Consider the following 72,089-nt stretch of genomic DNA (forward strand, 5'->3'; position numbering starts at 1 on the left):
TATTTTTATATTATATTATATTTTTTAGGATTTATGTGTATTGTTACTGATTGATGTTTAATTTTTATTTATATAGTGATTAAATTGCAATTGTATAAGATACCCTCTTTTGGTTTGGTTTGTTACTAAGATACTAATTACTTTATAATTAGTATTTATTAAATTATGTGTTAAATCAACACAGCGCAGTTCTACCCTTTTCCTTTTATTTTTATGGATATTGGAAAAGCCTTATAAATTCCTTTCATTTGCCTCTCTCGAGGCTTTACATGTATGAATATATTTTCTGTGTCTTGTTTCTACAAGTGATGCCTTTTTCATGGGACCCTGGATCAACTGTTCATTTCATAACCTGTACATGCTTTTGTAAAACCCAATAAAAATGTTTACATAAAAAAACAATTCCTTTCATTTATATGGATCCTGTCATCACTGTACGTAGGCTGGGTGGTAATCCCCTTGTTAGGGGGTACATTTTTAAATACAACAACACCAGTATATTTGTCCATTGAGAGCCCTTGTCCCATGGTTCCACTTATTCTAGGTCATCCGAGGTGACTTCCTGGTTCCCTATTTGGCTTCCACTGACTACGCTTTTGGATCACATTCTGGCTCTGCTTTCACCTCCTGGCATTTGACTACTGGCTATACTGACCATTCTACTGGATTGCGCTTTGGTACCTCGTATCCTGACCAGCTTGAGCTCGGACTGTCTGACTATTCTTACTCACCTACTTCGCTGTCTTGGAGAACCGCGACCTGCGCGTACCTTGCGGAAAAATCCATACCTCCTTGCGGGGTTCCCTGGCAAAGACCAGGGGCACATTACACTCTGTGCCTCCAAGTTTAGTAGTATCAATCCCAGCAAGTAGGCATCCCCCAATAACTAATGAGTACAGATGGTACAGGTGAACCCTCAGCCAGAGATCTTTAGCCCGGCGGTTTGAACAACGGGAGTTCGATCAGGCTTAGCTTCTGCAGTGCGTACAATGAGTTGTATCCCACCTGGATTCTCTGCAGAATTCTCTGGCAGCCGCCCTGCCTACTCCGGTTAAATTTTCCATGTCTACGGTCTCTTCCTCGGTTTATAAACCTGCTCTGTCTAAAAGTTTACGTATTCCTCCTCCCAAAAAGTACTTTGGGGATCTTAAAAAGTGTAGAGGCTTCCTTCACCTATGTGGAATCCGATTAAGTGGAATCCGGGAACTTTCTCCTCCGAGAGGGCCAAGGTGGCTTTTATCATTTCTCTTCTCACTGGTCAAGCTCTAGCTGGGGCCTCTCACTGCTATGGGAGTGCAATGACCCAATTCTGCAGAATTCTACCACCTTCATTGAAACTTTTCAGAAAATTTTTCGATGAACCAGGTCGTGTTTCCTCTGCAGCTTCAGCCTGCTGAACCTTCGAAAGGGATCACGCCCCATGGGGCAATATACGGTTCAGTTCCATCTGAATTGAAATGGACCAATGAGACGCTGGTTGCTTCCTTCTGGCAAGGACCTATAGATCGCATCGAGGATGCGTACTCAGGAAAGGACCATGTCCCAGCGCTTCACGTTCCATCTGGCTGGCTCCCCTGTTCAACAATCCTGATCATGATGAGCCTACGCAGATCGGGCATTCTTGCTTTACTCCAGAGAAGCGTGAGAGACATTCTAAGAACAATCTTTGCCTGTACTTTAGAGACTCAGGGCACTTTTTGATCACTTTCCCCAAGAGACTGGGAAACGCCCTCTCCTAGACGGTGTCAGGAATGCAGACCTAGGAGCTTGGGGTTCTTTTCCCTGTTCCCAACCAACCCAGATTTTTTTATGTCTGTCACTCTTGACTCTCCTAGTGGACCTACTGTGATCTCTGCCTTTATGTCAGCTCTTGTGGAGTCTAAGTTATTACTGGTATTCACCAGAGCCTGCCGCAAAACAGGATTGATTTGGCTGCGTTTAGTAACCACATCGTGGCCCACCAAACTGGCCTTTAGGGGGGTGGGCCACGATGTGGCCTTTAGGGTGCAGTTTAGTAGCTCTGTGTTCTCTTAGTAGCTCTTCCGGGTTCTCTGGGGACGCCCCGTCTGTTGCTACGACAACCGGGGCGTCACTTCCGGTTTCAGCGTCCCGGTTGCCTGGACAACAACCGGGACGCAGGGGAGCTGTCAAACAGCCGGGCGCATGCGCATAGGGAAAGTATGAGACAGCCATGCAAGGCTGTTATAGATCAGTAATCAGGGTTGATTAGAAACTTAGTTTGCCGCTGGCACACTGCTTTTTCCATTGGCTGCAGGCTCTGCAGTTTTATTATGTTGCAGCTGAGGACATTATGGGCTGTGTTCTGATTGGCCATCAGTACTATTTAAGGCAGTGAGGACTGAACCTCACTGCCGGTTATAGCGTTCTGCCCTCAGTCCTGCTGCCTGCTTGTGCTATCTGTTTGGTTCTTGCTACCTTGGATTGACTACCCGTGTCTTGACCCCTGCTTGTTCTTGGACCTGTGAACCTTCTCTTCTGACCTCGACCTTTTTGCCTGGATTCCGGATTTTGCTTCTTTGCCTGTGTGTCTGACCCTTCGCTTGTCTCTGGATATTGCATCTGTGCTTGTGACCTTTGACCTAGGATACTTCTTAACTACAGCCCGCTAATCACTCCACTCCTGGGTACGCCTTTAAGTCAGTATACGTTACTCGACCCTCGGTCGGCCCGCAGCCCAGTCTGTCCCCACCACTAGGGGCTCCAGTGAACACCGGGCCTTCAGAGTAGTCCCCGAGTTTCACTGTACTGGCTTGGGAGTTCCTAACATTATAACCGGCCAAGGAAGATTGGTATCATACGGCCATGGACAGCGAGGAGTCGAATCTGTCCCCAGCCCAGATTCTGGCAAATCAGATACAGGAAATTTCCCAAGTGGTGCAGAATTTATCCCAGCGCCTGGTAGTCCCAGAAGGGGCTTCCAGAGACCTGCAGCTCCAGCAAGTCCCCGCTGGTGACACACCGGAGCCTAAGATGAACTTGCCTGACCGATTCTCTGGAAGCAGGTCAGCCTTCCGTAATTTCAAAGAGAGCTGCAAGTTGTACTTTCGTCTGAAACCACGTTCCTCTGGTTCTGAACAACAAAGGGTAGGGATCATCATCTCTTTACTCCAGGGTGACCCTCAGTCTTGGGCCTTCTCCTTGCCTTCAACAAGCCCAGCCTTGCAGTCCGTGGATGCCTTTTTCAAAGCTCTGGGGTTATTGTACGATGACCCAGACAGGGTAGCCTCAGCTGAGTCTCATCTCCGAACACTAAGGCAAGGACGTCGCTCCACGGAAGAGTATTGTGCGGAATTTCGGCGATGGTCCACTGATAGTGCCTGGAACGATCCAGCATTGCAAAGTCAATTTCGCTTACGACTTACCGAGCAGATTAAGGATTCCTTAGTCCAGTATCCGATATCCGACACACTGGAGAAGTTGATGCAACTCGTTATAAAAATTGATCATCGGATCAGAGAAAGGAAGACTGAACGGGAGTCCTCTGCTCCTATGGACGTTTTCGCTAGCTTTGATAACACTTTGCCCGATTCTTCTGAACCCATGCAGTTGGGCGCTTACCGCTTGCCTCCGGAGGAACGCTCCAGAAGACGCTCACTAGGCCTGTGTATGTATTGTGGTCAACCAGGCCACTTAGTTCGTTCATGTCCCAACAAACCGGGAAACTCCAAAGCCTAAGTGCAGGTGAAGAGGTGCGCTTGGGTCTTCAGATTACCTCTTCAGAAAATTCTTTATTAGTCCCTGGACATCTAACTTTCTATATCATCTCCTCATCAGGATTCGCAATGGACCCTGCCAAAGTTCGAGCAATCCAGGATTGGGTCCTCCCTACTAATCTGAAAGCGATCCAGAGGTGACTCGGATTCGCAAATTATTACCGTAGGTTTATTGATTCTTTTTCCTCATTAGTGGCTCCTATCACTGCCCTCACTCGAAAGGGAGCTAACCCAGCAAAGTGGCCTTCGGAGGCATTGGCGAGTTTCTCGGCTGCTTACTTAAAGCTGCTTTCATTTCTGCTCCAGTGCTGAGACATCCTGATCCGGAACTTCCGTTCATTGTAGAGGTGGGCGCTTCAGATATCGGTGCTGGCGCCATCCTTTCTCAGAAAGACCCAAGCAGCAAAAAGTTACACCCTTGTGCATTTTTTTCTAAACAATTTCTATCTGCCGAATGTAATTACGATGTCGGCAATCGTGAATTGTTGGCCATAAAGTTGGCACTGGAGGAATGGCGACATTGGTTAGAGGGAGCTACTCATACCATCACCATCTTCACGGATCATAAAAACCTCCAATACATCCAGACCGCTAAAACCCTGAATACTAGGCAGGCCCGCTGGGCCTTATTTTTCAACAGATTTAAGTTCATTATTACATTCCGTCCAGGTTCTAAAAATACTAAGGCCTATTCCTTGTCCCAAAGTTTTTTGGCCCATCATCCTCAGTCTCCTGACCCGTTGCCTATTGTTCCTACAACTACTGTTCATCTCGGACTCACCCAGGATCTAGGAGCAACTATCCGGCACTTCCAGAGAATCGCTCCAGTTCAGACACCGGTCAACAAATTATTTGTCCCAGAACATTTAAGGAAATATGTTCGGGCTTGTCCTGAGTGTGCTAAAAACAAAACGGATAGGAACCGTCCTTCTGGGCTATTGTTACCCTTGCCGGCGCCGAGCAGGCCTTGGACCCATTTGTCAATGGATTTCATTGTCGATCTACCAGTATCCGCAGGACATAACACCATCCTGGTAGTTGTGGATCGGTTCAGTAAGATGGCACATTTTATATCATTGCCCAGGTTACCGGATGCCAGGACCTTGGCCACCTTGTTTTTGACGCATATTTTTCGGGGCAACAACCGGGACGCAGGGGATCTGTCAAACAGCCGGGCGCATGCGCATAGGGAAAGTATGAGACAGCCATGCAAGGCTGTTATAGATCAGTAATCAGGGTTGATTAGAAACTTAGTTTGCCGCTGGCACACTGCCTTTTCCATTGGCTGCAGGCTCTGCAGTTTTATTATGTTGCAGCTGAGGACATTTTGGGCTGTGTTCTGATTGGCCATCAGTACTATTTAAGGCAGTGAGGACTGAACCTCACTGCCGGTTATAGCGTTCTGCCCTCAGTCCTGCTGCCTGCTTGTGCTATCTGTTTGGTTCTTGCTACCTTGGATTGACTACCCGTGTTTTGACCCCTGCTTGTTCTTGGACCTGTGACTCTTCTCTTCTGACCTCGACCTTTTTGCCTGGATTCCGGATTTTGCTTCTTTGCCTGTGTGTCTGACCCTTTGCTTGTCTCTGGATATTGCATCTGTGCTTGTGACCTTTGACCTAGGATACTTCTTAACTACAGCCCGCCAATCACTCCACTCCTGGGTACTCCTTTAAGTCAGTATACGTTACTCGACCCTCGGTCGGCCCGCAGCCCAGTCTGTCCCCACCACTAGGGGCTCCAGCGAACACCGGGCCTTCAGAGTAGTCCCCGAGTTTCACTGTACTGGCTTGGGAGTTCCTAACACTCTGGAGACAGAATAGTCAGACAAGTTGAAGTCAGCAGGATGCGGTAAACCGAACAGAATCAGCAAGCAGAGAAATAGTCAGGGAAAGCCAAAGGCCAGAACCAATCTGTAAGCACAGTACAAAGTCATGATCTAAGTATCATGAACTCAGGAAACAAACGGGTCAATAATTGGGAATCAAGCAGTAGACAGGACAATACCAATCCTTGGAACAGTACTTGTGATGCCTTATGTCTAAGCTACATAATAATTGGGTTGAATATTTTCCTTGGGTAGAGTTTGCATACAGTAACGCCTGTCATTCATCTTCTAAAATCTCTTCATTCATTTGTGTGTATGGCCAGCATCCTAGAGCCATTTCTTTGTCTCATGTCATTCCCAATAACGTTACTGAAATAGGAAATCCATCTAAAGGAATGTCCTTGAAGCTTGATTACATGCTTATGTTCACTCAAAAGTTTTTTTTTCAGTTTAGCACCGCAGGCAATTAAGGAAAAGGAGTTCCCATGGAGACTGGACAACCATGTCCTGCTCAAGTTCCGGCGAATCAAATCCAGAAATTATCACAAGTGGTTCTAAAACTTTCAGATGGATTATCCGCCAGGAAGAGGCCTCTAGAGCATTCCAGGTTACCAGAGGTCCTTTGATGGAACCCAAATTGAATTTGTATATTTGTCTATTCAGAATGTCTGGTCTTTGTACTTTGCCTTTCATGTATCATGTAATGTGTTAATGGATCACTGCTTTCTGTATATGTCCGATGCGGACATTTTGTTGTGCCTCATAAATATAATAATAAATACAAAGAAATCTCCCAGACCGCTTCTTTGGAGAACAGAAAATATGCCAAAATTTCACAGACAGAAATTATATTTCAAGGTGATACCACACTCTTCAAGTACAGAATAAAAAAAGTAGGAATCATCATTTTGGAGAGATCTTGGAATCCTGCAAAAAAAACCTTTTAAGCAGTAAAATTAAGAAGGTTTATACAAGCAATTTCCTAATAAACCTGGATGTAGGGGTTCTTCAGTCTCTCCTCAAAGGGGATAAGGATAACATTAGGAGCTGCAAAGCTACTTGCAATGACTCACTCTGTACCTCAAGCATCCCAACTGGTTGCTAGGCAGCCAGGACACTTATACATTCTACTTCCGCTACAATGTGTCTTCATCCCAGCTTGTTGCTAGGCATTTGGGACGCTTCTTCCTGCCACTCGTGTATTTTTCTGATAACAGCTGCAGAGAGGCTCGTCTCTGTTGGAGCCCTGTAAATGGTCATCGGCACTATCAATGGCAGGGAGTGCTCAGCCTCCCTGTCGGTGACACTGTTTGTCTTGCATTCTTGAAGCCTGCTAGTTTGCTGCTATATCTACCACTGTCTACCCGTTGTCTGACCTTTGCTTTGTCTCTGAAATTCCCTGTTGTTGCTCGTCTGGACCTTTGTCTTTGATACCGGATCTCCTTGCTCGCTGCACGCCCTGACCTTTTGGATTACCTTTGGTTATCCCTGCTCGCTGCCTGCCTCGACCATTTGCATCCTCTCTGGTTATCCTCTTGTGCACTGTCAGCTTTACTACTTCAGTATGCCTGTATACTTCCAGTCTCTGTACCTTCTCGCTACCTGGCACTTTAGATAAATTCCTACTACTCTGAGATCAAGTCCCAGGAGGAGCCTTCACACTGTTATATTATTACTAGAACTCTCTAACATGCAACTACAATCTCCAAAAGCCATTTTCATGGCCAGTAATTCACAGTTGCAATTTCTGAAATTTGCTTCTTCAGTTTACAAACTCTTCAACCCCCCCCCCAAGAAATGTACTTGGTAGAGGACATAATCTACTCCAAGTTTAGCTGCAGGACCCACAGAGCTCAACTGTCAATGCTGTTGCCCTTTGTGGTCTATGCAGCCTCATTGGTGACAGCAGCTGTAGACACAACTTCTGCGCACTGTCACGATTATACTGAACTGAAGTCTACTTGCCGGTGTTGATGCTGCTAAACAAGGAGGCCAGGAGTCTAAATGCACCTCTGGTCTTCGCCAGGGAGCCCCGCAACGGAGATTGCTGCAGAAAACGTGCAGGTCGCAGATCCCGTGTTAGCCAACAGCGAAGTAGCGGATAAAGAGGCGTGGTTCTCGTCCTGGCAAATGCGGTACCAGAGGATGAGACAAAAGCGTAGTCTGGGAGTCAGAGGTCAAATCAGGAAATCCAATCAGCCCAAAGTAGAATCCAGGTGCAGAGTCAGACTGAGCCGAGTCAGGAGCCAAAAAGTCAGTCAGGGTGCTGTTAAACAGACTGGACCGCTAGAGCATAAGGGGATCTTGATACTCTGGCACCCTAATGGTGCCAGAGCCTCCCTTAAATAGGATATGAGGACTTGTGATTGGTGGCAGTGGAACCGGCGGTCCGGAAACAGCTGACCGCTGAGAGGAGAGAGAAGCGTTCTGTTGCCTAGCAACAGAGAAGCGATGTATCTGCACATGCGCCTGCCAGCTAGACGGAAGGAGCATCCCCTTTGCTAGACAATGGGACGCGGCAGAGTGCAGCAGGAAGATGACCGTCCCCGGCACTTAGTAGATGTGACAGGGAAGTTGGGCCCCCTCCAGCAGTGTGCCCCATAGCAGATGCACAGCCTGATACTACTTTACTTACCCCACTCTATATGAAGATGATGGAGACATCAACTATTCCAGGCGTACACACAACTTAACAAAGTGAAAATCCTTACACAGATAGACAATAACTGGAGACACTTTAATCATAACAATGGTAAGTAAAGTACTTCTTAACACCATGACAGTTGATTAGATAATTGAAACAGTCAGTGAACAGATAACGGGTTACCATACCAAGAGGGCTGAGGGGATACAAGATAGGGCTGTCAGACTGGACACAAGACACTTTCTGAGTATGTCAGGCACATTATTAAGTGATGTTTAAGGCTACAAGACTTGTATACAATTATACCCTCCAAAGTAGAGGTACATTTATGGGGGTCGGTATCTGGAAATATGACCTGGGTGTGTCTGTTATACACAACATTCACTAAGGGGTCACGGTGGTTTGGTGGTTACCACTTCTGCCTCACAGCACTGGGGTCATGAGTTCGATTCCTGACCATGGCCTTATTTGTGAGGAGTTTGTATGTTAATAATTCCTCTTTCCCTGATTTATAATCTGAACCCTTCTGACTTGGTTTGGCTCATAAAGTTGATCGATATAACAAGACACAAGAATTTTTTTTTGCAATCTGAATCTAAGAAACGAGGAGAAGAAGCAACACTCTGAAAGGCAGCAATCTTCCAGCATCCAGAAGGAAAATCCTTCCATTATCTCGGTTCCTCTGCCGATCTCCTCCTCTTACAGGCCAAACACTTTAGGATCCACTGAGGATTTCAGCAGCTCATTTCCAGCTCTGATAAACCCGCTCAGGGAGGAGCCTGTGAAAATATTAAAGAATGACTGTAGATTATAGCCGGATGCACATGTGTTTGTGTGTTAGCGAGACATTGAGACTGAACCTGGAAATATCTTACACACGTTTCTGACACGACAAGTATTATGCTATATAGTGGTAGACAAATTTAAAAACAAAAGTTCTGCATGTAATAAAAACAGTTCCAATGTCCTAAGTGAATCATGTCTCATACATGAGAGAAAACCGAGCAGTATTTTCGGTAAATAACCGAAAACTTGTTTTCATTGAAAGGGATGGATGTAAAGTGGTTGGAGGTTGGCCTTTGACGTGGCACATACACTTTTGAACAGTACATCTCTTGCTAAATTGTCCACCTCTCCATATACCTAGATACACTTCTAGGGAGCACCCAAGAGAAGGAGGGTAGGTGTGCACATTTATGTGCACTGGGCAGACCATCCTGGTCTCCCCAGTGCAAGGCTATGGCAACCAAGGCTATGGCCATAACCAAGGCTATGGCAATACCAGGACTACATCCAGCCATGGGTCCTATGACTGGGTTGAACGGTGATGGATTGCCTGTTCAGGTAGCAGTGAAAGTGCCCACATGCACAGCAATATTGCAGTCAATATCAGGCAATTGGCTGGATATTAAACCAGAGAAAAATAAGCCCGCGCTCGGTATATCCCACATTATATATGGTACCAGCTGCTTGGCAATAAGCCTGCGCTCGGTATATCCCATATTGTATGTGGTACCAGCTGCGTGGCAATATAAATGCCCATATATGTATACAAAACAAAAAGAAAGTTGTCAGCGCTTATCCTTTACACTGCATATCTGTGTGTGTCTAGCAAAATGAAAACATGAGGTATTAGTTCATATTTTGATCAAAAGACTTAAGCCTGCATCCCAACGTCAAGGGTACCTCATTATATGCAGGTCGTACACTGACCTATATGCTTTAAACACTATTAAAATGCAGTTAAAATCAGATGCACTCACCTCCCAGGTATAGGGGTTTACATCTAGCAAAGGCTGGCTTGTGAGCCACACCCAAATGTGCCTTAAATAGGCTTGATGGACATCTGCTATGACAAAAAGGCAATATTTTGAAACAAAACCAGAGAAAAATAAGCCCGCGCTCGGTATATCCCACATTATATATGGTACCAGCTGCTTGATTTTAACTGCATTTTAATAGTGTTTAAAGCATATAGGTCAGTGTAGGACCTGCATATAATGAGGTACCCTTGACGTTGGGATGCATACTTAAGTCTTTTGATCAAAATATGAACTAATACCTCATGTTTTCATTTTGCTAGACACACACAGATATGCAGTGTAAAGGATAAGCGCTGACAACTTTCTTTTAATTGGCTGGATATTGCAGTGTGTCAGAGCTGGACTCAACCGCTATCCCCGATCCTCTTGAATTCAATTTGCCAGCATTGGGGGTCGAAGAATGACCATTGTTGACTAAATGTTGGTCTTTGTGTGTGGTCAGCTTTCAAGTGCCCTAACAGTGCAATGGAATTGATCTAGATAATTGGTCAATGGTCCTGCATGGCTGTATCTCATATGATTTAGCCACCCATGGTGGTGTAGCAAAACTGAACAATTATTCTTCAGGAAGAATCGGCAGACATGTGGCTAGTTTTTGAACCGTCATATGTTGAGGAAGGAGCAAGTCTTACGGAAACATTAATATTGATACTATAAAATTGGATTTAAAGTTAGCAGACATTCTAGTCCTGTCTCATAAGTTGCCATGTCAATGTGCCTAACAACTTGGTCAACACACTCTTGTGCTACAACATATGGAGGGGTATTTACCAGCTGATATTTGCCTGAAAGTCCCCTTACAGGAAAGAGGCTGCCTGGATAGGTTGGATCCATCATTATTATCCAACAAATTGTAATTTCGACTCACCGCAATGTGCAGTGGAATGCTTCTGTAACGGTTGTGAAGGGACTCTGTGAAGATGTAAGATCACTGACTTTTCTTCACACGCCATAGAGGTGCGCAGAAAAATCAGTCATTTTAGGGTACCGTAGAACCTGGAAATGAGCGCAGCTTAAAATCGCCGTCATGTCTGGCAGCTCAACGCGGGGAATTGAATCACATGGTGGCAGAAGGTATGGGAACAGGGGTGAGCGTGATGTGGCCTGACAGTTAGGGAGACAAGGGAAGGTGAAGACACATTAGTAGGAGAAAAGTGATGAGCTCAGTTTGGACATCCTCTAAATCTTTTTCTACGAAAGAATTACAAGCTGCAGCGATTTTGTGGCGCCGAGCAAGGTTTCAAGCATTGAGCTTGGTTTGAAAGACAAAGCTTCAATGTTCTAGTCCGCCACCCCACTGCTTTCTCTGGACCATGCAGACTCTAGGTCTGGATGACTCATTCTTGCACTATAAACTTCATACTTTGTGGTTAAAGCAGTCAGTCATGTTTTGGAATTAAAATGCAGCATAAGCTTCTAATGGAATGATAAAAAAAACAAAATCAAAACAAAAGAACTCATAAACTAGGTACAAGTACAGGTAACAGTCCCAAGAACATACTGGAGGATCTCTCTAAATCTACAACACTGTCCGGCTTCATTCCACACTTACCTGCTCTGGACTTAATCCAGGAGATGCCCTTCCCCTCCAGTAACTCCCACTCATCTCTCTCCTCCTGACAGGAGGCGTGAAGCCAGATCACAGCCAGGAGCGTCGCCCACACTGCCGGGTCCATGTTCTGCAGAGGAGGAGAATATGGGTTTATATAAGAGGAGAAATGTTACCTATCTGGAGTACAGCGGCATCAGAATTCCTGCAGGTCTCACTCTATGGTCCAATCAGTTCCCACTGGGAGCGTGAACAGAACATAATGATACATTGTATAATGGATATACTGGTAAATCACTTTCTCTGAAGACACGTGATGTTAGGCCCCACCCACAGGAGGCGGGACACTACCAGCGTAAATCCCTGATAACTATTTCTCTTTGTCAGACGTCTGGATGAAACAAACAGTGACATAGTAACATGATACCAGTGGTCACATGTTGGCCCCGTGGCCCAGTGTCTGTGTTCAGGAACTTAGTACATAGATTGGACATTTTATGAGTTACATCGGTGGTTATCCACTGACTGACTTACAAGCTTCCAGTGTTTCCTATATGTATGTATGTGCTTTCAAACACAGGGACAATTATGGAAAACAAACCGGGTAGAAGATGCTGTAAAACTACAACCCCCATCATTACCCAGACATCTGATGTTTTCAGGAACATAATACCTGATCGGGGTTCTTGTCTTTAAGGTTTTTCCCAGATACTCCCAGGATTGTGTATAATTTCTGGGTCATGTTCCAGGAGCCGTCAGCATTCTGCAGGGAAATCAGCTTCAACAGAGGGGGGCTCTCTACTGGGAGAGGTTGGGTGGTCTCCACCGAGGGACATAGCAAGGTCTTCACAAAGAGTTCTGAGGGGGCCTCATTCATGACACTTCGGGAGCGTGCTGTAGGAATTACAGGTAAATAAGATCATAAGTACAAATGAAAAATACAGATATTTAATATTACACACAATATAACAAGTATCAGAACATATATTGTATACTATTAATGTCGGTCTGTCACATGATATAACAGTACCGGTGGTAGTCATTTCATCGGCACTCACAATGCCGACAGACTTTACAACGACTAAACAATACTGATTACTATATAAGCGTCAACCTGAAAATATAGACTTACCATATAGAGCAAACAGTAAGTATTTCCGGCAGCTTTAATTAGCTACACATCGAAAATGCGACTTTCACAAATATCTACAGTAAGAAATCACTTTGCAACGGCCACAGTCATAACAGCGCTTTTAAAACAGCAATGGCCAGACCCACCCCCTAGATTAAATTATACAGGCGGTAAGTCCGACCATTGCCGCTGTACAAGTGCCGTTTTCACTGTGTCCATTACAAGTGATGTGATATCCTACTGTAGCTATTTCTAAAAGACGCATTTTCAATGTGTTGCTAATTAAACTTGTCGGAAATACTAACTGTCTGCTATATGGTAAGTCGTGATTTTCAGGTTGCCGCTTTTATAGTAATCAGTATTTTTTGGTCAGTGTAAACTCTGTCGGCATTGTCAGTGCCGAAAATTCATACCACACTTATTATCTTCATATAATCGGCCTTCTCCATTACTGCTGGTATTTGTGTCCAATGCAAAAGACTCCAATATGTAAGTAATAGACAGATGCAGCAACATTCTAGTGCCACATAGAGACACCAAAGTGGTTTTATGGGCATTAGATGTGACAGTTGCGTCAATGTGTATATTACCATTCAGCACAAGAGGATACAATATCTGATTAAATCACTGGCAGTACAGTCTTCTGATTGGTTACTACAAGCAGATACTGTATACATTTCAGTTTCTGTCTGACAACCTTGCACAGCGCAGTTTCGTATTAAACTGGAGCCTGCAGGTGGATGACTGCATCAGTTTAGATCGCTTGTGGAGCGATACTTGTTAGAGGTCTTTGAATATTATCAGAATATGAGAAGACAATTGGCCAATATTGCAATATTAAAGAGAGTTGCCCAGAAGCGGAAAATTTGTCCAGGGTACCCCATGAATTACCTGCATTCACCTGCTGGACCCGCTGCGCTGACAGTTTACAGAGGAACGCCTATCTAAAAAAAGAGCAAATTTATACTTTGGCAAAGCCCTGTTGCACTGCAGAGGAGTCAGCAAATATAAAATGTGCGGGCAGATAAAGAGCGTAGAAGAGGCACATCTTAGCTCAGTGCTAAATTGGATGTAAAAATAAACCTGTTCAGTGCAGCATGGTTCGCCCACGAGCAAATCTGGACAAACGCCCCATATGTGCAAAATATAATAGCTTAATGAGGCTTCCCATGTGCTCATGGGAATTGTAGTTTTGAGATATAATATAGTGCCTGTTCAGTTGTTACACGCTCCTCCGGGAAAGCCCACCTACATTTATGTCTTTGCATGAAATGAATGACCATTAAGAGTTATCAAGCCAGCAAAAAACAAGGAACTTAAATAGAAAAAAAAATAGTCAACAGGAATCATTTATTTGTAAAACAGCAAAAGTTATATCCAGAGTTCTTCAAGGGTTTGTCCACCTTTGAACTTCCCCAGCTCTTTATATCCTGCCCCCAAATAAGTGGTTGTGGGGGATCTTCCCAGAGATATTGACTGTTACCTGTAGCCAAAGCCAGAAAGCACAACTAATAAGAAGGTTTCATCACAAATGTCAGCACAGGAGACCCAAAATATCCAGTCCAATTCCACAATAGAAAACTGCTGATCACTGGTCCGGACTGGACGGATTGAGTCCTCCGATGTTGAGAATTGTAGCAGAAACCTTTACGAGGTCAGTCCACGAAGGACACAGTGGTCGATTTCCCCGGCGCGGGAAAGGGAAAGGGGATGGAGGAGAGGGGAGCCAAACAACTTATACACTTGAAAGACAAAAAAATTATTTTAACAAGTAGGCCAGCCGGCATACTTGTGTTTATTGTGGGTTAAATACCTACATTCTATCGTTTACCAAACAGTTGAGACAGATTCAAGCTGCTGTGATAGGCACACAATCAATTCCGATTGACGGAGCCTGTCATAATTTGAATCCGGGAGATTTTGTGTGTAAAAAAATATATATGTATGTGTAAAAGAAAAAGTGATTATATATATATAATCCCTTTTTTTTTTTACATATATATATATATAGGGGCCCCCTTAACTTACCTTAAGTCCGATCCCCTTCTCCTTTCTTCCGCGCCGCTTATTCTCTTCTGCGCTCTTCCGTGCTGTGCTCGCAGTGAATGCTGGGCGTGACATCACGTCCAGCATTCACTGCGAGCACTGCACGGAAGAGGGGTCTACGGAGGGAGCCGGATCACCGCTGACGTGACCGCAAGGTAAGTATTTTAATTTTTATTTTTTTTTCAGGATTTTTTTTTACAGAGCTGCTTCGGATGGGCCTCCTTGCCCGCAGGGCCCCCGGGCACCTGCCCATTGTGCCCAATGGAAGAGATGGCCCTGATATCTCGTGCTACTGACGTCAACAGCGATAAAGGGCAAAGAAAAAAGCACTTGAATACACGCTTCCCATTGTAAAAAAGCAGTCGATCCTGAACAAGTGAGAAGATAATTATCATCTTTACTCTACAAGTAAGGGATATTTCTGAGACCATAATAATGTCTCGGCCTTTACAAAGGCAAGATGCTCTCTTTTTGATGAAGTCAGGGGATGAAAATCTTGTGAGGAGGAGAAGACAAGAGACGGAAAGAAACTGGTATTCAGAGTTAACTGGTCCACAACCAAATTTGAAATTATGGACATTGCTATTTGTTTTAACATTAATCGTGTTTGTGTCACAATTGAGTATAGCGTACCTGCTATCGTTGGCACAACTCGAAGGAAGGTGCGGAATCTAATGTGCCCCTGGTGTTCACCAGGGACCCCCGCAGGAAACACGCAGGTCGCGGCCCTTCCACGAGACAAGCCGGTTCGGTAATGGAGAATCCGAAGGAACGGTGAGTCAAGCCGGAACGGTGAGTCAAGCCGGATCGGTAGCGTTCTGGCAGCGCGGTACAACAGGGAGATCCACAGCGGTTGTCAAAGGCAATCCGGGTCACAAGGGTCACAGGCAGATAGGCAACGATCAGGAGACAGGCAATAAATCAGGAGACAGGCAGCAACAAGGACACTGAGGGAAAACGCTGGAGACAGGAAATAGACCTGAAACTCTGGCACCGGTTGATGGGACCAGGAGGGTTTAAATACTACTGATGGCCAATGAGGATTCAGCGCCGCCACACTGTCATATATCAACGGCATAGCGCTTTCCACGAATAGCGTGCCGTTGCCTAGCAACGGGAACGCTTTAGACACTTGTAGCTGTCGGCCGAGCGGAGGCGGAAGTGACGCGTCTGGTTGCTAGGAAACCAGACCCGCTATTCGCGGAAGTACATGCGGCCGCCCTAGGAGTTACGGGCGGCGCCTGACAGTTTGCAATTTGTATTTTTCTTGATCTGTATGTTTACAGCCCTGTAAATAGATAACAGAACAATAATGTAACGGTTTCGGAAAGGAGAGGTAAACGGGATACATCACAGGACCATTATAAAGATTTATCTCCAACACAAGCATGTATTTGTAAATATTGTAAGCGTGATATGGAAAAACAATGCGTACAATGGTGCCTAGATGATCCAAACTATTTTAGTGATCAACATCCAATAGATGTGTTTCATCAATTGATAGGAAAGAAACTTAATACTAGTGAGTGTTGGGTTTGTACACAAATACCTCGTAGACATCATAATGATGGTCTTATACCATAAATGAGAGTAAATTAGGTGAAAAGAAATGTGGTAATAAAACGAAAGGAGAGTATAGTACTACAATGCCACCACATATAAAATTGATAAAGTATTATAATGTGATACATGAAAATATAACATGTTATAATAAAACGGCAAATTCTACGGTTCAACAGAAAGGAGTGAATTATAATGTACCGAAAATATATTTAGGAGCAATAAAGGAATGTTTGAGGATTGTACTGTCAGGCGCCGCCCGCGATCTCCGTGACGGCCGCCTGTATCCGCTGTATCGCGTCTGTCTGCCTAGCAACCAGACGCATCACTTCCGGCCGCCGGTTACTGCCCACAGAGCGTTCCCGATGCCTAGCAACGGGACGCTATGCTAAGCACGCTAGGCGCTAATCATGACAGCGCTGGTTTCCCATTGGTCAATAGGACTATATAAGCCTTCCTAGTGCTCCCCTCCAGTGCCAGAGTTTCAGGTCTTCCTGTCCTCCAGCGTTTCTAGTGTTCCTGTGATAACTTGTCTCCTGATCTTTGCCTGCCTCCTGATTATTTGCCGTTTGCCTGTGACCCTTGTGACCCGGATTGCCTTGACTACCCTTTTGGATCTCCCTTCTGTACCACGCTGCCAGAACGCTACCGACCTGGCTTTACTCACTACCCCTTTGGATTCTCCTCGTGTGCCTGCCTTGCCCGCACCGTTGCTGAACCGGCCTGTCTGACATTTCTCTCGTGCTTCGCTATCTGACTCGTGGAAGGACCGCAGCTGAGTTTATACCTCCTTGCGGGGGTCCCTGGTGAACACCAGGGGCACGTTAGACTCCGCACCTTCCTTCGAGTAGTGCCAACAATAGCAGGTACGCTATACTCAGTTGTGACATGTACAGTTTAATCATTTAAAAATAATTGAAGAATTGATTAATATAACATTGAGTGGGAATATAACTAGGTGGACGATACATTCTGCTAATTGGAGCACTTGTGAATTGGTCTATGAGGCAGGTCATAGTTTAATGTTTGATAAACCATATACACTTCCTGAGAATTTGTATTTCATATGTGGAGGGCGAGCATATAAATGGCTACCTCCAAATTCTGAAGGTATATGTTATATTGGATAATTAATTCCAAGTACAATTATCATGGAACATTTAAACCGCAGAACAAGGAGATTTGTAAAAACTGTAAGTACTAAATATAAACATCTTTTTAAAATAGAACATTCAGTCAAAGTAAGGATAGGTTTTGAAATTTTTTTCACTCATGGACATGTGGGATATTTAAACAATATTGAAGCAATTGAACAATTAGCTGATTTGTTGGATAACATTACAGAAATTTATGATGACACTTTAGATATGTTTACAAAGAGCTTCAAGCATATACTGTAAAACTGAATTAATCCAACATAGATTAATATTAGATTACTTAACTGCACAAAGTAGTGGATATTGTCACACATTAGAAACTGTTTATGGTATGTACTGTTGTACGTACATTTCGAATGATACAACAAACCCAGAGGAAGAAATAGATAAATATATGTTATATATTTCACAATTAAAAAATGAATTCAGAATAAGTCATAATAATGATACAGAAAATGATGACTGGTGGGAGAGTTTCTGGTGGAATCCTTCTACTTGGTTTACAGGTATATTCACAGTAATATCGGGATGGTGGAAAGAGCTATTTTGGACATTAGGAAAATATGTTATTATTTTTTTTAATATTATGTGCATTAATTTATGTTCTTTTAAAATGTGTTCCAGGTATGTTAGGAAAGCTTTGCAAGGTTGGGTCAAATGCTTTACAAATAAATGTAGTCTCGGAACCACAAGGGAATGTCTCAATTGCATTGAAAAATGTCAAGGAGAATAGAATATTTGTACCACAATTTAAATGAACATTTCTCTTTTGATAGTTTTTATAATAGAGAATATTAATATCCCTCTGCTTTGTTTAGATTTTTTTGTAGTTAAAATGTTTTCTTTTTATTTAAAGGTTATAGTGTGTGAATAGTTTTCACAAAGAGGGGAATGTAATGGAATAAATTATGGTACAAATATAAGTTGGATAAAATAATATTAATGTATATATATGTGTTTAAAATATATTAGGTCAATTGTCTCTTTCTGTATTCTGTGCAATGGGTTAAATTCCTTTTGTATATGTTATACGATACAAGGGGCCTCTTTTTCTATAGAATGTTTAAATTGATACCAGATGTGGTGCTGTGGGGACAAAGAACTAAGAATGTGAGAGGTCACATATGCCTCTTGACCTCTTAGGGATAGGATTTTCTGTTCAATGAAGTGATTGTAAAAAGCATATACAACTTACTTTGTGCTTATAAGGTATATTATTTTAAAGTATGTGAAGTGATTAGTGATGTATGTTAAGAGGGCTGTGGTTATTTGAATATAAACCTGCAGTCTTACAATAGAGAAAACTAGTCTGATTCTATGTTGAAAGCAGACTAATGCATATGCATTATGAAAGAATAAAGAGAACTTTGCTTTTTCTACACTTACTATTTTTGAATCATTTCTACTTCAACACACTGTGTAACCTGTGCACTCCACACTGTGACAGGAGGTTACATTTATTATGTTGTTAGCTTTATATAGGGACTGTCATTGTTTAGAGTTAGGACCACCTTATCAGTAGAAGCGCCGTGAAGTGGCGGGTGGCTTATTATGCATTTGCAAATGTGTGTAACTGAAAATTTTGCATGTTTATGTACAAGTAGAATAGCAGCTCTTTTACTGATTCATAGCAGTGTGCTTGTGGATTTTTCTCTATGTTCTAAGCTATTGTTTATTCTCTTGCTCTAATGTTTATTTCTGTTTGTGTATTGCTGACTGGATGGCGCTGCGGAATCTGTGGAGCCTTATAAATAAAATTATGATGATTATGATGATACTAGTGCACAGAATAATGTCTAACATTGATGATGGAATGTGGCCACTCCAAAAATTGCCACAGTACAGTATGCCCGAAATCGTAGTTCAGTATTATGTTAGGTTATTATGAAAAACTAATATAGCATATCGAAAATCATGCAATCAGGTTTTGTCAGGCCTTTATGAAGAATTAATGTAATGTGTTTAAATTAATACAATCAGACTTTTTGTGAAATTGTAAAACATTTATTTAATTGGTCAAAAGTTGTGAAAAATTGACAATGAAAATATCTACAGTGAAAATGTTTACACCAAAATATCTAAGGTGATAAGGCCAACACAGTTATAAGGGTGAATGTCATAATCTCTATGGGGCATATTCAATTAGCTTTTGGATTTGCGGTAACGCGCCGGAACAGCCGCGAAAAGTAATACACGGTACCGCAATAACGTGGATTTTCGTTCGCAGCCCATTGGGTTGCGAACGAATATCCGCGTTAATGCGGTACCGTAATACCCGCAAGAACGCGCACTTTTTGCGGCAACGCGCGTTACCGCGAATCCAAAAGCTAATTGAATATGCCCCTATAAGTTCAGAAGCTTGACACGGTTAAAAATATCAACATAAACCATGTTTTACTGTAGAAATTTTCTCTGTCAACTGTACAGCCTCACTACTTCACACAAATACAGCAATAATATAAGACGCAATTCAGACATCGCCGTATTCATTTTGGCCACCGGAAATGTCTCTGATTTTGCACCTGTTTATGAGAAGAAGCAAAGTAGTTAGTATATATATGTTATTTAAATACATAGTTTTGTTAATTTAACATGACATGCTGTAACTGCTGTGTTTATATGTTTATTAAAATATTAATATGCTTATCCAAAAAAGCACAATTTGAACATATTCAGAAAACACAAGAAGTCTGTCCTTGAGAGACTAAACACTGAAGGTTCTCAGGGCAGCATTGCATTTTCAGGTGTCCTAATTATTTTTGGAGAAGTTTTTAGTAATACTCATGTATTTATTTTTACAGCTGTATAATGTATTGATTCACACATCCCTCACAGTCTGCAGCTACCTATTGTAAAATGAATTAAGATAATATTCCTTTTGAAGCTTAAAATATTAGACAACATTGTGTTTTGGAACAAAGTCAGCAAGTGGTTGAATATTTCCACATGAACAAATCATTCTGCACTTCTGGTGGAGAGAATGTAAAATGCAGACAGTATCTGACGTTGCACATGTACACTCATTTAGATCGTGCATACAGTATTATACATCCAACTTGTGAGATTTAAGTAATGTATTATATGTAATGTAGAATATTTGTTGGGGTTTATGACTGGCTCCATGCCCCCAAACATGAAACTGAGAAGATATAACCTATTGTATAAGTGTATATCTCTTATTGGAATTATAATAAATGATAACTGTGTACTGTTAAATACTTCTTTATTAATATTTAATTTAAAATATTCTAATAGCGAAATATAAAAAGTGAATAGTAGATTGAACTGATGAGATATAAAAACTGATAAAAGGACAAAATTAATTGCCCAACCGCGTGACTGCTCGGTTGCCACTAAACTTAAATAATTCCCATAAATGTGGTTTATAAGGTTTATTCCAGTGGTTATTCAATTCCCTGGTTTTAATATTATATAACTGTGCTTAGATCTTAAGCTCTTAAAGTTAGAATATTGAAAAATTATATTTCCTCCTAGTTGAATAAAGAGCCAGTACCGTGTACTTGACAAGGCTGGTTTGATTGTGACACACCAGCTGGTTTAAACCGATAGAGCCCGATTAACTATTAGAACATAAACCATATAATAAATATGGATATTGATTAGAAAACTATTTGGGCATAGGATGTGATTCCCAAAATTTAGCCTCCAGTCTATATAAAGATATCGTTAATGCACTAAATACAATGATGGCTTCATTACCCAGAGGCATTCATATGCAAATATATAAACCCGCTTGGCTATACCTTTCATGAAGGCATGATCGATAACTCTTATCCCCTCTTATATAGGAGGGTTTAATCAGATTCACTTGTCCCACTTATAATATCAGGACCGCACTATTGGCTGAATATAATGGCTGGAGGACATGTTGATAATTAGAATGTAACCCCCTAGTCTGTGAACGTATGCCCTACTTCTCCACCAGGGAGGGATCTGTCTGCCCAGCCTACTAGTTATTATTGGAGGAGGTGTACTAATGAAAAGCAGCCGTGGAAACTGGGAGAATTGTTATATAATGGATGAAGCGCTCCCTATGCCGTATACGGACATAAATTAGCTGCATCAAGGAGTCTAATTGTTAACTCGTACAATTTGAAGTTGCACTACCTATCTTAAACTACCAGGGAATAGAAGTTGTGAGCAGTGAATGCGGCGTCTGCCGACACGCGTTTCGCTAGAAGCTTTTTCTAGGCAAGCCGAGGATATGGCTTGATTGGATTAATATAGTGAAATGCCCTCCCCTTTAATGACATCATCATTGGTAACATTGTAGCAACGGAACTGTAACCACGCCTCCCACAGGATGTGTATTGCATGGTGACTGACAGGGGAATGATAAAAAGTGATCTTGGCATGAACTAAATAAAGAAATACTAATTATCTGACAAACCTATTTGTTGGAAGATAAAGCAAATCAGCTTGGACATAGATAACTAGAACTTCAGGGGGAATCACAACAATGGTAAGTATCCTCAAAAAACGGATTATCTAAATGATCATAGCAGATGGAGTGATCATAATTTCACAAACTTGAAAATATCTAAAATTTGTGGATATTAAGAGCATGGAATTGAAAAGACAGATGGATTACAAGGAGAACCTTATGAATGAACAAATGGGTCAAGAGAATAACGAGCTTTTTAAAGGTTTTATAGGTGGGAATATAAATTGAGTAAGAAAGGAGTGATTAAATAAATAATATGGGATTAATAAATAGTGAACTAATGTATGAAATAAAAGTGATACAATCGTGAAGCTATGGTTATCAATAACTGGGACTCAATTTATATTCCCACCTATAATCCAGGATATATATCTTGGTCTGAATTCGAACTTCATTATTTAAATATGGTATCATTCCCTCAGTTAAATGCAAGTCACCTAATCAATGTAGTGGGCTTTATATTAAATGTTTCTGAATGTATTTATGTCCAAATCACAGAGGGTGTTTTGGTGGAGGCGATGAATATTTTATTCTGATTTGAATAAACATCATACTCGTTAGTCCTGAGAATATGGTTGTTAATTAAAATGAGACGATATAGGATATTAATGGTATTTTCTCAGTGAATCAAACTTACCAAATATTACAAAGCTCGTTATTCTCTTGACCCATTTGTTCATTCATAAGGTTCTCCTTGTAATCCATCTGTCTTTTCAATTCCATGCTTTTAATATCCACAAATTTTAGATATTTTCAAATTTGTGAAATTATGATCACTCCATCTGCTATGATCATTTAGATAATCCGTTTTTTGAGGATACTTACCATTGTTGTGATTCCCCCTGAAGTTCTAGTTATCTATGTCCAAGCTGATTTGCTTTATCTTCCAAAAAATAGGTTTGTCAGATAATTAGTATTTCTTTATTTAGTTCATGCCAAGATCACTTTTTATCATTCCCCTGTCAGTCACCATGCAATACACATCCTGTGGGAGGCGTGGTTACAGTTCCGTTGCTACAACGTTACCAACGATGATGTCATTAAAGGGGAGGGCATTTCACTATATTAATCCAATCAAGCCATATCCTCGGCTTGCCTAGAAAAAGCTTCTAGCGAAACGCGTGTCGGCAGACGCCGCATTCACTGCTCACAACTTCTATTCCCTGGTAGTTTAAGATAGGTAGTGCAACTTCAAATTGTACGAGTTAACAATTAGACTCCTTGATGCAGCTAATTTATGTCCGTATACGGCATAGGGAGCGCTTCATCCATTATATAACAATTCTCCCAGTTTCCACGGCTGCTTTTCATTAGTACCCCTCCTCCAATAATAACTAGTAGGCTGGGCAGCCAGATCCCTCCCTGGTGGAGGAGTAGGGCATACGTTCACAGACTAGGGGGTTACATTTTAATTATCAACATGTCCTCCAGCCATTAGATTCAGCCAATAGTGCGGTCCTGATATTATAAGTGGGACAAGTGAATCTGATTAAACCCTCATATATAAGAGGGGATAAGAGTTATCGATCATGCCTTCATGAAAGGTATAGCCAAACGGGTTTATATATTTGCATATGAATGCCTCTGGGTAATGAAGCCATCATTGTATTTAGTGCATTAACGATATCTTTATATAGACTGGAGGCTAAATTTTGGGAATCACATCCTATGCCCAAATAGTTTTCTAATCAATATCCATATTTATTATATGGTTTATGTTCTAATAGTTAATCGGGCTCTATCTGTTTAAACCAGCTGGTGTGTTACAATCAAACCAGCCTTGTCAAGTAGACGGTACTGGCTCTTTATTCAACTAGGAGGAAATATAATTTTTCTATATTCTAACTTTAAGAGGTTAAGATCTAAGCACAGTTATATAATATTAAAACCAGGGAATTGAATAACCACTGGAATAAACCTTATAAACCACATTTATGGGAATTATTTAAGTTTAGTGGCAACCGAGCAGTCACGCGGTTGGGCAATTAATTTTGTCCTTTTATCAGTTTTTATATCTCATCAGTTCAATCTACTATTCACTTTTTATATTTCGCTATTAGAATACTTTAAATTACATATTAATAAAGAAGTATTTAACAGTACACAGTTATCATTTATTATAATTTCAACATTTGGTCCATTTTGAGTGCCCCATTTGATCATTTCTCTTTCTCTCTTTAACTTTGGTCCCTAATAAATCAATGATCGGGTGCACCGATCCTCATTTTGTATTGGTAATGCCATTTAGGAAAGATTGAAACATAAACTATTGAGGAAGTACATGGACTACCTGGTGCGGTTTTTCCTCTTCTCTAGTTTGTAAAGTATATCTCTTATTGGCACAGCACACCTGCTATATATTATTGCAAAGTGAATTGAATTCTCAGGTAGTATGCCAACTGCATGGTGTAAAACTGAGACAGGAAATGACATGTTAATCTGCATCTGGTCTGAGCCCCGGTGGGGGATTGTGTTAGCTTGACCACTACATTCCTTAGTTTGAATGCCCACCAGGTGGTCCCCATGTGTCTTTGTTAGGGATAATAGGGAAAATGTTACAATGATGAAACGTAGTTTGGGAATCACATAATACTGTGCTAGAGTTACTCCCTGGTGCTAAACACTAATAGGTAATATCCCTGTGTTGTAAATTATACTATTTGCAAGAGGGAGATCTGACTGATCAGGAAAAAAATGAGCTGCTTGTGAACATAAAGCCCCTGTCTGTTTGCCCCTGGTTATCTAGTCCTGATTGGTTGGCTCAGTGCACTCTAACCAGATTGGCCACCCTGCTCACCTATCTACTAAGATTGGCGCAGTATTTCATATGTTTGTTTGAATTCACGAGTGTAGACTGGTTTGTGCTCTATATGAAGAACACACGTTGCTGCATTGTGTATGTACATTCTTGTATCCCGTCCGGGTGATCATCCCTACCACATTGGGATATGTAACAGTCCTTGTAAGGACTATCTATGAGCAATAACTACTATTCTTCCTGCATAATGTCTATTATCTTCTATAATACAGTGACTTACAGATAAGAGCTGACTCTCTAATCAGGCTGTTGACTCCCGTGCCTGGAGTCAACGTTCTGCCTGCTACCCTGCAGTCCTGATCCATAGAAAGCGGTCAGGAGGAACCAGCCACAGTCCCCAACAAGTAGCTCTAAACAACCCCCAGATTGTAAGTGGTTACAGGATGGTGAAGGAGCCTGTTGGTGGCAGCGATTAATCTACTGTAACTAGTGTGCAGTTGGTGAGTGGCTGGTGGCCGAGTTACACCAGTAACTGCAGTTCACTAATGGTAAAAGGAAACTACAAGAGGAACCTCCTCATCCTGCTGCTCCTCAACCTTCACCACTTCCACCTTTTTCTCCTCTATCTCCACATCCACCACTGAAAAGCATGTATTATTACTGCACATTATTTATGTTTCTTTGAAAATCTGAAAACGATCAAAAAAAAGTTGAACCTAAATTGAGTGGTTGTAGGAGAGAAGGGAACATTTTCTAGTAATTACTTACTTCATGGGAAAGAGACCGACACTGTTTTCTTAGTAACCTGCGAACAAACAAAAGACATATGTTAATACAATAATTTCTTGTGTTTTCTATACTATATTTTTTCAGGCATAGTAAACGGTGCATTGTCCACTTGCAGTGATAACAATGCTGCCTATGGATGTGTTTAAAGTAGACTTAACAATTGAAAAGCCTTTATTATTATTGTACATAAAAGCATATAATAGCTTGATGGATTCTAAGGCAGAAAGGACTTTATCCTGGTAGTTACTTACTTCAGTATTGGATACCTCGAGGTTATGCGCCTCGGTAGCCTCGTTTCTGGTTGTCTGTAAGAAACAGATACATATGATGATACATAAAGGTGGGGTTTTGCTTTTGCACCAAATTGAATGTTTTTTTTATAGAACAGCAGTTTAAGTGTATTGTGTGTGTGTTTGATATGTAATTAGTAGATGGAGCAGAAGCAGTGGACACAGGTGCTTTGTGTGTAAGTGTATTGTGTATGTGTTTGACATGTAATTAGTAGATGGAGCAGAAGCAGTGGACACATAGATGATTTGCAGAATGTACTCTTTCCCTGATATATAATGTACAGCACCTAAAAGAGGAACTTTACATTGTGCTTATCGGGGACCATTCATAAGAAGCACAATGCTCATATCTGATATATATGTAATAGTCAGGACTTTATGTACTGCTAGTAAACAAACATAGAGCGTACTTCTCCTGGAGTCCTATTCACTCGCTGCCCTGCTAAAGATTTGGTTCATGACACAAATAACAATCGAATTGGACGAGACGAGAGTCTAACAAGAAATGATTAGGTCTTAGATGGGCCGGTTACCCTCCATTTATAACAGAGGTTTCCACATTTTACAACTGAGCCCCTGTCTGTGTTTTCAGTTGGGCCCCTGATATATATAAAGAGATGAATTACAGGAGGGTGGATGCGAGAACTAATTTATATGGGTGGCTGCTTGGGAAAATGAGTTACACTATATATGTTATGGCTAATGGCAGAAGTGTATTGAACTTGCAGTTTCACAATTTACAGTTCATACTCACTGTTCAGTTTGCATTCAATTTAGTGTTCTTTATTGAATTTGTGTACACAAAATAATATTTCTAATTAATTAAAAAGTATTTTTACTGTTTTTAAATTAAACTGCAAATTTACCTAGAACTTGTATGAACCAGTTTACAAATACGTGAAGCAGCTCGAGCGCTGTAGAACAGCTCGAAAATCATCAAACTTGTTCTACTTTCATGTCACTGGTTTTCAGGCAAAATTAATGGTTAGAAACCACTGAGATTCTTTTTGCAAATAACCCTTTAATAGATTCACTCTGCCCTTCACATCACAATGCAGAAATCATTTGTATGATTGTGAGTTGTATGACATTACTTTGGAGGTTAGCAAAGTGCAGATGAACATGGTGTTTTGCCGTTAGTAAATTAAGTGAATTGCAAATCTCCATGCGAATCACAAAATAGATCTTTAGTAGATCCCCCATAAGATGTGGTGATACCTTATCTGCAAAATACTGAATGGAATACGTTATATTATTCCTCACATTGTCTATGTGTAGGTGAACAGATAGATAATGCATTTCATTGGGTTGATTCTCTTATTTAGAGACTTTGTGGCAAAATGCAATAGTATTGAATAAGTGGAGACAGTCAGATAGAAGGATGGATGGGAGGTCTAGTGATTGCTGTGTCTATTATTCCATACTTACCAACTTTCTGTTGGTGAAATCCGGGAGCCTGCAGAGGAGGTGGGCGTGACGGGGGGGCGGGGCTCCAAGTGACGTCATTTTGGACCTGCCCCCATGACGTGATGACGCAAAATGCGTCATTTGACAGCGGGGGGCGGGGCCAAACGCCGCGATTCACCGGGAATCGCGGCGTTTGGGACTTAATTCTGCCCACTTCACTAGGAAGTGGGCAGAATTATCCAGATGCGGGGGATTGCCACACTCGCCCGGGAGCCCGGGAGACTCTCGCAAAATGCGGGAGTCTCCCGGATATTTCGGGAGAGTTGGCAAGTCTGTATTATCCTTTATACTTTACAATGATATACATACTCTGCTTCTGGTGGGACATATTCTTCTATCCTATTAGAAGTCAAAAACAGATTGTGAGAATCTAAAACATAGTATATGTGCAATACAGCTGCAGAACATTATTCTTAATTATTCTGTGCAACTTTTTGTACAATTTTGCTATGTGCTTGTTAGGAACTAATTACCTGATTACATAATTTAATGATTAATATGTGAGACATGAAAGTTGGTTTTAATGTAACTTAATCGGCTGCAGTGAGCTTTACTTTCTAAATGATTGGCTGGCAATTATTATTATTTCTTATTTACAGAATAATGTGTCGACGTTACATAGCTCTTTACTGAGAATGTTTCCTCATTCACACTAGTCTCTTCCCAAGTGGAGTTTATAGAGTAAACTTTCTACCACATAAACACACCATTATCTCCGAAGCTAATTAACCTTCAGTTATCAGGTAGTGCCCCCTGATTTAGGGAAAGCTCACCAAGCTCCTCTGGGGCGGGACTAATCTGAATAAATAAATACTCTCTGTAACACTGCATAATATCTAAGCACTATATAGATGATGGTAAATAAATAATAAATCAATTCATTCATGGGGGTAAATGTATTATGGTCTGGTTATGTCAAGTCGCGGGAGTTCGGCGAGTTGACAGCTAAAATTTAAAGCGGCGCTGGCTTGTAAAGGCAAGTGACCATAATACATTTACCCCATGGAGTCTGTTGTACGTGTGCTGGACATAAAATGTTAAATAATTAATATACAATAATGTAATTACACGTCCTCTGGGCTGTCCTCTGAAAAACAAGATTTTAGAATAAGGTAATAGCCGTGCATAAACCAAAACTTAGTAATGTTGGTGTAGCAGCAGCTTATCACATCAGCACATACCTATCATTTCTATGTTGATATCGCTCTGAAAGTAGAAGAACAATGGGTAAGTAGAGAACAAACATAAACATTTGAACACGTAAAAAAAATACATTTCACTATTTCCATATGTGTTCTTGTTAAATAACTTACATGGGGTACACGTTCTTCCACATCTCTACAAACAGAAAATACAGAATGTTAGAACATACAGAAGTCATATCACATATATAATAACTTATGATTGTTAGCGCTGTGTGGCTGCATTGGGTTTGTAACAACTGTGGAACTGTATTCCCGGGGTAAGGAGAGACGGGCATTGTCCCGCCATTTGTAGTAATGGTCATTTCAATCCATCAAATTCTTTATTTATCAAGTCAAACAATAATTATCTAGGTCATTAACAAAGTGGCCTGCAAGTAACAATTAATGTATATACAAACACATGTACAGTTGTTGCAAAAACAATACACAGAACAGGTAAATCAGCAAAAAGACATTTAGACTTTAGAAAAAAATCAGCAAATGTTTACAACAGAGTATAAATTTCTTTACATACATGATCAGTTTAAAGAGGCCCAAGCAAGTCAAATGGGAGACACATGTCGGGAGAAATGGCCAAACAGTACAAAAAAATGGGGTCTGGAAATCCGATAATATTAGGAGCAAGTAACTGATATTTTGTGGGTATATGTGAAAAATGAGAGGTAGATACAAGAGTCTACCTCTGAAATGCAGAATAGAACAAGGTGTGTGTGTGTGTGTGTGTGTGGTGGGGGGGGGGGGGGGGGGTTAATGTAACGTGGGTAGGGGCTTGATTTAATAATTTAATGGTTTTGTGGGGGTTAGTCTCTCAATGGTGGTTGTGTAATGCTTGAGTATGTACATAAAATATCTTGGTCTGTGTCAGCAGATATTGTAATTTTGCGCCTGACGTTTGTATTAGAGATGCTCACTGACCCCCGTGCAGTGGTTTTGGTTTTAGATCTGGATTAGCTTCGTGTTTTGGTTTTGGCAAAACCCCCCTCGTGTGTTTTGGTTTTGTTTTTGGATCTGTATTTGTTTAGAAAAATTGCAAAAATATGCTAAAATCACATAAGCTCTTTTTTTGTACCCTACATTATTATTAACCTCACTAACACTAATTTCAAGTCATTTGCAGTCAGTTTTGACCACCTCACAGGTCACAATATTATTTTCATACACTTTTGGACCAATACTGCAGCGACCTGGCTGGATGGTAAGCGACAGAGCAATGACTCAGACACATGGCAGTTCCTAGCACATCTAGGACACATTGGCCCACAGCAGTGGCAGAAAAGAAAAGTGGTGCAAGATGGAATTGTCCTTCGGAATGGAATTCCATCTTGTCACCACCTCTTGCTTCAGTTAGTGGCAGGGCAAATTGAATTGCTCTTGTAGCTGCTGCAATCTCCTACGTGCTGTTGCCGAAGGCCGGAAATGTCCAGATATTTTACGGGCCACAGACAGCATCTCCTGCACGTCGCTGTCATTTTTTAAAAAGCTCTGCACCACCAAGTATATTGTGTGAGCAAAACAGGGAATGTGATGGAATTCACCCAGCTGTAATGTTCTCACAATATTGGTGGCGTTATCAGAAATGACATATCCTGAGGAGAGTCCAAGCGGGATAAGCCATGTTGCAATGACATCCCTTAGTTTTTGTAACAGATTGTCAGCTGTATGCCTCTTAGTGAAGCCGGTGATACACAGAGTAGCCTGCCTTTGACAGATGTGATGTACTTGGGTACATGCTGCTGCTGTTCCTGCTGGTGAAGGCGAATCACCAACCCAGTGGGCTGTCACAGTCATATAATCTTTAGTTTGCCCAGTTCCACTTGTCCACATATCTGTGGTTAAGTGTACAGTGGGTAGAATGGCATTTTGCAGCCCAATAATAACATTTTTACGAACCTTCTGGTAGAGGTGAGGAATAGCTTTTCTACTGAAATGGTTTCATGATGGAATATGGTAACTGGGACACACGACCTCAAGTAACTGTCTAAAACCAGCTGCATTAATAGTGGATATTGGATGCAGAACTAATACTAGCATAGTTGCCATGGCGTCTGTGATCCGCTTTGCAACTGGGTGACAGCATTCATACTTGCTTCCGCTTTTAAACGATTGTTTAGCAGTCAATTGTTGTAAACTACTAGTAGTCTTCTTCTTGGTCTGCTTCTGGGATGAAGATTGAGCCCCAGCAGCAGCAGCAGCAGTGGGACTAACGCTTAAGAATTCTTCTGAGGAATCCAGGATAGTGGAGGAGTCATCCAGCCTCACCAATTTGGAAGCAGGACTAACACCGATCACTACTGAGGATAATGATGAGGATGGTGTTGTGGGTGTAGATTGCAGTCGTAGGGGTCCTAGCTGATGATGGACTGCTTGTTGTTATTTTTTACCATAACTTTATGATTTTCCCAACACCTTGCCATGAACTCGCGTCAAATGGCGTAACATGGATGAGGTTCCTAGATGGTTTAGGTTCCTCCCTCGACTGACTGTGGCTTTACATACACAACAAATCGCTGGACAACTGTTGGCAGGATTTGGGTAGAAATAATTCCACACATAAGAAGTGGATTTTTTGGTCTTATGTCCAGGCAGGACAATGGCCTCCTTCTTATCACGTGCCAGAACTGCTTCCACTGGTGCAGGACTTACACACACAACATCAATCTCATCAACATCCTCATTAGCGCCGTCATCGGCTACACAAATATCCCCCTCATCCTGTTCCAATTCCAATGTGGCATCCTCAATTTCTGTATTTCGGCTACACTTGGGCTGTTCAGGCACACATCTGCAGAAATGCTGAAAGGGGCTTTTCTCTATGGGTACACTATCAGAATGGGCAGGATTACACATAGCACTCGTGGATGGATTCTCCTCAGGTATTGATGTTATTTCAGAATCTGAACAGACATTTTCCTCTAATGCCTTACTGTTTTCTTCCAGTTCGGCTTTTACACGTAAAAGTATTTGGGCACCACTTTTGAAGTCTGAATTACTTGGTCTTGCTTGGTCACGAGTGACCTTACAAAAAGATGCCTCAGTTACAGTTTTAGATCTCGCAGGCAAAGGCAAAGGCCTCATTCTTTCTTTGCCACTGCGTGTGTAGAATGGCATGTTGGCAATTTTTTTTTTTCGGCAGATAACATTGCCTGGTTTACAGTTCTTTTTTTCTTGACCACGGTAAAAGGTGTTCTTTTAGATGTTTGTTTCCCTGACTTAAAAAGAATGTACTTTTACATAGGCTTTACCAGATGACGTACATAGATTACTATCATCAGGACTGGTGGCAGCAGCTGCTTGCTGCTCCTGCTCTTCTGTGTGCTGCTGTGAATCCATTTGGATAACACTGTACACTTTTTGGTGCAAATTCAGAAGAAAAGCCTGCAAGGACTAGTATTTGTATTTCAGCAATGACAATTAGCAATGGAGCAATGGTGCTCTTGTCTTTGGGTGTATCTAGCACCGTAAACTTTTTAGTGCAAATTCAGAAGAAAAGCCTGCAAAGACTAGTATTTGTATTTCAGCAATGACAATTAGCAACGCAGCTCTCCTTTTTGTGTTACCTATATAACCCAGTACAATTGGACTGTAGAATTAGATCAACCCTGTAATCACTATTATTTGTATTTTTCTGCAATGACATTTAACACTGGAGCTGTTCACTTTGGCTGTTACATATATAAGAAAGTAGAATTGGACTGCAGAATTACACGTAGTCAGACAGCACTAGTATTTGTATTTTTCTGCAATAAGATTTAACACTGGGGATGTTCAATTTGGCTGTTACATATATAAGAAAGTAGAATTGGACTGCAGAATTACATGTAGCCAGACAGCACTAGTATTAGTATTTTTCGGCAATGAGATTTTGCAATGGAGCTCTCCTGAATGTCACTGATTACTTAGTTTAACACTGCTACTACCCTCCTCTTTCAATTCTATCACTTGGCCTGCCCAACTGCTTTATACTCTATCCTACCGCTTCTCTGTCCCACTCTCAAATGGCGCTAGATCGCCGTGGAGGGCGGTATTTATTGATTCTAAAACTCGCAAAATCCGACGACATCACAATGACGTTTTGCCTCGATTTCAATTCTGAAAAACAGCGAAAGTCCGAGCCCACTCAGCTCGGTACTCAGAACCCCTAAGTTCGGGTATGTTCGGTTCCCGAGGAACCGAGCCTGAGCATCTCTAATTTGTATACACGACTCTCTTCTATAATATATTAAAATTAATTTGGGAAGTTTTGTCTCCAATAAAATTTGGCATCTTTATGGACCAAGTCACTTAAACTCATTTAGCATGCAGAGTTGTGCTCATCAGAGTGCTGAGCCAACACTTGTTATACCAACTGTGCCACCCAGTGTTAGCTGTGATTGTCTCTGTGTGTTAGATGGCAAAAGAGGCATTTAGAAGGTTTACAAGGAGTATTCCATTATTCCCCCTGGCGTGCAATTATGGCAGAGGTCGACTTAATTTAATGGTTTAGCACCACTACGATAATATACTGCAAACTGTACAGTAGGCCCACCAAAAGGCCCACCCTGAAATGGTATAGATCGATATTTAATTCTTGCAGCAGTTGTCTTACACCCATGGTCCTCAGTTTTTCCCATACCTATCTCCTCTCCCGAAATGTCCAGGAAGCTCTCGATTTTCAGGGGATTCCCCGGACTCCCTAAGAGCAGATTCCCTCCTGGATCCTGTGCAGAGGTGGGGTTTACGAAGCTATTTGTTTTATTATGCACTGCCCCAATCGAACAATTGCTGCAAATAGCAGCACTGAATGACAGGGGGTGGGGCCATGGTAACATGATTGCGTCACTATGCCACCTCCCCACTAGTCACCTGACATCCCCTCCGAGTTCTACCTGAGGAGAGACTTGAATAGTAGGCAGCTCTGCTTTTATCTGACAATCACTATAGGTGTGACAGGATGGACCGCCTATGCCACCCTGGCTGTTGTTGCTGGGAAGCGGCTTGGCTTACTTTGCCACTTTTCCCTTTCATTATCCCAAATGCGCCCTCTAACTGCAGTAGGACGGGCTTACAAATGCTGCCACCACTGGATTCCTTACCGGCATCCAGTACCGGGTTTCTTTTGGTTAACTGAAGCTGCTAGTGTACCCCGTAACTGGTGTACCTGGGCTGGTACCCTTGACCTCTTCCTATTGATCAGGGTTGCTGTGGTTGTGTCCCACCTGGCCGAGCGGTGGTACTGGAAAGCTGGGTCCAAAACTCAGGACAGCTGGGAACGAATTAAAGTTGGGTCTAATCTGTAGGTCACAGGGATGGAGAAGTTTTCAAGCAGGTCTTTAAAGCAAGTGTTGTTTATTTGCTCACAGTGGTTGAAGGTACCAGTGAGCAGGTCAGATTAAACAAGAAGAACAATTTTCAATACAAAATAGTGCTTTTTATATGCAGTTTTTGCACACAGCCTCACAGGATATGCCAGCCCCCCGAGGTCTGAGATATTTTAAGTATCAGGATGCAATATGTTCACCCAAACATGGATTTAAATGCAATGCAAAGCTAACAATATTTACACTTATCTGTGACATACTAAAACTTGCTGTGATTTCCTGCATCTTGTTTTAGACACAGAGAAAGTCTAACAGCAAGTCTAATTAAACCTTTCTGTGCCTTCAGGTGTTGGTCCCTCACACATCTAAGGGTCTAATTAACATGAGATTAACATGGGTCCTTTCTTCAGACAGTTGCAGAATACACATTTTCCTCCACTTGAGAATTCCCAAAGAAAAGTTACAAAACCCCAAACAAGTCATTTCCCTAAACCAAAATACACAAAAGACTTCATCAATAAATGCTTATTGCATCAGTTATATACCTAAAAATAATGCATTTCCTATAGCAAAGTTAAAACAACAGACAAATTTCCTCCCCTTGACTCAGAAATAAAGATATTTCCTTTACCAAAACACATGCAATATCAAATATAAGTATATTTGCAATTATTTCCTTTAAATATATTTATACCGCAAGTTATTTATAAGTGATCCAGTCACAATAGGAAATGGCACATCCAACCACACTGTATCTTAATTATCCTTTAAGGAGGAATAATATGTTATAATGCCAGGAAATGTATCTATTCACGGTATATACATGTCTTCATTTCTACTGGTAAAGTCGACTCTGTTAGACAAAGTAAGCTTTAAAAAAAATCTTAAAACGTGAAAAAAAGGATTAAAGGAGTTTCCCAACTTTAAATTACTTTAGTTTGCTTGCATAACTTTCACCAACATTTACTATAAACATTTTTCTGTCTTTAGTCTGTACCTTTCAGCCATATCTTTATATCATTCAGCAGAGTTGTTTGTTTTTGTTGATCTGGGATACAATAAAAAACTGTGTATAGGTGTCACGAGCTACGGCAGTACTCACAGCCGCCGCGGATCGCTTCTGGCTCCCCCATGTGTCCCGGCCGTCACCTTGATGACCGGGACGTCATTTCCCCTTCCTGCCCGGCCGTCGCCAAGGCAACGGCCGGACGCCTCTCACATAGCTCTAGTCCCGGCAGTGCTGGAAGCCGGGGGCATGCGCGAAAACAGGCACAGCCTGTGGGTTAATTAATACAGGGGGCTGAAATTACAGGCATTAGCCTGCAACTGTGTGTGTCAGGGACTAGCCCTGATTGGTCTGGCTCTGTACTGCTGATTAGTCTGCAGGGGTGCATACAAGCCCTGATTGGGCCATCTGTGTATTTAAGGCAGTGAGGTCTGCAGCCTCACTGCCGGTTATAGCTTCTGTTGCCAGTCTGCTGACCTGCTCTTCTCCTAGCTCCTGTCCTTTGGATATTCTGTTGGATTGCCCGTGTATGACCCCTTGCCTGGATTTGGACCCTGCCTGTGTTTCTTGTGACCCCGACCTCTGGCGTGTTTACCGACCTTCCTGTTTGCTCGTGACCCTTGACCACTGCCTGTTTATTGGATTTACTGTCTGCTGCCGGCCCTTGACCCTTGACCCTTGCCTGGACTTCACTCCGCTTACCTGGGTTCTCCCCAGCCGATACACACTTCACGACCCTCTGTCAGTCTGCGGCCAAGTCTGTCCCCACCACTAGGGGCTCCAGTGAACACCTGACTGGCGGAGCAGACTCCGGGTTGTGCTGTACTGGCTGGAGGGGTTCCTAAAAATAGGATACAACCTTATCTAATACAAAGAGCAAAGCAGATCAGTATTGTATCCTAGAGCTACAAAACTAAACACTGTCCTGATTCATGTGCGGACGGAAGTTGTATGATGTAAGTTGTGTGTTTACAAGAGCACGGAACGTGTATGTAATTTGTGTGTTTATAGGAGCACGGAACTTGTGCGTAGTTCTGACCATATTCAAATCTAAATCTCGAGATATGTTTCCATGTGAATCTGGATGTAAGCTATCACGTATTTGTGTGCTATATGAAAAAACAGCCAGTATTTACCTTATGTGCAAAATAATCCACTAATTTGCACCCCTGGCATTGTAACATGGTTTGTCCAGTACTAAATGTACTCCTTTCTTGTCTTACTTTCCTTAATGAATCAGACCCTAAGTTGTGATCATACTGTGCATGGACAATACTGCAGAGCCCACATACCACATAGTTCCTCATGTTGTCTTTGTGTAGCGCAGGACTGACCAACCTGTAGCTCTCCAGGTATTGGGGAACTACAAGTTCCAGCATGCTTTCCAGTAGATAACCAGCAGATAGCTGGCAGGGAATGCTGGGGCCTGTAGTTTCAGAACACTTAGAGAGCCACAGGTTGTCAAGGCCTGGTGTAGGGCATTTGGTTGATGCTTAGACATTCATTTGGTCGACAATTCAAATGCAGACAGTATTATTATGTGGACAATCTGAATGATGACAGTATTATAAAACGTCATCCAAAATAAAAGATACAATAGAGTACACCATGATTTTGTCAGAACAAAATCCACTTGTGTAAGACTATGCTAATATTAATGTGGTTTTACCATATATGAAACGTCCAAGTAAGAAAATATAATAACATAATTACCGATTTTCAGGTCTGGCCTCTGAAAAACAAAATGAATAATTCAGAATATGTTTACTGAAAACATTTGTATAAAATCAATGTAATTTAGTAATGTTACTGCCATGTACTAGTGTAACACACCTAACAGAACGTACCTTGTACAAATATGGTCCTTACCTATAAAAGTAAGAAAAAATGGCTAAGTACAGAATAAACTTAAATACTTATACATGTAAACTACCTCTCACCATTCCCGGATGTTATATGTGAAATAACTTACATAAGGCACTTTTTCCATCTCTGGTTTCACACTACAAATAATAAATGCAGAATGCTATCACATACAGAATGTCACATCACATATATGGATGACCTTATGGTACTTAGCCCTGTGTGGCTGCATTGGGTGTTCGGGGTAAGTGGGGTTTATTATAATTGCTGCGCTCTAATCAGTAAGGGTGTGCATCGCAATAGAGTAGGATATTCTTTATATACATAATCAGTTTAAAAATGGCCAAGCACAACAAATATGAAATGTATGTCGGGAGAAGTGGCCAAACGGTAGGGGAAAAGGGGTTCTGGTACTTGGATAATTATAGGTTTAAATGTCTAAGATGTTGGTGGTTAATGAGGAACATGTGGGCATTGGAGGGTGTTACGCTAACTGTGAAAATAAGACCCACCTTCTGGTATTGGCGTAGCTAGTCTAGGAGGCGAGGAGTCTAACGTGCCCCTGGTCTTCGCCAGTGACCCCGCAAGGAGCTTTGGGCTTTGCGGCAGAGACACGTAGGTCGCGGGCCTCCTAGCTAGCCATCAGAGAGGTAGAGAGATAGCGAGGTCGAGAAATCCGGGTCAGAACCGTGCAGGAGATAGGTACCGAGGGAGCAGGTGGGGAATGGGCCAGAGCCTCCTTTAAATAGAAGGTGGATTTCCCTCATCGTTGGCAGCTGATTCTGACCGCTGAAAGGAAGCTGAGAAGAGCGTCCTATTGCCTAGCAACGAAGACGCGAGAGCTGCGCATGCGCCGGCACCTGCCGAACAGCAATACAGACGCGTCCCATTACTAGGCAACGGGACGTGATTGTCCAGAACAGAAAGGCGCCGGTCCCCGGCACTTCCTGAATGTACGGGGACAGCAGCTGACTTTACACCCCTCCTCCAAGAAGGGAAATCTTTGGAAGGAAATTTCTTTAGGAAGGCAGACAAAATACAGGAAGCGTGAAGATCCTCTTCATTTGCCCAGGACCTTTCTTCGGGTCCAAACAAAATCTGGTAATATGGGATGAGAACCAAAAACTGTGTAAAAAGGTTAATATCCAGAGGAGCTATGAACATGATAATTATGGGCAAACTCGACCCATGGAAGTAGATTGCTCCATTCCGATTGGTTTACACGTTCAGTTTGACTGTTGGTCTGAGGATGATAGTCTGAGGAAAACTTCAAATCAACTCCCAAATCCTTACAGAAAGCACTCCAGAAGCGAGATACAAATTGGACTTCATGGTCAGCTATTATCTCTTGCGGGCATCCATGGAGACAGAAGATTTCTTTGATAAACACTTGTGCCAACTTGGAAGTGGAAGGAAGACCATTTAATAGGACAAAGTGAGCCATTTTAGAGAACCTATCTACGACCACACAAATAGTGTTGAAACCATTGCTGAGGGGAAGGCCAGAGATGAAATCCATGGAGAGGCTAACCCTTGCAATTCAGGAATGGGTAGAAGAGAAAGCAAACCAGCAGGAGCATGTCTGGGTGATTTACTTTGGGCACAAACTACACAGGCAGCGAGGAATTCACGGGTGTCGGATCGTAGAGTTGGCCAACAATAACGCCAGGATAATAAGGTGAAAGCCTTCTTAAAACAGGCATGGCCTGTGAATTTAGAGGACTGAGCCTAGCGAAGAACCATCAGGGGAAAATGTGGATCAAGGTAAGAACAACCAGCAGGAGGAGTGCTGGGAGACGATCAAGTAATGGCAAAAATGCTGGAAGATTCAAGTATCCGCCGAAGTTCGGAGACAGGAAGCAAATCAGATTCATCAAAGAACCGAGACAAGGCATCCACTTGACAATTATGGGCACCAGAGTGGTAAGTAAGTCTCAGAGTAAAGCGGCTAACGAATGAAGATCAAAGAGCTCGTCAAGGATTCAAGCAGCAGGCATCTCGCAGGTAGATAAGGTTTTTTGGCTGGTAAATACAGTGACCGGGTGGATGGCTCCCTCCAGGAGATGGCGCTACTCTTCTAATGCGGATAAGGGATGTAATCCCTTATCTGCAATACCATATGTTATGACTCGCCGGGCTCTCTGTCAGAGTAACTAGCTAGATAGCTAGATAGATAGGTAGATAGATAGTTAGTTAGGGATAGGTAGGTAGGTAGGTAGTTAGGTAAGTTTAGATAGCCACTGGGTGTTTAGATAGGTTGTTAGTTTAGTTTTTAGATTCGTTTAGGTAGATCAGATAGGCAGATAGATTAGCTAGATAGGGTCAGTTAGGTCTGTTCTCTGTCAGAATCTGCCCACAATTCATGCTGTCATTTCTATATTATGCCTCACCTGGCCAGTCTGTTTCTCCTAGCTCACTTCCTCATTATCACCTGCAGCCTATTGGTTCTGCTCTCCTTAAATAGCCGGCTAATCCTCTGCAGGATTGCCGGTAATATGTTTACCTTAGTGTTCTGCTCCCTTGTGTTTGCCCTGTTACCTGTTCCTGTTGTTTCCTGCTGGCTTAGTGTATTCCCGTGTACCAGACCGTTTCCGTTCCTGAATACTCTTCATTGGACTTCCCTGTGTACCAACTCGGATCTGCTTTGACTCTTCTCCTGTGTTGATATCCCGTGTACCAGACCTGATTCTGTTCCTGACGATTCTACTATCTACTCACCAGTTCCAGTCAGTTATCTCCTGGACCCTGGTAAAGTCGTGCTCCCAGGCATGGCTCCGCTGTGATCTGCAGCTCCTCTGCTCATCCTACCTTATACGAAGATGCAGCCCCTGCAGCATCTCTGTGCTCAGATTTCAACAATCTTCCTTTGGCTTCGGACTCAACCTTGCCACAGGTTCTATTGACTGTTTACATATATCACCGTGTGATAAACATAGAAAAATGGGATAAGGCGCAAATAGAACTGTAATAGAGTCAACGGGTATCTAAGTATCAAATAATGCCTGAATATCGTAAACCATACAACATAAAACAAGATAAAAAAATGTTCATAGTCACAATAAGAGGTGTTATAGATCCCAATGTCCAATTCACAAAATCATCTCAATGCAATTCACAGTGGTCATCAGACGTGTCTTCTTTAATATTCACAAATTCCACCGAATGATTCATATATATACGGAAGACAAGAAGACAAACATCAATTCTCCAATGGTGTAGTAATCCAATAAAACGTTTAATATACACAGGGTAAAAGTCCACTTACATTTAGCAAGATGATCGGTACATATAAAGGTTTCTTTAACATGCAGCCAAGTTCCTACTCCTGCTTCGTGTCGCGGTCAAGCTTTAAGTAAATTCCAGGTTTAGTTGCCACGGTAACCAATCTCGAGCTTTCATTAGAACTCTACGCATTTTGTCACAAAGACTTCGTCAGGGGTGATCCCATCTATAGCTATTATATATCACCGTGTGCCTATAATTGTAGTTATCCCTGGCAACCGCTTAAGAACGGTTTCCCTCTAAATATCCGGACTCTCACCGGTACTGTGGGTTGCAGTTAGTCCTGGCAACTGCCTAAGAACTGTTTCTCTAAAATCTCTGGACTCTCACTGGTACTGTGGGCTGTAGTTACCCTTGGCGACTGCCTAGGTTCAGTTTCATCATCATTACCTATCACTGCAAGTTCCGTTCCTTTCCGGACAAGCACTGGTGCAGAAGTCGCTGTGTATCAGGTGACTTCTCTATCAACTGTTCCTTATTTATTCCAGTGGCCACGAGTGATAAATCAGTCTTGACACCATCCACTCAGTATCTCACCGGACTTCCTCCTGCACTTCCTACTCTACGGCCTTGGTAACGCTATTCCTGGGTTCTCCCCACCCAGTGCACATCTCACGACCCTCTGTTTTGTCTGCAGCCAAATCTGTCCCCACCACTAGGGGCAACAGTGAACACCAGACTTTCGGAGCAGACTCCGGATTTTGCTGTACTGGCTGGAGGGGTTCCTAACACCATACTTGCGTTCAGGCGGGAAAAACTTCCTGGAAAAGAATTCACAGGGGTGAAAGGTACCAGTAGAAGATTCTTGTCAAAGCATTGCTCCCACGTCAACCGATGAGGCGTCCACTTTGAGGAAAAAAGGCATCTCTTGGTTGGGCTGAACAAGAACAGGAGCCGCAGAAAATTATTTCTTGAGGGACTCGAATGCAGAAATAGCCTCAGGGGACCAATTCCTGGGATTAGCCTATTTTCGGGTGACGGCAGTAATAGGAGCAATTAGAGTAGAAAATTGCTTTTATTGTCTATAGTAGTTATCAAAGCCGATAAAGTGTTGCATCGATTTCAACCCTAAAGTATTAGGCCAATTGGCAATTGCAGACAACTTCTCAGAATTCATTGCAAGCCAGAACCAGAGACAATGTAACCCAGATACGGAATCCGAGAAACATCAAACACATTTTTTTCGAGTTTGCAGAGAAATCGATTTGCTGGAAGATGGGTGAGGACTTCTTTGACATGAGCGTGGTGAGAAACGAGATCAGGAGAAAAAAAAATCAAAATATTGTCCAAGTATACTACCGCAAAGCTGTAGAGAAGATCCTGGAAGACTTAGTTGATAAAGGACTGAAAGACTGCTGGGGCATTACAAAGCTCAAAAGGCATAACAAGATACTCAAAATGTCCCTCGCGAGTACTAAGGGCAGTCTTCCATTTATCACCTTCTCAGATGCTGATTAACTAATAAGCTCCTCTGAGATCCAGTTTGGAGAAGACTTTGGAACCACTATTCCGATCGAACAGTTCTTTGATGAGTTTAAGGGGGTACCGATTTTTAAAGGTTATGGCATTCAATTGCCGAGAATCGATGCAAGGACGCAGGGTCCAATCTTTTTTTTTGACAAAAAAGAAATCCGCTCCTGCCGGTAACAAAGATTTCCTGATAAAGCCACATTTGAGGTTTTCAGCTATGTACAGAGACATGGCCTGATTTTCAAGCAGTGAGAGAGGGTAAATTTTTCCTTTATCAGGTAACAAATCAATTGGGCAATCCCAAGGACGGTGAGGAGGGAGTATTTCTGAAGCAACTTTGCAAAAAAAAATCCAGGAAACGAAGTATAAGGACCGGGAAGCTCAGGTTGGGATAAAGGGTACAACAGAAAACAGATGCGTTAATTGACTTGACTTTAGAAAGACACTTCTTGAAGCATAAAAGCCCCCATAGGGTAACTTGAGCCAACCTCCAGTCGAATTAAGATGCATGAAGTTTAAGCCACGGAAGACCCAGAATAATGGAATTAATGGACTGAGGAAGAACCAGAAATTCGATAGTCTCCTTATGAAGCACCCCTACCGTCAGCCAAACAGGAGAGGTAATTCGGAATATTGAGCCATTAGAAACTCGATTCCCATCCACGGCGGTGAGGAAGAGTGGCTGAGGCAGATATCGAGTGGAGATATGGAGTTGTAAAGCCAGAGTGGCAGAGATGAAATTACTGGCAGAGCCAGAGTCCACAAAGGCGGATGTTTCATGAGGGCCGGCAGGAGTATCCAATGAGATGGTCATCAAAAAGTCTGGACTGGAAGAGAGGTAGGGAGTGGTAAGATTAACTCCTAAACCGGCCTCCCTATCACCGATTAGGAGGAGGCTCTTCCCGGTCTCTTAGTACAGGTGGATAGCAAATGACTGGATTCTCCACAATAAAAACATAAGTTTTGCTTAAAGTGCTTCTCTCTTTCTTCAGGGGAAAGATGGGATCGACTTATCTGCATAGGTTTCTCAGTGGGACCTGGGTTAAGAAAGCGGGAAGCAAGAAAAGGAGAAAATCGTCTGTCAGAAGATCATTCAGGAGAGTGTTCCCAAAAACGCAGATTGATTCTGTTACCGTTTCTGATTCTGTAAGAGAGATGAGGGAGTCCAGATCTGCTGGGAGCTCACAAGATGCCATCTCATCCTTATCCCGGTCTGCAAGGCCTTGCCAGAAGGTTGCCACTAATGCTTTGTTATTCCACTTCAGCTTAGAGGATAACGTACGAAATTCCACAGCGTATTGCCCAACGGTCTGAGAAGCTTGGCGTGGATTCAGAATGCTTGAGGCGGCTGAGGTGAGCCAGCCCGGTTCATTGAATAGCTTGCAAAAGGCCTTGTTAAAAGAGGAGGCGTTCTGCAAATGGGGATCGTTGCGTTCCCATTGAGGTGAGGCCCATGCCAAGGCCTGTCCAGAGAGAAGAGAGATTATGAATGCAACCTTAACAAGTTCAGAAGCAAATGATCCAGAATTACAATAAATATGGATTAGTCATTGGTTCAAAAAGACCCGGCACTTCTTGGAATCCACATCAAGTTTCTCAGGAGATGGAAGACGTAGAGGACTTTGATACTCTGGCTCCAGAATAGCGGCAGAGCCTCCTTTAAATCGAATGTGGATTTCCCTTATTGGTGGCAGTGAGATCGACGGTTAGAATCAGCTGACCGCCGATAGGAAGCCGAGAAGACCATCCCGTTGCCTAGCAACGGATACACAAGAGCTGCGCATGCGCTGGTGTCTGCCGGGCAGTAATACAGACGCGTCCCGTTGCCTTGCAACATGAAGGCATCCCTCCCCGGCACTTCCTGAATGTGCGGGGACAGAGCCTGACAGAGGGTAACAATTAGAGTGGCAGATAAGTAGGTTATTCAGGGACAAGTTACATACTAATGTAAAGGTGGGAAAAATGATTGGAAGGGTGCAGAGGAATCCGTCAAAGCAACTTTTGCACCTGGGCCCACAACTCGCTAGTTCCGCCTCTGATCAGGCCTATTATCTCTATGTGTGTATCCTTCTCTCCTCCATTCGCCTATCAAAACACGTATAGGAAAACAGGCAGATAATGAAAGTAAAAAGCAACAAATATTGAATACTTTCCACCATTTAATAATATCAAGGAACACATTTTAGTTGGAGAGATGAATGTGTGCAACTCAAGGGGCCTGGAAATCCACATGTTATAAATAGGACCGGTGCAACTAAGAGCTCAGATTGCGCCGGGAGCTCTTTAGAGCTAGTTTAGCGTCATGTACCAGGGTTTTTGCTTTGTCAATCAAGGATCATTTGGATGTATTACAGATGTAGGTGAGAAATAAAGAGTGTAAATGAGAGTTTGTGTAAAGGTGTTTTATGTTAAAATAATTTTTACATTGGTGTCTGTGCTTTATTTACATTTTTCTTTGGTGCACTACAGGTCCCAGCGGGCCACAGGGCACTTGTGGTTCCCCATGATGACACTTGTGGTTTAGCACCACTAACATAATATACTGCAAACTGAACAGTGGGCCCACCAAAATGCCCCTCCTGCAATGGTATAACTTGATATTTAATACTTGCAGCAATTGTCTTTTTGCAAATAACCCTTTAATAGATTCACTCTGCTCTTCACATCACAATGCAGAAATCATTCCCATGATTGTGAGTTGTATGACATTACTTTGGATATTAGAAAAGCGCAGATTGACATGGTGTTTTGTCGTCAGTAAATTAAATGAATTGCAAATCTCCTTGTAAATCACAAAATGGATCTTTAGTACATAACCCCTAAGTTGTGGTGATACCTTATCTGCAAAATACTGAATGGAATACATTAAATTATTCCTCATGTTGTCTATGTGTAGGTGAACAGATAGATAATGCATTTCATTGGGTTGATTCTCTTATTGACAGACTCTGTAATAAACTGCATTAGTATTGAATAAGTGGAGACAGTCAGATAGAGGGTTGGATGGGACGTCTAGTGATTACTGTGTCTATTATCCTTTATACTTTACAATAATATACATACTCTGCTTCTGGTGGGACATATTCTTTTATCCTATTAGAAGTCAAAAACAGATTGTGAGAATCTAAAACATAGTGTATGTGCAATATAGTTGCAGAACATTATTCTTAATTATTTTGTGCAACTTTTTGTACAATTTTGCTATGTGCTTGCTAGGAACTAATTACCTGATTACATAATTTCACGATTAACATGTGAGACAAGAAAGTTGGTTTTAATGTAACTTTATCGACTGCAGTGAGCTTTACTTTCTAAATGATTGGCTGGCAATTATTATTATTTCTTATTTACAGAATAATGTGTCAACATGTTACATAGCTCTTTACCGAGAATGTTTCCTCATTCACACTAGTCTCTTCCCAAGTGGAGTTTATAGAGTAAACTTTATACCACATAAACACACCATTATCTCCAAAGCTAATTAACCTTCAGTTATCAGGTAGTGCCTCCTGATTAAGGGAAAGCTCACCAAGCTCCTCTGGGACGGGAGTAATCTGAATATCTAAATATTCTCTATAAAACACTACATAACATCTAAGCACTAAATAATGGTAAATAAATAATGAATCAATTCATTCATGGAGTTTGTTGTACGTGTGCTGGACATAAAATGTAAAATAATTAAGATGCAATAATGTAATTACCCGTCCTCTGGGCTGTCCTCTGAAAAACAAAATGTTTAGAATAAGTTAATAGCCGTGCATAAACCAAAACTGATTTAGTAATGTTGGTGTAACAGCAGCTTATCACATCAGCACATACCTATCATTTCTATCTTGATATCACTCTGAAAGTAAAAGAAAAATGGGTAAGTACAGAATAAACATAAATACTTAGACATGTAAACTACCTCTCACAATTCCCGTATAACTTACATGAGGAACTTTTTCCAACTCTGGTTTCACACTACAAATAATAAATGCAGAATGTTATCACATACAGAACGTCACATCACATATATGGATGACCTTAAGGTACTTAGCCCTGTGTGGCTGCATTGGGTGTTCAGGGTAAGTGGGGTTTATTATAATTGCTGCGATCTAATCAGTTAGGGTGTATATCGCAGTAGAGTAGGATATTCTGTATACACATAATCAATTTAAAAAATGGCCAAGCAGAACAAGCAGGAAACGTATGTCGGGAGAAGTGGACAACCAGTAGGGGAAAAGGGCTCTGGTACTCGGATAATTATAGGTGTAAATGTCTGAGATGTTGGGGGTTTATGAGGAACATGTGGACATTGGAGGGTAACAATTGCGGATAAGTAGGTTACTCAGAGACAAGTTTCATATCAATACAAGATGGGAAAAGGATGGAAAAACTGCATAGCATATAAAGGGGAAGTACATATCTTTTCGGTATCAACCAGTATCACATTATTACAACTAAACCATACAATACGGAAATTATCAGTAATCCATAAAGCAATTACTCCATAACTACTGTCAAACATTTAATAGACCTCAGTGCAGGTTGGAACATCAATGTCTACATCTGGGGATTCACCACTAATTGTCACTGATGTGTTGGCACAAGAAAGAGATCTTGTGTTAAATATGTTTAGCACCTCTAAGATAATATACTGCAAACTGTACAGTATGCCCACCAAAATGCCCCTCCTGAAGTGGTATAGATTTATATTTAATACTTGCAGCAATTGTCTTACACCCTGGTCCTCACTTTTGTCCATACTTGTCTCCTCTTCCGAAATGTCCAGGAAGCTCCCGATTTTCAGGGAGTCCCCGGACTCCCTAAGAGCAGACTCCCACCCGGATCACGTGCAGAGGCAGGGTTTATGAAGCTATTTGTGTTATTATGCACCGCCTCCTGTCGAGCATTTGCTGTAAATAGCAGCATTGAATGACATGGGGTGGGGCCATGATTGCGTCACAGTGACTGGATCACTTATAAATAACTTATTTGTGGCTGGATCATGTAGAAAAAATTTATTGTAGATATGTAGCTCAATCAGAAATGCACTTATCGTGTTACATTGGGATGTGTTTTGTATGGAAATGTCATTGTTTGGGTTTGTAACTTTGCTAGAGGAAGTCTGTTTGCTGATAGCAGTAAATGTTAAGTTAGTCTTTATGTGAAGTGACAAACACCTGTTTAGCCTGTATACCCAGCAGGGGACCACTGCCTGGCTGTCTGGCGTGGCTGCATCTCAGAAAATGCAAGCATCAAGGTTTAGCACATAACAGAGTAGTGTAAATATTGTTAGCTTTGCATTGCATGTAAATCCATGTTTGGGAAACATATATCGTATCCTGAATACATTTCCTTTCGTTATTCCAAATGCACCCTCTAACTGCAGTAGGACGGGCTTACAAATGCTGCTACCACTGGACTCCTTACCGGCATCCAGTACCAGGTTTCTTCTGGGTAACTGACACTGCTAGTGTACCCCGTTACTGATGTACCTGGGCTGGTACCCCTGACCTCTTCCTATGGATCAGGGTTGCTGTGAATGGATCCCCCTGCCCTATCACACTGGCCAGAGCTGCTGGGTAGTGGGCAGAGCGTTGGTACCGCAAAGCTAGGTCCAAAGCTCAGGACAGCTGGGAACGGATTGGAGTTGGGTCTAATCTGTAGGTCACAGGGATGGAGAAGTTTCCAAGCAGGTCTTTGAAGCGAGTGGTATTCATTTATTTACACTGGTTGAAGGTACCCGTGAGCAGGTCAGATGAAACAAGAAGAACAATTTTCCATACAAACAGTGCTTTTTTATACAGTTTTGCACACAGCCTCACAGGGTACGCCTGAGGTCTGAGCTAGTTTTAGTATCAGGATGCAATATGTTTACCCAAACATTGATTTACATGCAATGCAAAGCTAACAATATTTACACTTATCTGTGATATAATAAAACTTGCTGTGATTTCCTGCATCTTGTTTTAGACACAGAGGAAATCCAACATCAAGTCTAATTAAACCTTTCTGTGCCTTCAGGTGTTGGACCCTGACACATCAAAGGGTCTAATTAACATGAGATTAACATGGGTCCTTTCTTCAGACAGTTGCAGAACACACATTTCCTCCATTTAAAAATTCCCAAAGAAAAGTTACAAAACCCCAAACAAGTAATTTCCCTACACCAAAATACACAAAAGAGTTCATCAACAAATGCTTATTACATCAGTTATATACCTCAAAAATAATGCGTTTCCTCTAGCAAAGTTAAAACAACAGACGAATTTCCTCCCCTGGACTCAGAAATAAAGATATTTCCTTTACCAAAATACACACAATACCAAATATTACATTTGCAATTATTTCCTTTAAATAAATTTATACTGCAATTTATTTATAAGTGATCCAGTCACAATAGGAAATGGCACATCCAACAGCACTGTGTACTTAATTATCCTGTAAGGAGGAATAATATTTTATACTGCCAGGAAATGTATCTATGCATGGTACATACGTGTCTTCAGTTCTATCGTCATATCTGGTAAAGTCGACTCTGTTAGACAAAGTAAAAAGCTTTAAAATAAATATTAAAACATGTGAAAAAAATGATTAAAGGAGCTTTCCAACTTCTAATTACTTTAGATTGCTTGTATAACTTTCAGCAACATTTAGTATATACATTGTTATTTTTCTGTCTTTAGTCTGTACCTTTCAGCCATATCTTTATATCATTCAGCAGATTTGTTTGTTTTTGTTGATCTGGGATACAATAGAAAACTGTGTTTTGGATACAACTGTATCTAATGTAAAGAGCAAAGCAGTGCGGTATTGTATTTTATAGCTACAAAACTAAACACTGTGTCCTAATTCATGTGCGGACGGAACTTGTATGTACGTTGTGTGTTAACGGGAGCATGGAACTTGTATGTAAGTTGTGTGTTTACAAGAGCACGGAACTGCTATGTAAGTTGTGTGTTTACAAGAGCACACAGCTTGTATGTAAGTTGTGTGTTTACAGGAGCACGGAACTTCTATGTAAGTTGTGTGTTTACAAGAGCACGCAGCTTGTATGTAAGTTGTGTGTTTACAGGAGCACGGAACTTGTATGTAAGTTGTGTGTTTACAGGAGCACGGAACTTGTATGCAAGTTGTGTGTTTACAGGAGCACGGAACTTGTGTGTAGTTCTGACCATATTCAAATCTAAATCTCGAGATACGTTTCCATGTGAATCTGGGTGTAAGCACGCTCTGTCTAAACAGTACTTGTCTGTAGACACAGAACAGACTGCAGTATACGCACATGTGTAAGTAGAATAACAAGTTACACTTGAGCAAAATATAAAATAACAACTCTTAACGGTATAATTATTTATATAAATACATGTTTTTAATATAATATTTAAAATGTATTTATTTACATTAATTACATAAATATGATATCAATGTGTACTGTGCATACAATGCACTTTAAGATTATATCTTAGCTGCATACACTTGTTCTGTGATAGCTAGTGACACACATACTTGTAATTTTTAAACCAAAGACTTTATAGTTGGGGTAGGGCATGTCCTAGATCATCTTTAAATTTCAGTGTAAAAAGAAAACCATCAAGTATTTGTGTGCTGCATGAAAACACAGCCAATATTTATCTTATGTACAAAATAATACTCTAATTTGCACCCCTTGCATTCTAACATGGTTTGTCCAGTTCTAAATGTACTCCTTTCTTGTCTTACTTTCCTTAATGAATCAGACCCTAAGTTATGATCATACTGTGCATGGAAAATACAGCAGAGCCCACATACCACATAGTTCCTCATGTTGTCTCTGTGTAAGGCAGGCCTGGCCATGCTGTGGCACTCCAGGTGTTGGGGAACTACAAGTTCCAGCATGCTTTTCCAGTAGATGACCAGCCGATAGCTGGCAGGGAATGCTGGGACTTGTAGTTTCACAAAACTTAGAGAGACACAGGTTGGCCAGGCCTGGTGTAGGGAATTTGGTCGATGGTTAGACATTCATTTGGTCGACAATTCAAATGTAGACAGTATTATTATGTGGACAATCTGAATGATGACAGTATTATAAAATGTCATCCAAAATAAAAGATATAATAGAGTACACCATGATTTTGTCAGAACAAAACTTGTGTAAGACTATGCTAATATTAATGTGGTTTTACCATATATGAAACGTCCAAGTAAGAAAATATAATAACATAATTACCGATTTTCAGGTCTGGCCTCTGAAAAACAAAATGAATAATTCAGAATATGTTTACTGAAAACATTTGTATAAAATCAATGTGATTTAGTAATGTTACTGCCATGTACTAGTGTAACACACCTAACAGAACGTACCTTGTACAAATATGGTCCTTACCTATAAAAGTAAGAAAAAATGGGTAAGTACAGAATAAACATAAATACTTAGACATGTAAACTACCTCTCACCATTCCCCTATAACTTACATGAGGCATTTCATGCTCTGGTTTCACACTACAAATAATAAACGCAGAATGTTATCACATACAGAACGTCACATCACATATGGATGACTTTATGGTACTTATCCCTGTGTGGCTGCATTGGGTAAGTGGGATTTATTATAATTGCTGCGCTCTAATCAGTAAGGGTGTGCATCGCAATAGAGTAGGATATTCTTTGCACACATAATAAGTTTAAAAAAGGCCAAGCACATCAAACGGGAAACGTATGTCTGGAGAAGTGGACAGCCAGTTGGGGAAAAGGGGTTCTGGTACTTGGATAATTATAGGTATAAATGTCTGAGTTGGGGGTTTATGAGAAACGTGTGGGCATTGGAGGGTGTTACGCTAGTCGTGAAAATAAGACCCACCTTCTGGTATTGGCGCAGCTAATCTAGAAGAAGCAAAGTCTCACATGCCCCTGGTTTTCACCAGGGACCCCCTTAAGAAGGTTTTGACTTTGAGGCAAAGACACGCAGGCTGTGGCCCTCCTAGGTAGCCACCAGATAGGTAGAGAGATAGCGAGGTCGAACAATCCGAGTCAGAACTGTGGAGGAGATAGGTACCTAGGTAGCAGGCAGAGAGCAGGCCAGAGCCTCCTTTAAATAGAAGGTGGATTAGCCTCATTTGCAGTGAGATCGATGGTCAAAATCAGCTAACCGCCGACAGGAAGCCGAGAAGATCGTCCTGTTGCCCAGCAACGGAGACGCGAGAGCTGCGCATGTGCCAGCACCCGCCCGGTAGCCACACAGATGCGTGCCGTTGTGTGATTGTCCAGAATAGAAAGGCATTCATCCCAGACACTTCCTGAATTTTCGAGAACGGCGCCTGACTGTACCCCCCCTCTTTCCGAGAAGGGAAATCTCTGGAAGGAAATGTCTTTAGGAAGGCAGACAAAAGATGGAAAGCGTGAAGATCCTCTTCATTTACCCAGGACCTTTCTTCGGGTCCAAACCCTTTCAGTGGACCAGATACTGGCAATGCCCGTGAGGGCGACAAACATCCAGGATGTGGCTGATTTCATACTCGTCACCGTCCGTAGATGGAATGGAGGATGGCTGGGAGGGAATGTGGGTATATTTATTAAGTACTAGAGGTTTCAACAGAAAAATATGAAAGGTATTATGAACCTTAAGAGAGGAGGGGAGAAGAAGTCCATAAGTAACTGGATTGATGACCTGGGTTACAAGAAAGGGACCAATGAATCGCAGAGCCAGCATCATGGATGGTACCTGTCTGAGGTTCCGGGTAGAGAGCCATACTTTGTCACTAGGATGGAGCATGGGAACAAACTTTGAATGATGATGTGCAGAACGTTTATACTGCTGAGAGGACTTCAACAAATTTTCCCTAGCAGAAGTCCAAGTATGTGCAAGATCTTAAACAAAGGAGCGAGCAGCAGGAACTGTGGGAGCCTGAGAGGAGGTAAAATCTGGTAACATGGGATGAGAACCAAAAACTGTATAAAAAGGAGAATAACCAGATGAGCTATGAACATGATAATTATGGGCAAACTCGAGCCATGGAAGTAGATTGCTCCATTCCGATTGGTTGTTGGAAGAAAAACAATGGAGAAATTCCTCAAAGTCCTGATTTACAAGTTCAGTTTGACTGTTGGTCTGAGGATGAAAGCCCGAGGAAAACTTCAAATCAGCTCCCAAATCTTTACAGAAAGGTCTCCAGAAGTGTGATACAAATTGGACTCCGTGATCAGCTATTATCTCTTGCGGCATCCATGGAGACAGAAGATTTCTTTGATAAACACTTGTGCCAACTTGGAAGTGGAAGGAAGACCATTTAATAGGACAAAGTGAGCCATTTTAGACAACCTATCCACGACCTCACATATAGTGTTGAAACCATTGCTGAGGGGAAGGTCGGAGATGAAATCCATGGAGAGACTAACCCTTGGTCATTCAGGAATGGGTTGAAGAGAAAGCAAACTAGCAGGAGCATGTCTGGGTGATTTACTTTGGGCACAAACTACACAGGCAGCGACAAATTCACGGGTGTCGGACCGTAGAGTTGGTCAACAATAACGCCAGGATAATAAGGCGAAAGTCTTCTTAAAACCAGCATGGCATGTGAATTTAGAGGATTGAGCCCAGTGAAAAACCATCAGGCAAAAATGTAGATCAAGGTAAGAACAACCAGCAGGAGGAGTCCTAGGAGATGATCTAGTAATGGCAAAAATGCTGGAACATTCAAGTATCCGCCGAGGCTCGGAGACAGGAAGCAAATCAGATTCATCAAAGAACCGAGACAAGCATTCGCTCGACAATTCTGGGCACCAGAGAGGTAAGTAAGTCTCAGAGTAAAGCAGCTAAAGAATGAAGACCAAAGAGGATTCAAGAAGCGGGCATCTCGCAGGTAGTTAAGGTTATTATGGTTGGTAAATACAGTGACCGGGTGGATGGCTCCCTCCAGGAGATGGCGCCACCCTTCTAATGCGGATTTGATAGGATGTAAACCCTAATCTGCAATACCATAATTGCGTTCAGATGAGAAAAAGTTCCTGGAAAAGAATCCACAGGGGCGAAAGGTACCAGTAGAGGATTCTTGTGAAAGCACTGCTCCCACGTCAACAGATGAGGCGTCCACTCTGAGGAAAAAAGGCATCTCTTGGTTGGGCTGAACAAAAACAGGAGCCGCAGAAAATGGCTTCTTGAGGGACTCGAATGCAGAAATAGCCTCAGGGGACCAATTCCTGGGATTAGCCGTTTTTCGGGAGTTTGCAGAGCAATCGATTTGCTCGAAGACGGGTGAGGACATCATTGACATGAGCGTGGTGAGAGACGAGATCAGGAGAAAAAAAAAATCAAAATATTGTCCTAGTTCCTCTAGTTCTAGACATGGATCTCTCTCTCTCTTGCCGGCGCCTGTCTTGCGCCGTGGCCGTCCGCCATCTTGACCAGAGGTTTGCGCATGTGCAGACCTACAGACTGTTAAAACCTTGTTCCTATCCTCATTGGATAATTAATTACTCCTCACTACTTAAGACACATGTTGCCCTATTACCTTTGCTTGTTCTTGGTCCTCATTCTGTTGAGATACCAAGGAGTTTCCTGTTCCTGCCTATGGTACCTGTTTGCTGTGGACGCTACCTGCACCTGGACAAGTCTCTACTTCACACAAGTGGTAATACATGCCAGCCGCAGACCGCTCCATGCTACCTCGTATCTTACCTGCTTCTGGACAAGTCTTCATTCCACATCAGTGGTGATACCTGCCAGCCGCAGACCGCTCCATGCTACCTCGTATCTTGCCTGCTCCTGGACAAGTCTTCATTCCACATCAGTGGTAATACTTGCCAGCCGCAGACCGCTCCATGCTACCTCGTATCTTACCTGCTCCTGGACAAGTCTTCATTCCACATCAGTGGTAATACCTGCCAGCCGCAGACCGCTCCATGCTACCTCGTTTCTTACCTGCTCCTGGACAAGTCTTCATTCCACATCAGTGGTAATACCTGCCAGCCGCAGACCGCTTCATGTTACCTCGTATTTTACCTGCTTCTGGACTAGTCTTTATTCCACATCAGTGGTAATACCGGCCAGCCGCAGACGGCTCCATGCTACTTCGTACCTTACCTGCTCCTGGACAAGTCTTCACTCCACATCAGTGGTAATACCTGCCAGCCGCAGACCGCTCTATGTTACCTCGTACCTTACCTGCTCCTGGACAAGTCTTCACTCCACATCAGTGGTAATGCCTGTCAGCCGCAGATTACTCCACGCTACTTGTATCTTGCCTACTCCTGGACAAGTCTTCACTTCACATCGGTGTTAATACCTGCCAGCCGCAGATTGCTCTATGCTACTTGTATCATGCCTGCTTCTGGACAAGTCTTTACTCACATCGGTGATAATACCTGCCAGCCGCAGACTGCTTCAGGCTACCTTGTATTCTCCCTGCCCCTGGACAAGCCTTCACTTCATGCTAGTGGTAATACCTGCCAGGTGCAGCTTACTTTAATTACTTTGTATGTTACCTATTTTCGGGACTGAGTTCTATTGTGCCTCGGTAGTATAGCTGCGAGTCGCTGACTCTTCTACTACTGTATGATTGGCTGCTCGCATAGACTTCCTTCAGTTGTCAAGCATCTGCCTGTTTTATACTACCTGCGTGCTAAGCACTTGGAACTCTCTCCTCCTATTATTACTGCTCATCATTCTGCCAAGTTATTATTGTTTCTACTGCTCAGAGACTATATATATATATATATATATATATATATATATATATATATATATATATCATTGACATTCCTTTTCCCATTCAGTTTAAGTAGTGCCGTGTATCTATTGTGCTTAGCTGAACCGTATATTCACCATACTCCCCAGGGGGCCGCGACCTGCACAGTGGAAGCCGCTAAAACCCATACTTCCTTGTGGGAGTTCCTGGAGAAGACCAGCCACTGTGTTAGACTCAGCGCCTCTGGTGAGTAAGGCTACATTCTGGGTAAAACTCCTAGTGCCCGTGACAAGAAGACTTTGGAACCACTAATCCGATCGAACAGTTCTGTGATGAGTTGAAGGGGGTATCAATTTTTAAAGGTTATGGCGTTCAATTTCCGATAATCGATGCAAGGACGAAGGGTACCATCTTTATTTTTGACAAAAAAGAAACCAGCTCTTGTCGATAACAAAGATTTCCTGATAAAGCCACGTTTGAGGTTTTCAGCGATGTACAGAGACATGGCCTGATTTTCAGGCAGCGAGAGAGGGTAAATCCTCCATTTAGGAATGGGTTTGTCAGGTAACAAATCAATTGGGCAATCTCAATGGCGTTGAGGAGGGAGTATTTCTGAAGCAACTTTGCAAAGAAAATCCTGGAACGAAGTATAAGGACCGGGAAGCTCAGGTTGTGTTGAAAGGATACAACAGAAAACAGATGCGTTAATTGACTTGACTTTAGAAAGACACTTCTTGAAGCATAAAAGCCCCCATAAGGTAACTTGAGCCAACCTCCAGTCGAATTAAGATGCATGAAGTTTAAGCCACGGATGACCCAGAATAATGGAATTAATGGACTGAGGAAGAACCAGAAATTCGATAGTCTCCTTATAAAGCACCCCTACCGTCAGCCAAACAGGAGAGGTAATTCGGAATACTGAGCCATTAGAAACTCAATTCCCATCCACGGCGGTGAGGAAGAGTGGCTGAGGCAGATCTCGAGTGGAGATATGGAGTTGTGAAGCCAGAGTGGCAGAAATGAAATTACTGGCAGAGCCGGAGTCCACAAAGGCGGATGTTTCATGAGGGCATTGGGAGGAGTATCCAATGAGATGGTCATCAAGAAGTCTGGACTGGAAGAGATGTAGGGAGTGGTAAGATTAACTTCTAAACCGGGCTCTCTATCACCGATTAGGAGGAGGCTTTTCTTCTAAGTATTGCTTAAAGCGCTTCTCTCTTTCATTAGGGGAAAGATGGGATCAACTTATCTGCATAGGTTTCTCAGTGGGACCTGGGTTAAGAAAGCGGGAAGCAAGAAAAGAAGAAAATCGTCTGTCAGAAGATCATTCGTGAGAGCGGTCCCGAAAACGCAGATCAATTCTGTTACACAGAGAGATGAGGGAGTCCAGATCTGCTGGGAGCTGAGGGGATGCCATCTCATCCTTAACTCGGTTGGTTTTAATGTAACTTAATCGGCTCCACTGAGCTTTACTTTCTAAATGATTGGCTGATAATTATTATTATTTCTTATTTACAGAATAATGTTACATAGCTCTTTACCGAGAATGTTTCCTCATTCACACTAGTCTCTTCCCAAATGGAGTATAGAGTAAACGTTCTACCACATAAACACATCATTATCTTTGAAGCTAATTAACCTCCAGTTATCAGGTAGTGCCTCCTGATTTAGGGAAAGCTCACCAAGCTCCTCTGGGGCGGGACTAATCTGAATAAATCTGAATAAATAGACACTCTCTGTAAAACACTGGATAATATCTAAGCACTATATAGATAATGGTAAATAAATAATAAATCAATTCATTCATGGAGTCTGTTGAATGTATGCTGGACATGAAATGTTAAATTATTAAGATACAATTATCTAATTACCCTTCCTCTGGGCTGTCCTCTAAAAAACAGAATGTTAAGAATAAGTTAATAGCCAAGCATAAGCCAAAACTGATTTAGTAATGTTAGTGTAACAGCAGCTTATCACATCAGCACATACCTATCATTTCTATCTTGATATCACTCTGAAAGTAAAAGAAAATGGGTAAGTAGAGAACAAACATAAACATTTAAACACATGAAATACATTTCACCATTTCCATATATGTTCTTGTTAAATAACTTACAGGGAGAAAACGTTCTTCCACATCTCTACAAACAGAAAATACAGAATGTTAGAACATACAGAAGTCATATCACATATATAATAACTTATGACTGTTAGTGCTGTGTGGCTGCATTGGGTTTGAATCTATTAATTTGATGGTGGGGGATAGTTAATGTAATTGGACCATGGTGTTACCTATTTAAGGCTGTGTGTATGTGTATGTGTATTTCTAAAATGTGAATACTATCATTTAAATTTAGGGACAGGTTAGGGTGAAAATGCTTACTTATTAAATATGAATGCTAATAATTTAATATTGTGGTAGGTTGTGGTGAAATATGTCTATTTTTAAATGTGAATGCTATTAATCTAATTTAATCAGTTGCACATGTGCAGCCAAACATTTCCGGGAGCTTAGTCTACTCTCCTGGAGGTCTCCCGGACATTGCCAGAGAGTAGGCGAGTATGATGTTTAGTGACACAGAAAAGAATGTTTCACATCCAAAGCCGAATCGCCTTTTTAAAATCCAGGCAGTGTTTGGGAGATTTTTGTTTTAATGTGTGTGTGTGTGTGTGTGTATGTGGGCGGGGCAAAGCAAATTATTGCACCTGGGCCCACAACTCACTAGTTCCGCCTCTGATCAGGCCCATTATCTCTATGTGTATATCCATCCCTCCTCTATTTACCTATCGAAACACATAAAGGAGGACAGGCAGATAATGAAAGTGAAAAGCAACAAATATTGACTATTTGCCACCATTTAATAACATCATGGCACACATTCTAGTTGGAGAGATGAACGTGTGCAACTCAAGGGGCCTGGAAATCCACATGTTATAAATAGGACCGGTGCCGCTAAGAGATCACTCTGCGTCGGGAGCTCTTTAGAGCTAGTTTAGTATCGTGTACCAGGGTTTTTGTTTTGGCAAGCAACGATCATTTGGATGTATTACAGATGAAGACCCCTGAATGTAGGTGAGTAATAACAAGGGTAAATGAGAGTTTGTGTAGGGGTCTTTTATGCTAATTAAAGTAATTTTTACAGTGGTGTCTGTGTTTAATTTACATTTTTCTTTGGTGCACTACAGGTCCCTGTGGGCCACAGGGCACTTGTGGTTCCCCATGGTGACACTTGTGGTTTAGCATCACTAACATAATATACTGCAAACTGTACATTTGGCCCACCAAAATGCCCTTCCTTAAATGGTATAGATTGATTTTTAATACTTGCAGCAATTGTCTTACACCCATGGTCCTCACTTTTGCCCATACTTGCCTCCTCTCCAGAAATGTTATTGTCATTATGCACCGTCCCTGTCGAGCAATTGCTGCAAATATTGGCATTCAATGGAAGGGGGCGGGGCCATGGTAACATGATTGTGTCACTCTGCCACCTCCTTTCTTGTCACCTGACATCTCCCCCGGGATCTCCCGGGATCTTATTTGAAGGAGAGACTGCTCGTTTGAGGTCTAGCAGCATGGCTCTTGGCTCAAGAACTCCTATGGGCCGAAGCACCTCCCTGTCTGTCCAAAGACCCTGGAGACGGAACTGGAGAACAACAGCTCCCCAGCCCTTCATACTGGCATCTGTTCTCACCAGAATCCAACACCACAGGACAAGAGATCAGCCCACCTTCAGAAGCTCTTGAACTAACCATCATTTCAGAGGTTGACGAGTCTCCCTGGAGAGTATAATTCGTTGGGTCTCCAGATGAAACAAGGGGGAGCCGGCCATTGTCTTAGTATATTCCACCGGAATGTAAGAGAGTGGAAACGACCGTATGGGAGGGTTTTGAACGTCGATACCATCAACCCTAGAATCCCCATGTCCAAGCGCATGGAAGGACAAGGGTGACTCCGGAATAACCAACCGTACAGAGAGTTGTCTGTAGAGAAGTTTCTGGAGACAGATCTTCTGAAAAGTGGTGTCCATTATTAATCATAGAAACCTCATCCTCTGTGAGGGCATCAACTGGGATCTGGAATAATTGATTATCAACTGTGTTGCTCCAGAATTCGAATAGACAGGATAAGATGTTGATAGAGAAAAGGACCTGATAAGGATTTGAGGAGAAAATAGTCCAAATGTGGAATAATGTTCACTCCCAAGGCACATAAAGATGCTGCCATTAATGTCATAATCTTTGTGAAAATTCTCTGGGCTGTGGAAAGCCAAAGGGGAACACCCTGAATAGATAATGGGAGCTACCTACTGTAAAAACAAAGGACTGATCCCATCCGACACTTGTCTACTCGTAGATGTTGGTTTAGTCCCTTGGTTGGTTTCTGCCACTCTGGACATGATCCCCAAGATCCAAATATCTCAGGTGGACACCGCCCACTAATATTTGAATAATTGTAGGTGACCCCCTACCCCGGCAGTCTCGAGGAGAGGAAGGTCCCGTCATGCTGATTATTATCATTGTTTATTTTTTTTTGAGATCTTGTGATTTGAACGTCTTTTGGAGTAAGCATCTCTACCCGTTTGCGACTGCCCTCGTGTTGCAAGGAGTCTACCTCTATTGGCGGGCTGAACTTTAAAGCTCGTGTTCACAAGAAAGGATCTCCCAAAAAACCCAAAACACGGAGTTCGTGGTTTATGGACATTCACCGGCAGGAAAGTACTTTTGCCTCCGATTGTTTGGCTAATCATACTGTCCAGTTCTGGACCAAACAGAGAAAAAGTTTCAGTTAAGTGCTTATACATAGCATTATGAGTTTATATAAATACACATACATATCTCCTAAGTCTACAGGGATAAACCTAGAGTTGTACTCCCCAACACAATCTTGTGTTAATATATATAACAGAATAATCCTCACAATAGAAGACTCTCAACAATAAGTTGATAACTATGTGAAGAAATCAGAAAATATTCTACAGATATCTATTTGTATACATATGTGTAAGGTAAAACTGATATAACACACTCATCCCTCCAGAACCATGTCTAGTACAGAGTACACGCCCACTACTGCAGAGTACACGCCCACCTCCCCCGTCAGGCTCCTGGAAGACAACTTAATAAAGTTGGTAAGTATGTGCTATTGTTTAAAAAGAAACAGACAGGCCATAAACAATCACACAGCAGAGATAATAGATAGTATAATCCAATGGTTTATAAAACTTTTGCAGTTCGCGGCGCCCTTAGAGTCTCCATAATTTTTTCAAGGCACCCCTCCAAAATAATTACCGAGTAGTCCCGTTTTATAAGTAGTCAAATAAACGCAATAAGTATTTGGGTCAGGACAGAAATACTTATTTAGTTGTATTCAAAAATAATACACATAAATCCAAGGGAAAAGAATATTTTTATATTTTTTTTTCAATTATATTTCTGTCAAAGAATAATTTACAGCTAACACACACTGTGCCCCTTCATCCACACACTCTGTGTCCCCTCTGCATCCACGCTCTGCCCCCTCGCTTCTCACTGAATGACATTCATTGAGAAGCAGCAGGAGATATGATGCTGGGTCCTAGGTGCCGCCGGATTGGTAAATTATTATTTTTTGTTTGTTTTTTTCCTATTCCTGTCCACGGCACCCCTGTGACAGCGCCGCGGCTCCCACACAGTTTGGGAACCTAGGGTATGATCAATTTTTTTTTTGACCCTGGCTATTACCTCAAAACAGTAGGGAAATTAATCTCTGGATAATCAAATGAATGACTCATAATAATTTTACTGAACACTCATGTAAAATACTGTCTGCATTAACTTCAGAGCCTTCTATAATAAAACTCTAAACTGTAGTTAGATTTTATATATATATATATATATATATATATATATATATACAGTGTTCTCTCTATTACCACAAGGACCCTCATTAACCAGTTATTCCCCAGTGCGGTACTTACTGCTGAGGACAGTGTCACACTGAGCACGCACAGCCTCCTGGGAGTAAATGTATTAATGTCCGGATTCTTCAACTCCGGCGTGTTCAGCGTCTTCGGCGATTAAATTTGAAGCGGCACTGCATTGTAAAGGGAAGTTTCCCTTTACAATGCAGCGCCGCTTTAAATTTAATCGCCGAAGACGCTGAACACGCCGGAGTTAAAGAATCCGGACATTAATACATTTACCCCCTGGTCTCTTTACCCCACAGATAATCTGACGGAACATTGTGAACAGGTAAAAAACTCTGCACAAGAATTTTTGTTCTTATCAGACACTATGGGGTAAATGTATCATACTCAGGTTTCTTCAACTCGCGGGAGTTCGGCGAGATGACAGCTAAAATTTAAAGCGGCACTGCCTTGTAAAGGGAAACTTGCCTTTACAAGCCAGCGCCGCTTTAAATTCTAGCTGTCATCTCGCCGAACTCCCGCTAGTTGAAGAAACCGGAGTATAATACATTTACCCCTATATTTCTTTTCTTTTTTTTTTTTTTAAAGAAATACAGATTTGGCAACTTTCACAGAGAAAAATACAGTAAAATAATTACTAGCTCTGACTCTGGCTAATAGCCTCAAAACAGTAATATAAAGATGCTCTCGCACTGCTGAACGCCTCTGCAGGAAATCTCGCTCCCTGGCTGACTTCCTCCACTTTAAATTCATACTCTCTTCTTTCTCCTCTGCCCTCTCCCTCGCTAAACAATCCTTCTTTAAGTCCCTCATTTCTTCTCAGTCCTCCAATCCCCGCCGCCTCTTTGCCACCTTCAGCTCCCTCCTCTCCCCCCCCTCCCCCTCTGTCCCGCCTTCCCTCTCCGCTTCTGACTTCGCCACTTTCTTCTCTCCAAAATTGAGGCCATCAGACTGAACATCTCCTCCTCCCCTTCTCCGGCCACCCTCATCGCTTTACCTCCCCCATCAACCAACTCTGGTGCTCCTTCAGTCCTACAACCGGTGAAGAAGTTCGCTCCCTTATTCTTTCCTTTCCACCCTCTACCTGCCCTCTCGATCCCATCCCCTCCCACCTCCTTCCCGTTCTCTCTCCAACGGCCTGCTCTTACCTAGCACACCTTTTCAACCTATCACTCTCCTCTGGTGTAGTACCCTCCTCTTTTAAACACGCTCTTATCTCTCCTATCCTCAAAAAACCCAATCTTGACCCCACCTCTCTTGCTATTTATCGCCATATCTCTCTTCTCCCCTATGCCTCCAAATTACTTGAGCGGATTGTCTGCAGCCGCCTAACCAGGCACCTCGTGGACAATTCCCTCCTTGACCCTTTCCAATCTGGCTCCATTCTACCGAAACTGCCCTGGCCAAGGTTATTAATGATCTCCTATCAGCCAAATCCAAGGGTCACTTCTCCATACTCATCCTCCTTGACCTCTCTGCAGCCTTTGACACCATGGACCACCCCTTCCTGCTGCAAACTCTTCTCTCTCTCGGCCTCTTTGGTTCTGTCCATGCCTGGTTCGCCTCATACCTCGCTAATCGCTCCTTCTCTGTATCCACGTCTGGTTCTTCCTCCTCCTCCTACCCTCTCCCCGTAGGAGTCCCGCAGGGCTCTGTTCTTGGCCCTCTACTCTTTTCGCTCTACACTTCCTCCCTTGGTGCTCTCATCTCCTCCTTCGGTCTTCACTATCACCTTTATGCTGACGACATTCAACTCTATATCTCCTCTCCTGATCTTTCCTCCACCCTCCTCGCTCGGGTATCCGACAGCCTCTCCGCCATCTCCTCCTGGATGTCCGAGCGCTTTCTCAAAATCAATATCTCTAAAACTGAACTCATTGTTTTTCCTCCGCCCAGACTCCCATCCCACGATGACCTCTCTATTGTCGTCAACAACAACACCATCTCCTCTGTCACCCAACTTCGCTGCCTGGGTGTCACCCTCGACTCCTCTCTCTCTTTTGCCCCCCACATTCATTCCCTTGCCCAAGCCTGTCGCTTCCAACTACGCAACATCGCCCGCATCCGTCCTTTTCTCTCTCAGGATGCCACCAAAACTATCATCCATACACTCATCATCTCCCACCTTGATTCTTGTAACCTCCTCCTCACTGGCCTCACCCACTCCCATCTCTCCCCCCTCCGCTCTATACTCAATGCAGCCGCAAGACTCATCTTCCTCTCACGCCGCTCCTCCTCTGCCTCCCCTCTCTGCCTTGCCTCACACTGGCTCCCCTTCCCCTACAGAATCCTTTTCAAACTCCTCACCACCACTTACAGGGCTCTCTCCAACTCTACTGCCCTTTATATCTCTAACCTCCTCTCCATTCACACTCCTGCCCGCTCCCTGCGCTCGGCCAACGACCGCCGCCTCTCCACCACTCTTATCACCTCTTCCCACTCCAGAATCCAAGACTTTTCCCGTGCAGCCCCCCTTCTCTGGAACGACCTCCCTCATTCCATCCGTCTCTCTCCTACTCTGTGCTCCTTCAAACATGCACTCAAAACTCACCTCTTCCTCAAAGTCTACCAACCATCCACATAACCCCCATCTCCTCCCTTTAGCTCGTCCTCCCTTCTCTCCTCTTGCCTCAACTGGCTCCTCTTGTGCCTGGTCTGTTTACCCTGCCTTAGGATGTGAGCTCGTATGAGCAGGGCCCCCTCCCCTCCTGTCTCCTTACCTGTTCTTACGCTCCGTCTTTACTGCATATGACTGGCCGGAGTTCCTGAAGTATTGGTACTTTTTGTTCATTGTTCTGTATGGTTTCACCCTGTATAGTCTACTGTTAGTACTGTGTGCGGCGCTGCGGATACCTTGTGGCGCCTAACAAATAAATGATAATAATAATAATAATAATAATAATATAAATATCTGTGGTAATAATAATGTAAAAGAGGAAGATATTATGAAAATTCTCCTAAGTGCAGATAGAGTCTAGTTATAACCCTATATGCCCTTTGTAAACACATATATACACATATAAGCATACATATATATACATGCATGAACATATAACTCTGCTGACATATCAAAAACAACTTCCCCCGCTTGGGTACTTAGCTGCCATTGTTTCTTCAACGAAGTGAAGTCAGAAGCAGATGGATTCTCCATTATATCAGTCAGGAGTCCACTGAGGTAAACTTTAGCTGAATTTTCCCGCCTTTGGAGCACATCATTCAGCAGGGGGGGGGGGGGGGGAACGGTCTCCGTTACACTCCCTGCTCTGGAGGCTTTTGCATTGGGGAGGATTATCCTACCCGTTCACTGGAGGGTTTTGCTTATTATAACTCTCCTTTGTTTCTTTTGCGTTGCAGACTTTTAATCTGTGCTCAGATAGTGGTCAGATAAAATCCAAGTCCCCCCTCCGCCTCAGCGAGAGACTTGGTATTTCCCTGAAAATGGCGGCTCCTCAGACCAAGTCCCCGCGCTGTATACCAGAGGCAGCGCCAGACCCATTGGGGTAATACAGGGACAGTCACATAGTGGATGTCACTGCCTGCAGGGGAAATTGTTTTCTTTTTTTAATAAACAAAAACAGAACTATGATCCATTTATAAACTAAATGACCCAGTGTAAAACATAAGACTGATCCACTCCTAACCTCACTGACATGTCAGTAACACTAAGACAATAATAACAATCTAATCTAGCAGCAAGTACTGCAGAGCAGAACTGACACAGCCCAACTCCTTGGGCACTTAGACAACACTGAGGTCTGTGGGCAGGGTTGCCAACTCTGGAATGAAAAACAAGCAACCGCTTAGTGAAAAATAAGCCCAAACCAATCCTAAAAAGCCCCAAAAAAGACCAACTTACAGGGGACCGTCCTTTTCTATAACACTAATTTCTACACTGAATCTCCATTTAGGAAACCTTTATAAACACAAGAGGACACATTTATACACTGGGGCAAATGAAAAAGCAAATGCTGTAATTTAGGATACTGGTATGTTCTATCCCACACAGCCCCATGATATAACAGTATAAGCAGTCTTCTGACATGAGCAGCTTACTGAATGGGAGGGGAGGGTGTTATATAGCAGTGTTACCTGCTATAAGTGCAGCGATTGTGTGTCTGTCACAGCACTTATTACAGTAGGTTGTTGTAGATCCGTCTTCCTGTGATTTATTCCACGTCCTCCTCTGACTCCGCTCACCCACAAAGCGCCACTTCATTGGACGAATTCGCTGCACAACCCGCCCACAAAAAAAAACCTGAATGCACCAATCACATACTTGCAAACTCTCCCGGAATGTCCGGGAGACTCCCGCATTTTGCGAGAGTCTCACGGACTCCCGGGAGAGTGTGGAAATCTCCCGCATCTGGCAGAAATCTGCCCACTTCCTAGTGAAGTGGGCAGAATTAGGTCCAAAATGCCGCGATTCACCGGGAATCGTGGCGTTTGGCCAAAATGACGCAAATTTTTGGCCCCGCCCCAATCACGCCCACCTTCCCAGGCAGGCTCCCGGAAGCCAACTTCAGCAAGTTGGCAAGTATGACCAATCACAAAATGGTAACAGAGAAAAAAAAAGAAAAAAAAAAAGATCATGCAGCCTGAGGACTTGGAGAACGTGTCCAAGCCCAAAAACAAGCTACCCACGGCAGTGAAAAAAAACCCGCAACTTCCCAAAAAAAGAAGCTCAATTCCGCTTGTTATAAGCAGAATTGGCAACTATGCACTGAGGTCTGTGGGGTTACAGAGGGGAGGAGTCAGCAGCAAATTTAATTGTTAACTATTTAAGTGCCAACTCCATGCGCCCTCATACAAGCCCATGGTAGCAGTGTCCCCCAGAGGGGATGAAAGAGAAATTATAGGTGTAAATGTCTGAGATGTTGGGGGCTTATGAGGAACATGTGAGCATTGGAGTGTAAAAATTAGAGTAGTGGATAAGTAGGTTACTCAGAGACAAGTTTCAAACCAATGCAAGATGGGAAAAGAAAGGAAAATCTGCAGAGCATATAAAGGGGAAGTACATATCTTTTCGCTATCAACCAGTATCACATTATTACAACTAAACCATACAATGCAGAAATTATCAGTAATCGATAAAGTAATTACCCCATAACTACTGTCAAACATTTAATAGACCTCTGTGCAGGGTGGAACATCAATGTCTACATCTGGGGATTCACCACTAATTGTCACTGATGTGTTGGCACAAGAAAGAGATCTTGTGTTAAATATGTTTAGTACCACTAAGATAATATACTGCAAACTGTACAGTAGGCCCACCAAAATGCCCCTCCTGAAATGGTATAGATTTATATTTAATACTTGCAGCACTTGTCTTACACCCATGGTCCTCACTTTTGCCCATACTTGCCTCCGCTCCCGAAATGTCCAGGAAGCTCCCGATTTTATGGGGTTTATGAAGCTATTTGTGGTATTATGCACCACTCCTGTCGAACATTTGCTGAAAATAGCGACATTGAATGACAGGGGGCGGGGCCATGGTAACATGAATGCGTCACTGTGACTGGTTCACTTATAAATAACTTATTTGATGCTGGATCATGTAGAAATAATTTATTGGAGAAATTTATTTAAATCAGAGGTACAGGCACCAATGTATAATTTGAAATGCTCTTATCATGTTACATTGGGATGTGTTTGGTATGGAAATGTCATTATTTGGGTTTGCAACTTTGCTAGAGAAAGTCTGTTTGCTCATAGCAGGAAATACTAAGTTAGTCTTTATGTGAAGTGACAAACACCTGTTTAGCCTGTATACCCAGCAGGGGGCTGCTGCCTGGCTGTCTGGCATGGCTCCATCTCAGATAATACAAGCATCAAGTTTTAGCACATAACAGAGTAGTGTAAATATTGTTAGCTTTGCATTGCATGTAAATTCATGTTTGGGAAACATATATCGTATCCTGAGTAAGTTCCCTTTCGTTATCCCAAATGCGCCCTCTAACTGCAGTAGGACGGGCTTACAAACGCTGCCACCACTGGACTCCTTACCGGCATCCAGGACTGGGTTTCTTCTGGGTAACTGATGCTAGTGTACCCCGTGACTGGTGTACCTGGGCTGGTACCCCTGACCTCTTCCTATGGATCAGGGTTGCTATGGATGGATCCTCCTGACCTATCATACTAGCCAGAGCTGCTGGGTAGGGGGCAGAGCTGTGGTACCAGAAAGCTGGGTCCAAACCTCAGGACAGCCGGGAACGTATTAGAGTTGGGTCTAATCTGAAGGTCACAGGGATGGAGAAGTTTCCAAGCAGGTCTTTGAAGGAAGTGGTGTTTATTTACTCACACTGGTTGAAGGCACCAGTGAGCAGGTCAGATTAAACAAGAAGAATAATTTTCCATACAAACAGTGCTTTTTTTTATACAGTTTTGGACACAGCCTCACAAGGTAAGCCAGCCCCCTGAGATCTGAGCTATTTTTGTATCAGGATGTAATATGTTTATCCAAACATGGATTTACATGCAATGCAAAGCTAACAATATTTACACTTATCTGTGATATCCTAAAACGTGCTGTGATTTCCTGCATCTTGTTTTAGACACAGAGGAATTCTAACAGCAAGTCTAATTAAACCTTCCTGTGCCTTCAGGTGTTAACCCTCACACATCAAAAGGTCTAATTAACATCAGATTAACATGGGTCTTTTCTTCAGACAGTTACAGAATACACATTTCCTCCACTTGAGAATTCCCAAAGAAAAGTTACAAAACCCCAAACAAGTCATTTCCCTACACCAAAATACACAAAGACTTCCTCAACAAATGCTTATTGCATCAGGTATATACATCAGAAATAATGTATTTCCTCTAGCAAAGTTAAAACAACAAACAAATTTCCTCCCCTGGTCTCAGAAATAAAGATATTTCCATTACCAAAATACACACAATATGAAAAATAAGTACATTTGCAATTATATAAATAAGCTCTTACACTATTTCCTTTAAAAGATTTTATACCGTAAGTTATTTATAAGTGCTCCAGTCACTATAGGAAATGGCACATCCAATAAAACTGTATCTTAATTATTCTGTAAGGAGGTATAATATGTTATAATGCCAGGAAATGTATCTATTCATAGTACATACGTGTCTTCAGTTCTATTGGTAAAATCGACTCTGTTAGACAAAGTAAAAAGCTTTAAAAAAAATCTTGAAAAGCTCCTTTAATCATTTTTTTTACATGTTTTAACTTCTAATTACTTTAGTTTCCTTGTATAACTTTCAAGAACATTTACTATATACATTGTTATTTTTCTGTCTTTAGTCTGTACCTTTCAGCCATATCTTAATATCATTCAGCAGAGTTGTTTGTTTGTGTTGATCTGGGATACAATAAAAAACTGTGTATTGGAAATAATTGTATCTAATGTAAAGAGCAAAGCAGAGCGGTATTGTATCCTAGAGCTACAAAACTAAACACTGTGTCCTGATTCATGTGCGGACGAAACTTGTATGTAAGTTGTGTGTTTACAAGAGCACGGAACTTGTATGTCAGTTGTGTGTTTACAGGAGCACGGAACTTGTGCGTAGATCTGACCATATTCAAATCTATATCTAGAGATACGTTTCCATGTGACTCTGGGTGTAAGCACGCTCTGTCTAAACAGTTTTTACCGTCTGTAGACACACAGAACAGACTGCAATATACGCACATGTGTAAGTACAATAAACACCTATGCTTGAGTAAAACATAAAATAACAACTGTTAGCGGTATAATCATTTATATAATTATATGTTTTTAATATAATAATTTTTTTTTTACATTAATTACATAAATAAATATGATTTCAATGAGTACTGTGCATACAATGCACTTTAATAATATATCTTAGTTACATACAGTTGTTCTGTGATAGCTAGTGACACCCATACTTGTAATGTTTAAACCACAGACTATGCCGTGTCGGTCGTCACTATCAGCATAGTCGTCACTTACACCTGCCCTGTAGTGGGTGCAAAAGATGTGGCTGAAAACATGCGCACTTACTACAAACACAGGGCTTGAATCAGCTGCATCTGCGTCGTAACGTCCTCACTGTGCATGACCTACATTAGTCTGCCCCTCCCACCCCGTAACGTCCTCACTGTGCAGGGCCTGATCAGCCAATAGGCTGACCAGGCTGCAGCCTGGGGCGCTGGTTCCCGGGGGGCGCAGTGCCGGGCACATTAATATCCGTTTATATATTTTAATTAATTTTTTTTAATTACCGATCGGCGCCTTCTTGCTTCAATCTGGGGGACGCCCCTTAGTCTGAAGGGGGGCGGTCCCGACTGTCAGCGGATCCAATTAGGAGGCAGGCAGACAGCTAACAGTAAATCCGAGGATGTTAGCTGCCCTGCCAGAGTGGTCGCGCTGTCACTGCTTAGTGTGGTCACATGAGATTATCTCACGTGACCACACTAAGCAGTGACAGCGCGCCCGCACTGGCAGGGCAGCTAACATCCTCGGATTTACTGTTAGCTGCCTGTCAGAAGACAGAAGTGCCGGCGTCTGCAGAGAGGAGGAGCGGAAGACAGCCAGGTACGTTTTGTGTATAATATAATGGAGGAGGATGTGATACAGGTGGCGACTGAGGAGGGGGGGGGGATTACTGGTGTGGGGAGGGGGTTAATGAATCGGCAGCAATGGTTTTGAAGAACTGCCTGGGGGGGAGGGGTGGGTAATGAGTTGCCTGTAATGGGTTGATGGTTTTGTGGGGACGGGGGGGGGTTAATTAACTTCCTGCAGTAGGTTGATGATTGGGGGGGGGTGTAATGCATTGCCTGTAATGGGGTGATCAATTTGCCCTGGGGGGGTTAATGAATTGACTGCAGTGGGTTGAAGAATTGTGTGTGTGGGGGGGGCAATGTATTGGCTGCAACAGATTGATGAATTTACCTAGGGGAGGGGGGGGTTCTGAGTTACCAGCAACCGTCGATTAATTAGCTAGCAGGGGTGGGTGGGTGTTAATGGATTGGCTATGGAGGGTTAATGGATTGGTTAAAGTGATTAATTGGCTGGGGGGGTGGGTGAGCAAATAAGTGGTTGGGTGGGTGAAGATATGGATGGGGTGTCAAACTTTCTGGTGAGGGTTTACAAAAATGGCTGGGGTAGGTGATGAAATAGCTTGTGGGGGACATGTTCTCTGTATTGTGTGGCTGTGACGTGGATGCCCTCTGTAGTCTCAGCGGTCACTCACTAGTATGTTAGATACTTGACAGATGGGGCTGCTAGATGTTAGTATATGAATATAAATAATTTTTATATATTTTATTGTCTATATGTGCCTGTACTAGGGGGTTGTTTTATTTGGTCATAATGGAGTGTTGTGTTTGTATCATTCAGGGTTTGTTAACATTTTTCACTATAATAAAATTTTTGCACATTTTCAATACAGGACTCCAAGTTTCCAGAATCCAGCCAGCTAGCAACAGCGCTCCAAGAACAAACAAGAAAAAACATCAAGTAGTCTACGCTGCAAGATCAGGTAAGGGAGAACGGAGCAATTTGTCGAAATTTCACTGCGGAATCTTACTGTAATGATATTTTAATATGTTTGCAGAATTAATTGTATTTTATGTAGTCATTTATATTTTACAATTTTGTGTGTGATATGTATGTGTTTGTGTGTATATATATATATATATATATATATATATATATATATATATATATATACACATATATATATATATATATATATATATATATATATATATACACATATACACGCACAGTGGCCATACCGCCACTTCCCCTGTCTTCATTGTAAAACTTTCCTGAATTTCCACTTTAACCACAGTTTATAAATGGGTGGCAGGCGGGCGGGCAACCAGTGTATTAGCCTTGGGCGCCTGGAACCCTTAATCAGGCCCTGTCACTGTGCATGACCTACATTAGTCTGCCCCTTACCACCCCCGTTCCACCTCTGAAATCGTGATGAGTCATAAGTGTCAATTGTGTTCATTGGTATAATGTCCATTTGTGGTCATGCACAGAACTATTTCACACAAGATACACTACGCATGTGAACAATTTACATCATTCAGGCCCCGACTCTGCTGTGCACGGACGCAAGACGTCGCAGAGCTGTCGGCCTAGTGATGAGATATTGCAGCATCAAGTAGAAATAGGGTAATGTGATATGGTATTTACTACTAACATGGTCAGTCCACTTCTCTACGCTTTCTCTACAGTAAGTACAGACACTTGTATGCCTGACATCTGGTGCAAATGTTACTCTGAGCTGGTCACATCTTGAGATGAACATATGTACATAAACACTGTATGCAAACAGTACTGTGCACCTAAGCAATATGACACTGGACATACTGATAATACATGATAAACTTGTATTACCATTTATATGCCCACCTTAAATACTTACTTATTTATACTGTATACAGTAATATAACTATACCCTGATAATAAACGCAGGGTGTACAATAGAGTCATTGGTCAATAGTACAAACCAGGGACTCTGTCAGCGACAAACAGACAAAACTTAGATTTTTGGCAGCCATAGTTGTTACGAGCCGCGTCAGTACTCACAGCCGCCGCGTCTCGCTTCCTGTGTGCCCAGGCGTCCCGGCCGTCACCAAGACGACTGGGACGTCACTTCCTCCTAAACCCCGGCTGTTGCCAAGGCAACGGTCGAACTCTTTACAAAGCAGCGCAGCGTCCCGGCAACAAGGGGGCAGCTGGGCGCGTGCGCACAGGTCTGCAGTAACCTGATGGCTATTAGGTCTTCAGTATTTAATTAACAGGCATTAGCCTGCAGCTGTCCTCTTCATGGTCCTGATTGGCCTGTTGGTCTGGCAGACAATTAGTCTGCAGCTGTATATCTCCCAGGGGCAAACCCTGATTGGCTGTTGTCTGTATTTAAGGCAATGAGGTCTGCTGCCTCATTGCCGGTTTTAGCTTCTGTGCTCCAGTCTGCTGACCTGCTTGTCCCTGTTCCCGTATTCTGATACCGCTACTGATTTCCCGTATATGACCTTTGGCTTTGAATTGGACTTCGCTTGTGTATCCTGTGACCCTGATCTCTGGCCTGTTTACCGTTTCTGCTATCTGTCTGTGACCCCTGACCTCAGATTGTTTAACGATACTGTTGTCTGCTGCCGGCCCTTGACCTCTGCGTGGACCTCACTCCGCTTGCCTGGGTTCTCCCCAGCCGGTACACACTTCACGACCCTCTGTCAGTCTGCGGCCCAGTCTGTCCCCACCATCAGGGGCTCCAGTGAACACCTGATTGGCAGAGTAGATTCCGGGTTGTGTTGTGCCGGCTGGAGGGGTTCCTAACAATAGTATTGTACTCTGTATCCTTATACATTAAGGGCCTGATTCATTAAGGTAAGGAAAGCAAAAAAAGGGAGTTTCTTTGCACCTTGGCAAAACCATGTTGCATTGGAGGGGAAGGTAAATGTAAAGTGTGGGAAAGAAGTATAGTTTGGGTAGGACATGTCCTAGATCATCTTTAAATTTCAGTGTAAATATAAAACCATCAAGTATTTGTGAGCTACATGACAATACACAGCCTGTATTTATCTTATGTGCAAAACAATACACTAATTTTCACCCCTTGTATTGTAACATGATTTGTCCAGGAGAAAACGTACTCCTGCTCTTAGGGAGTCTCTGGACTCCCTAAGAGCAGACTCCCTCCCGATCCTGTGCAGAGGCGGAGCTTATGACGCTATTTGTGTTATTAAGCACCATCCCTGTCGAGCAATTTCTGCAAATATCGCCATTGAATGGCAGGGGGCGGGGCCATGGTAACATAATTGCGTCATTATGCCACCTCCCCACTTGTCACCTGATATCCCCTCCGGGATCCCCCTGAGTGGAGACTGGAAAAGGCGGCAGCTCTGTTTTTATAGGATCATCACTATAGGAAATGGCACATCTAATAACACTGTGGGCTAGATTTACTAAAAGGCGGGTTTGAAAAAGTGGAGATGTTGCCTATAGCAACCAATCAGATTCTAGGTTTCATTTTGTAGAATGTACTAAATAAATGAAACCTAGAATCTGGTTGGTTGCTATAGGCAACATCTTCACTTTTTTAAACCCGCAGTTTAGTAAATCTAGCCCTGTATCTTAATCATACTGTGAGGACGAATAATATGTTATAATGCCAGGAAATGTATCTATTCATGGTACATACGTGTC

The 72,089-nt window shown here is 42.3% G+C and overlaps 1 protein-coding gene and 2 long non-coding RNA genes across 4 annotated transcripts; all 3 read right to left on the reverse strand.

Moving 5' to 3' along the window:
- Positions 1–8,840: 8,840 nt before the first annotated feature.
- LOC142160521 (von Willebrand factor A domain-containing protein 5A-like) lies at positions 8,841–12,452 on the reverse strand. The gene is made up of 3 exons (XM_075215417.1): positions 12,249–12,452; positions 11,579–11,705; positions 8,841–8,982 (listed from the first exon to the last, which is right to left on the reverse strand). Exons 1-3 carry the CDS (start codon positions 12,450–12,452, stop codon positions 8,903–8,905), a joined length of 411 nt encoding a protein of 136 aa, XP_075071518.1. The 3' UTR covers positions 8,841–8,902.
- A 7,367-nt stretch (positions 12,453–19,819) lies between these two features.
- On the reverse strand, positions 19,820–49,580 carry LOC142110108 (uncharacterized). Of its 2 annotated transcripts, XR_012680485.1 has the most exons (10): positions 49,560–49,580; positions 47,850–47,888; positions 45,298–45,328; positions 45,185–45,209; positions 45,067–45,085; positions 44,426–44,455; positions 36,595–36,616; positions 36,461–36,479; positions 28,553–28,577; positions 28,399–28,445 (listed from the first exon to the last, which is right to left on the reverse strand). It is a non-coding gene; the product is annotated as an uncharacterized LOC142110108 (long non-coding RNA). The 2 variants fall into 2 exon arrangements; XR_012680486.1 differs by lacking the exons at positions 28,399–28,445; positions 28,553–28,577; positions 36,461–36,479; positions 36,595–36,616 and adding exons at positions 19,820–19,992; positions 25,462–25,498; positions 25,734–25,787.
- A 219-nt stretch (positions 49,581–49,799) lies between these two features.
- On the reverse strand, positions 49,800–56,611 carry LOC142110124 (uncharacterized). The gene is made up of 4 exons (XR_012680488.1): positions 56,130–56,611; positions 56,003–56,027; positions 55,885–55,903; positions 49,800–49,832 (listed from the first exon to the last, which is right to left on the reverse strand). It is a non-coding gene; the product is annotated as an uncharacterized LOC142110124 (long non-coding RNA).
- Between the last annotated feature and the right edge of the window lie 15,478 nt (positions 56,612–72,089).

Source organism: Mixophyes fleayi, chromosome 1 (assembly GCF_038048845.1).
Source record: "Mixophyes fleayi isolate aMixFle1 chromosome 1, aMixFle1.hap1, whole genome shotgun sequence".
Taxonomy (NCBI): Eukaryota; Metazoa; Chordata; class Amphibia; order Anura; family Limnodynastidae; genus Mixophyes; species Mixophyes fleayi.

Coding starts and splice junctions, on each gene's coding strand:
- LOC142160521 (XM_075215417.1), bottom strand. CDS start 12,452: ATGAATGAGGCCCCCTCAGAACTCTTTGTGAAGACCTTGCTATGTCCC. Junction 11,706..12,248: donor AAGACAAGAACCCCGATCAG/GTATTATGTTCC, acceptor CCTCCTCTGCAG/AACATGGACCCGGCAGTGTG. Junction 8,983..11,578: donor CTGGATTAAGTCCAGAGCAG/GTAAGTGTGGAA, acceptor ATATTTTCACAG/GCTCCTCCCTGAGCGGGTTT.